General features: G+C 43.3%; 2 protein-coding genes and 1 pseudogene across 3 annotated transcripts in view; 2 read left to right on the top strand and 1 right to left on the bottom strand.

Annotated features, from left to right (window-relative positions):
- Positions 1 to 3,543, top strand: part of EDEM3 (ER degradation enhancing alpha-mannosidase like protein 3) — a 70,642-nt gene extending 67,099 nt beyond the window's left edge. For both annotated transcript variants that reach the window (XM_023510758.1, XM_003785625.3), the window contains exon 20: positions 1 to 3,543. This exon is cut by the window's left edge and continues 367 nt beyond it. In XM_023510758.1, the coding sequence (XP_023366526.1) occupies positions 1 to 43 (43 nt within the window). In that variant the 3' untranslated portion in view covers positions 44 to 3,543.
- Positions 3,544 to 48,475: 44,932 nt separating this feature from the next.
- On the top strand, positions 48,476 to 49,802 carry LOC100948388 (annotated as a pseudogene).
- Positions 49,803 to 67,487: 17,685 nt separating this feature from the next.
- The window catches only part of CUNH1orf21 (chromosome unknown C1orf21 homolog), a 233,649-nt gene continuing 229,137 nt past the window's right edge, over positions 67,488 to 71,999 (bottom strand). The window contains exon 6 of the mRNA XM_003785627.3: positions 67,488 to 68,287. Coding sequence (XP_003785675.1) covers positions 68,249 to 68,287 — 39 coding nt within the window. The 3' untranslated portion in view covers positions 67,488 to 68,248. The remainder of the gene's footprint in view (positions 68,288 to 71,999) is intronic.

Below are 71,999 nucleotides of genomic sequence, written 5' to 3' on the forward strand. Positions count from 1 at the left end.
AGATATAGAAGCATTTGAAATGATGGAGAAGGATGAACTGTGATCCACTAAAGAATCTGGTGGTAGGTATTTAAAAAGAAAAGGTAAACTGTGGTTAATAGATACCCTGATACTAAGCAGGCTTTCTAATGGGAGGCTTTAAGTATGGTGATGAACAACCACGTTCTGACTGGCTTAGTTAGTTATTATAGGAATCTGGAACATGCTGTGTTAGAATTGGTCTTGTTTAAAACTGTCCCATCAAAAATAGAAATTCACAATACTCTCCTCAAATGATAGCAGTGTACCACCTTGCAACACCTCAAGCCAGGGAAAGTTTACTGAGCATTCTTGGGAACCAGATTTGTACAGTCTCTGAATAGACAAAAAAACAAATTCATTTAATAGTGGAACAGGGAATAGGAGTTTGGCCAACTTTCTAATTAAAGGAAGCTCAGCTGCCTTGGTTTTGGGGTTAGAGACTCTTTTGGGAAGACACATACGAGTATGGTGGCATTCTGGTTATGCTTGCTGCCTTTACAGCACTCTAAGTGGCCTAAGTGGTTATGAAGCAAACTCATTCTTGGTGGAAAGTCTTTGCTCATTACTTTCATTTGTTTCATTTAGTGACAAAAGATCAAAATAACTTGGTTTTCTTTTCCTTCTTAACAATGTCCTTTTCATTTAAACCGAAGGTGAAGCCAGTGTACTTTCTTAATGAGTTCTGTACATAAAGATTAATCACTGGGACCAAGTAATAAGATCATATATTGTGGAAATTGGTTACTTAATACTTTTGAACAATGGAGTAATGGAGAAAGTATAATGTTGCAATATGAACTTCCCATTGGGCCTTCCATTGGGAAAGCTATGACTACTCTGAAATGGAATTTAGCATTATATCCCTATAGGATAGATTATAAATCTTTTCCTGTTCATTTCACTTAGAGGTTGTTACTTCTCATTATCAGCCAGTCCATCCCATGTTTGGTATGCAGTTTGAGCCATAAGGCCCATATCGCCAACAGCTGGACACATTTTTCTTCCATTTTTCTCTTATGGAGCCATGATATAACTGTGGTAGTGATCTAAAATTCCTGGGGTAACTACTGTTTTTTCTTTTGAAAATTTGCTTTCTAAAGTTGCACCTAAGGAAGGAGTCTGTCACATTTTCTGTTGAATCATGGTTTTTAGTTGTTTTTTTTTTAATTATTCCTTTGATATAGACTTGAAAATTAGTCTATGGTGACCTATGTAAAAATTGTGCACAGAAGCAACTCTATATAGCCATATAGCTTATTGATATTTTCCTTTTTATTTTTTCGTGGCAGTCTGGTGCTGACCACATTTAAGTTTTAAACATTTTGTTGTTGATATCTGTAGTCAGCCCTATAGTTGAAATCATGGTTTTACTCATTTTATTTATTTTTAAAAGTTACTTAAATCAGTTCTAAAGGAATATTCGAGAGACTTAATTTCCTTTCTCTTTACCATAACATTTCATAATAACCTTTTCCTAAACACAGTTTGAGGTACTGAGGAACTGAAACTGTAAATGGAACTGTTAAGGAGCAGCAGAGCTGCACTGTAGTTATGTATATTCATGTACAGTATGTCGTAGATCCTGGGTAGACACATTCTTTTATAAAGAGATAAATACCTGCTTTCAAAAATTCCAACTAAACATAATTAGGTCACCGAGTGATAAATCTAATAGGGAATTCAGTTTGGGGGGCGGGGGGAAGAGTGGTATACAAGACCTTTCTTTATTGGCCCTTAATTAAGCCTGAAACCAAATGGACACTTTTAGTCTCTCTGCATGTAAAATTTGGTGTAAGAAGATAGAACTGTACTACATACAGTATGCAGGAGGGTAGACATAGTGCTTTGTTCATCTTAATTGCAAAGCTGCCAAAATAGCTGATGCTTAATTACTTGACTTGCCTTGATTTATAGGACTGGGGCTTGGAGAAAGGAGCAGATGTTCCTCTAAGACTTTGATTACAGAAGCCTTATATACGTTGATTTGATTTCGTATTTGTAGTTCAAAGCCATTGTTGTCTAATTCTAACTTCTGTAAGTTATCGAAACAACATAATTTCTTTTCCAACAAGGAGAACTTGATGGCATGAAGGATTGTGTAAAGCCAGCCTACTGCCAAGCTCTCTTCCTTTGGCCAATAGGGGGAGTTGTTGCCTTTCATTAAGATTTAGAAGCCAATTGTTCGCTTGTTTGGAAAACTAAATCCTTGAAAAGAAAAGAATTAACCAATTATACTTAACAATTGAAGGAATACCCAGAGTTAATACCCAGAAGGAATTATACTTTTTTCTCAGTTAATAAAAGAGGATATAATGTTCAGTTTCAAAACTCTTAACATTGTAATTGACATACTGCCACAAAGTTGTTTTCAGTTCATTATAAAACTCTGACTGCATTAGTGGGGTTTTGTTTTATGTTTTGTCTTTTAAATACCTTTTATAGACATTTTATTTACTTGTTAAGGATTCAGGGAAGACCCTGAATTAGAAACATCTGGTCTACCTCAGTTAACTGTTGACTGCTTAGAAATAGAGCTGCAGTGATGCCACAGCCATAAAATTGTTTGACTCAGAAAGATTTATACAATGTTTACAAACTGGAATCAAGTAAGGATTTTATCTGAAAGTTAAAAATATTAGAGGAAGTATTTAATTCAGGTATTTTCAAGTTTTAAAACTTGTTTACCTACTAAAAATAAAATAGCTATAGTTTTTTTCTGCTTATAAAAGTCCACTGAAATGATATGCCCTAGTGTGCAGTACTTTTCCCATAAAGTTTTAAGTGTGAAAGATTTATAATTTACTAGATACGTTTGGGATGGGATATTTTGTTGGGTAGGTTTTCTTTTTTTCTTTTAACCTGTACTAGGCTTCCAAAAAGAGCATAATTGTTTCAGAATAAATTAGTTTTGGGCATTATACTCTTTTCTTTTTCTTTACAGTATTAGAGAGTAAAAGGAAAAATGTGCACTCTGATTTTAACTTCACTAATATAATTACTCTCTCAAGAAGTTTTTAAAATTCAAATTACCATCATACAACCCGTTTTATAGTAAAGCCAGCATTTGTTCTCTCACCAGACCCCATGCCAAATTCATCATAAGGAAAGCTCAGCATAAGTAATTCAGATAGTGCTTATAATTTGGGAGGGGGGAGGGTGCAGAATTTGCTAAATATTCCACCGGTCGTTTTATGCACAAGGCTTCAGTCAGAACATAGAAAAAAACATTCTGTGAATGAAATATTGTATGTTCAGATTTTATAAAAGACATTTTTAAAAGCCCAATTTACAGCCGTATATTTTCTTATGATGTAATTTATGAAAAAGATGTCTGTACTAACAGGTGCTGTAACACTACTGTTGTTGGATTTTATTGTTTGGTGATAAATGTATACAATATTTCTAAGGGAAACTATGTACTGTGATGTAAAAGTCTGGGCAAAATGTATATAAGCCTGTATATAATTGTGTATTTGATTAAAATTACTGATTGTAAAGATTTAATAAAATATGTAAATATTCTGGTCTAGTTTTTTTTTTTTTTTTTTAAACCTTTCATTTTATCCTGGGGAGTGAATTTGGGAACATCTTAGTCTATAAAAACACAGATGTGTGGGCTATAGTAAGGATTTTAGACTTTGTTCTAAGGGTAATGAGAAATCACCAAAGACTCTATGGCATGCTGAAATATGCCAAATGAAGAAAAATCTAGAATTATATATAGATTACAAAATAATAAGTATATATCATATAAACATATACGTAAGTGCTTCCCATATGCCACATGCTATTAATATAGGACCTGGAGTTATGGTAGTGGCCAAAACACAGTAAAGAAGATAGAAAATATAGTAGAAAATAAACAGGGCAATGAGTTTATGAAGAAAAAAATTATGGCAAGGGATCAGAGTGAAAATATAGATCTCCTACTATATTTTCTATCTTCTCTATTATGTTTCGGCCACTGCTACACCTCCAGGTCTTATAATAATAGCCTTTGGCATATGGGAGGTGCTTACTTATATACCTATATGATATATATTTGTTATATCATAATTTATATATAATTCTAAATATTTTAACATGCCACAGATTCTTCAATGATTTCTCCTTACCTTTAGAACAAAGTCAAAATCGTGGAGAGTGAGGTTCTATTTTGAATAGCCAAAACAGTAATAGTGGTTATCTTGGATTATCGGCAATTGCTATTGCCTTATATTTCTGTATTTTCATAATTTTCCAAAATAAGCATTATGATTCAAAAAATAAGTGTGGGTCAGTTAATGAATAAAAGGGAAAAAGAAAAATATCATGCCAGGTGGGGTATGGTGGTATGTTCCTGTGGTCGCAATTACTGAGGATCACTTGAGCTTTGGGAGTTCAAGACCGTCCTGGGCAACATAGTGAGACCCCATCTCTGAGAAAAAAAACACCAGAGCCCTCCTGCCTTGTGTTTTTTTATTTTTGTTGTTTTTTTTTGAGACAGAATCTTACTATGTCACCCTCGGTAGAGTGCCCTGGTATCACAGCAACTTCCAACTCTTGGGCTCAAGCAACTCTCCTGCCTCAGCCTCCCAAGTAGCTGGGACTATAGGCACCCGCCACAATGCCTGGCCATCTCCTCATTGCAGTTGACTAGCTGGCCACTCTCAGTTCATGTGGCTGGCACTGTAACCACTGTGCTGTGTATGGGTGCTGAGCCTCATCTTGTGTTTTTTCACAAGCCGGTCCCATATATCCCACACATCTACCATAAGCACTGCATTTGGCTGGGATTCAAAACCTTGGGAGAAGTTTCCCAGGAAAAGTGTATGGAATAGAGAAGAGAGGAGTCCCAGCAGTTAAGGACAGCAGAGGGGAAGGATATATATAGATGGGAATGGAAAAGAGCAGTTGGAGAGATAGGCGGAAGATAGGCCAGTTAGATGCGCCTGGGATTTGAACCTGGATTAATTTGATGTCTACTGCACAGGCAAACTCTCCTAACTATGCACAATAATTTATTTGAGTCAAATGTAATATGGCTGTCATAAAGGCTGATTAGTAGACCCTTAAAAACAACATTCAGTTGACAACCTGCCAGTTACCAAGGGGACCTGGAAATTCTGGGATCCTTAGCAGTTGACAAAGGGATGGGAATAGGCCAACAGACTACTTACAGATTCAGGCTTTACGGTCTCCAAGTCAGAGGATATTTATCAGAACCCCCTCAAAATGGTAGAGAGAAGAGATAGGTCTCCTTACTTTCTAGGGAACTATCAGTTTTTCTGATCTTTGGTTCAAACATTTCATCATCTCCTCTCAGAATGGCCAGACACAGGAGACATCTATAAGCCACACAAGGGACCCATGTCCAGTGTGTTCTACTAGCTCACCACTGGCCTAGGAGCCCCCTGAGGAAAAGGAAAATTGGGCCTCCTCACCTCTGCCAGTAGCTGGCTCACTCCTTAAGTCCCTGTGGGACGAATATGAATTGGATGAAATACCTGGTTCAACTGAGTGAATGTTTTTTGTCAGTTTCCCAAATCACATATATCCTGAAAGGGCTAGGATTTGTAAACACTGAGAAATGTCAAAGAAATGATGTACCAGCTTTGAGGACAGTTGTACAAAGGTAATCCTGAAAATATTTTTTCCTTGTTGGAAGTAGACCTTGAAGAGAACACAGTTGATGTGGGGCGTCTCAGAACTTCAGAGGCAAAAGATTTTTTTGCGATTATCATGTCATTGATTCTGTTCATTGGCCAGAAAAGGAGACAGAAGGCGGAGGTGGGAAGTGACTTGAGCAAGGTCACACATGTCCAGAAGTGACTGTGCCTTCAGGAAGCCCGAAGGTCCTACTGCACGTGCTGCAAAGTCATCCCTGAGCCTGTTGCCTCAGTTCCTCTATTCCCTCGCGAGTTAATACTCAGCCAGAAAAACAATTACTAACCTCCGAGCTGCTCCTGACATGTCTTAGCAAAATTCCAGGGCTCCACTGAACATAGTTTAAAAACTACTGACTTGGATAATTTATTGTTCATTATTTAAACTTATATAGCACATTCTAGCAAAAACTGTCTTTAATTCCCCCAAAACTGGCTATTCTCATTGGCAGCATTTATTGTTCCCTCCTGTTCCCGATGAATAAACCCGATAATGGAAGAATGCCTCCGTACTTTTTTGTGTGCTGTTACTCAACTGGGTTAATGTGTATGGGCAGAGCTCAAAATGGTGAGGCCAAGATAGGAATCCTTTGCTGGATGGACCCTCTTCCTGGGTCTCAAACCTATGGGTTCCCAAGCGCTGTGGTGATGGCGGAAATGGTTCTCTTTAGGCCCAAGTCACTTATTCTGACATTTCTAAATTTGAAGTTCTGAGGAAGATAGCCTTGAGAAGAATGATAACCTGTTTATTTCTGCACTGGTAAGGCAACAATGGAAAATTATAGATTATTTAAGTGAGAGATCTCACTTTAAGCCAGCACCTCTGAGAAATTCTCTACTATGTTGTAACAATAATGTTCATTTATTGGGTGCTTAGAACTTACAAAACTATACGAGACTGAAAACTTTGCTATTCCCATTTTACTGATGAGAAAACTGGGATTTAGCAGTTGGGGTTCTTAACTGGAACCAAAGGCACACCATGGCTAAATTAAAGTGGGGGGGGGGCAGATATTGGAAAGAGAAAGAAGTCTCTCTGAGAGTCTAGCAGTGACCCGAAGGGTCCGGAGAGGGCAGGTAATGTTATGCCTAACGTAAAAGTGAAGAGTACAGATTCTGCTGAAGCTGGAATCCCAGCTTCACCTCTTACTCTATATAACATTGAACATGGGTCTCTCAGGTTGGTCATCTGCAAAATGGGGATAACATTAGAACCTAATTCAAGGCATGGCTGTATTCAAAGCAGTTGGCTCCTTGCCACACTCACTGTGCGAGCTCAACACAATTGCTATCATTAGCTGTTGTGTAAAGCACTGTGATGTGAATGTGATTTCAAGTCCTCTCCTCCCACCCCCAGATTGCTGTCCTAGAGCTTCACCTACAAGTTCTAACTGTATTCATCAGTTCTGTGTCATCCGTAGCCGCAGTTTTCACTGAGTGGTCTATCTTTTTTGACTTCCGATAGGTCCAGTTAGAGATGCATGGAGAATGTATCTCACCAGCTGAAACAGACCTAACTGTTTTAATCCCTCAAACGATAAAAGAAAGGGCTCTTGGAATAATAACAAGCTTTCAGAGGCCAGGTGTTCGGGAGAGAAATAATAAAGCAATGGCCTGGATTGTTGATATAGATTTTGTATAATAAATGGAATCTCAGCATGAAACAAAGCACCCATGAGGAAGGGCACATCCTCAAGATATCAGCCTTTATTCTCAGAGTTACTATCCCTAGAGTCCCCAGGAGCAGGTGACATCGCACGACTCATCTCCCTGGAAAAGTGGGAGAAATCATCTCATCTCATTGGCATAGCGAAGGACCAGACAGAACCTTGTAGATTCAGAGTGGGACATCATTTTTTCCTTGGTTCTTGAGAACTATGTCTTTGTTGTTTCTTTTTCTTTTTATCCCCCACCAAATTTTCTCTCTCTTGTGTTAAGAACCAAAATTCCTGAAGCCTCTAGTTCCCAGACCTTGCTTAGGAAGAATTTGATCTTATAAATGCACCACCACTTATTTGCTGTGTGACCCTAGCAAGTTCCCTAACTTCTCGGAGAAGTGTCTCTGGTTTTCTCTGGTCTGGCTTTGTCTGTTCATGAAGCGATGCTTTCCTCCATGTTCTCTGATAGGGGACCCCACCCATGGGAAGGCTACTCTAGAAATACTGCCGGCAACAGGCTTGCTTCAACAGCCCCCCTTGCAGCCCTGGGGAGGCTTATTCCCTGCATTCTGACAATCAGGTGTGTGCACCCTGGACTTTGAGTTAGAGATTTGAATTTGAGGCAGAATCACAAATCTGTTCACGTGAGAGTGGCGGTGACCACTATGTTCAGTCTCCAGCGACAGTGACAACATTTTGGTCCTGGGATGCTGGAGGACATGGTGATGCAGTGAAGTCTGTGCCCCATGTGTATATGTGTGTGGGTGTGTGTGTAAAACACTTGTTTCCTACCCTCCACCCGTTTCCACAGGAAGGATCTTCCCTAAGGCAACACTCTGCTTGCCTCTCCATCCATTTGCTAGTTACCTGACTGGTGAGTTGGGAGCCAGCCTGCCAGTCTGTGAGTCGCAGAGAACACCCTTCTCATTGGACTGCAGGGTGAAGGAAGTCTCAGCCTGTGAGCAGAAGAGATGTGGGACCCGCAAGCCTAGGTATTCTAGCTCTGCCAGTGCCTGGGGCAGGGGCTGGGGGAAAGCGCTTAATTCCCAAAGGAGGTGTTAGTACGCCTGTATGAGTCCATAAATTCTATCTGCTTTTTCACAACTTCAATTTATTTCAGAAGAAAACTTTATATGGCTGTCTTTAATAGAAAAAGGTCTTTGTAGCTTTGAGCATAGGAAAATCTTTAAACACACAATTATTTAAACACTAAGCATATTTGTCCACGTGACATTGAAAATCATCTTCAGTGGTATATGAATTTCACTTTGGGAAATGCTGTACTATGTTATATGGCCGGTGGATTTTGTTTCTGTTTCTAACAAAGATAGCCTATTATTGTCCTGTGATAAGAAATGATCGATTACATTCATATAGGCCTTAAACAATATTTTTACGGTCCCATCAAATTAGTAGGTTCTCATGACAATTATGCGACTTTAACTTTCTCTAAATTACTGTAGTTTTCTAGTAAGTGTTGCAATCAGGTAGTATGAGTCCTGCAGTTTTGTTATTTTCAGAATTGTTATTTCAAGATGTGTTATCTTTAATCTTGATGCTCCTTTTAAGACTACTACAGGTTATCTGCATTTTCACATACATTTTAGAATAGACTTCAAGCCTGATTAGATTTATTTATTTATTTATTTAGAGACAGAGTCTCACTCTACCTGGGTAGAATGCTATTGCAGCATCATAGCTCACTGCAACCTCAACCTCATGGGCTCAAGAGACAATCCTCTTGCCTCAGCCTCCCAAATATCTGGGACTACAGGTGACTGTTACAATGCCCAGCTAGTTTTTCTATTTTTAGAAGAGACAGGTCTCGCTCTTGTGCAGGCTAGTCTCAAACTTCTGAGCAAGCCTGATTAGATTTTGATTGGGATTGCATTACATCTTGAGATTAAATTTGGGAGAATGGATATTTTTGACAATACTGAATCATCCATTCTATGGACATGGTACGTCTTTTCATTTAATTAGGTCTTCTTGAGTTTCTCTCAGCAATATTTTAAAGCTTTTAGTATTTTATTTTAAAATGTCTTTTGTTAAATTTATTTCTAAGTGTTCTGTGTTTATGATATGGATTTATTTTATTTTAAAATTTGTTGTTGTTAATATATAGTATATAATTGATTTTTATATTGACCTGTGTTATACAACCTTGTAAAACCCACTTATTAGTTCTATGAATTTTTTTTGTCGACTCATTGGGATTGTCTATGTAAACAAATATGGTATTTGAAGAAAAGACAGTTTTACTTTTTCCTTCCCAGGCTTTATTGATGACATTATTTTATTTTGGGGGCTCATAAAACTGACTAGAACGTCCAGTACAATGCTGCATAAAGGAGGTGACAGTGAATATTTTTGCCTTATTCATGAAACAAGGGAGACATTATTCAATATTTCATTTTTTGTTTTTTAGAGACAAAGTCTCACTTTGTGGCCCTTGGTCGAGGCCATGGTGTCACAGCTCACAGCAACCTCCAGCTCTTGGGCTTAGGCGATTCTCTTGCCTCAGCCTCCCGAGTAGCTGGGACTACAGGCGCCTGCCACAATGCCTGATTAATTTTGTTGCAGTTTGGCCAGGGCCAGGTTTGAGCCTGCCCCACCTTGGTACAGGGGACCGGCACCCTACTCACTGAGCCACAGGTGCTGCCCAACATTTCATTATTTTTTATACACATATGATGTTAGTAGCATGTTTTTCAGAGATGTCCTTTTCAGGTTAAATACCTTCCCTTATATTCCTAATTTGCTGAAAATTGTATCACACATAGCTACTAAATGTTAAATGCTTTTTTATTCATCTATAGCATAAATTGTGTCATTTTTTTCTCCTTTATATTGTTTCCAAGATAAACTACAATGACTGATTTTCAAATATTAAACCAATCTTGTGTTCCCGGGGGGACCTTACTTGATAATGAAGTGTTTTAATTTTTTATATATTGCTGAATTTGAATCACTAATATTTTGGTCAAAATTTTTGTGTCAATATTTGTATGGAATGTATGTTTGATATTCTTGTAATATTTTTATCAGGCTTTGGTATTATGCCGGCATCAAAAAAATCTGGGAAATGTCGTCTCGGTTTTTGGAAAGAATTTAAGATTGGTGTTATTTCTTCCTTAAATGTTCGATAGAATTGACTCATAAAATCATTTGGCTCATTTGACTCATAAAATCATTCTCTTTCTGAGAGGGTTTGATAACAAATTCAGTTTTTGAAATAGGCAAATAGTTTCTCAGATTTCTCATTTCTTCTTTTGTCAGTTTAGGCAAGTCATGTTTTTCAAGGAATTTAAGTTGTCGAATATATTGATATAAAGTTATTCACAATAATCCCTAAATATCTTTTTACTGTCGTAAGATACAGTGCTGCTTCCTATTTCATTTCCAATATTGCTAAATGGTGCGTTGTCTCCTATTAGTCTACGTGGGGGGTGTAGGAAGTTTTTCAGTGAACAAACTTTGGGCTTACAGTTGTGAGTCTTACCTTTAAATCTTTAATTTGTCTTAATTTTTTTCCTACCCTTTTTTTTTTTTACCATTTTATTGATTTCTGTTCTTATCTTTGTTAACTCTTTCCTCTACATCTGTTGAGTTGAAATTTGCTTATAATTTTCTTTTTTTTTCTTTTTTCTTTTTTTTTTTTTTGAGACAGAGTCTTACTATGTCACCCTTGGTAGAGTGCTGTGGCGTCACAGCTCATAGCAACCTCCATCTCTTGGGCTTAAGCAATTCTCTTGCCTCAGCCTTCCAAGTAGCTGGGACTACAGGCGCCTGCCATAACACTGGCTATTTTTTGCTTGTAGTTGTCATTGTGGTTTGGTAGCCCCGGGCTGGGTTCAAACCTGCAAGCTCCAGTATATATGGCTGGCGCCCTAGCCACTGAGCTACAGGCACCAAGCCAAAATACTTTTTTTTGTAAACTTCAGGGTATTAAGGAGTACAAATGTTTTGGTTACTTGAATTACTTTAGTAGCATTTGAGTCAAAGGTGTAAGTGTGCCCATTACCCAGATAGTGTGAATTGTACTCATTAGTTGTGAGTTTACCCTACCTCTTACTCCCCCTCCCACCTGCTTGGTTTCTGTTGAGTGTAACGCCCATGTGTGCCCATGAGTGTTGAATGATTAGTTTCAATTTAATAGTGGGTACATCTGGTGTTTGTTTTTCCATTCATCTGATCCTTCACTTAGTAGAATGGTCTTCAGTTCCTTCCAGGTTGTTATAAAAAGTATCCATTTATATATTTTGTGGCTACAGAGTATTCCATGGTGTACATATGTCAGCCATATTTTATTAATTCACTAGTGTATTGATGGGCACTTGGGTTGATTCCACATCTTCATGATTGTGAATTATGTTGCAATAATTCAAGTGCAAGTGTCTTTTTGGTAAAATGACTTTTTTCCTTTGGGTAAATCCCTAGAAGTCGTATTGCTAGATCAACAGTTCCACCAACAGTGTTTAAGTGTTCCTTTCTGTCTGGATCCACACCAGCATCTGTTGTTTTAGGACTTTTTGATAAACCCCATTCTCACTGGAGTTAGGTGATACCTCACTGTGGTTTTGATTTACATTTCCCTGATGATGAGAGATTTAAGCATTGTTTCATGTGTTTCTTGGCCATTAGTCTGTCTTCTTTTGAAAAGCTACTGTTCATGTCTTTTGCCCATTTTTTAGAAGGTGAGTTTTTCTTGCTAATTTGCTCAAGTTCCTCCTAGGTTCTTATTATCAGCCCTTTCCTCTCGAGGAAGAATTTATTATGGGAGTTTCCAACTATGGCATAAAAGTGTCAACATAAGATCAGTATGTTATCTTGCATAGGCATGGTCTATATTTAATCATCCAGATAGTGTGTTATGATGATATCTGGGGGAAGAAAATAGTTTATTGGCTCCAAAGACCACAGATCCAAGCAATGAAAAATACTTCATAGCCTGTGGGTTTATCAGTGCAACAGCCTGGAACCAGCACAAGCAATTTGCAAAGTTTCATTTACTGCTTTTGACTCTATATTAACAGCTGAGAAATTTTGAACTCTGCAATCAAGTGGAAGTCCACTCTATCTGAAAGTTCAACTATTTTCTAAACAGTTCTGTTTTCAATTTGTAATGATGAACCAAGAAGGAGATACGAAGTGAGCTCTTGTTCTAGATTTTCTTAAGAAAATAGAATGTATAAAATGTTAGTCATCGTTTTATATTAAAATGCATCATGTTATACAGTGAGTTTATTCAATGAAGTCATCTACTTTCTAGTTTAAAAAACATTTGTCATTTTCAAATAGAAATAAACTTAACACCTAAGTGTCATAGAAAAAAAGAAAAACTGTAGATGGCACAAACAAATGGAAAAACATCCCATGCTCATGGATTGGAAGAATCAATGTTTGTTGAAATGACCAGACTGCCTAAAGCAATCTAAAGATTCAGAGCAATTCCCATCAAAATACCAATGCCATTTTTTCACAGAATTAGAGAAAACAATACTAAAATTTGTGTGGAACCAAAAAAGAGGCTGAGTAGATAAAACTAAAAGAACATAATTGGAGGCATTATATTACCTGATTTCAAATTATCCTGCAAGGCTATAGTAATCAAAATAACATGGTACCAGCATAGATTAATGGAACAGAGTAGAGAACCCAGAAATAAAACCCATGTACCTACCACCAACTGATCTTTGCTAAATGAGACAAAGCATTCGCTATAAATGGTGCTGGGAAAATTGAATAGCCATTTGCAGAAGGATGAAACTGGATCTCTGTTTTTGTTTTGGTTTGTTTTGTTTTCTGAGACAGAGTTTTATTCTGTCACCCTCAGTAGAGTGCTGTTGCATCATAACTTACAGCAGCCTCAAACTCTTAGTCTCAAGTGATTCTCTTGCTTGAGGCTCTGTCTCAAAAAAAAAAAAATAAAAAAAAACCCACAGTGAGATACGATCTTACTTCATTTAGAATGGCCATTATTAAAAAGTCAAAAACCAATGATGCTGGGGCGGTGCCTGTGGCTCAATGGGTGGAGCACGGGCCCCATATACAGAGGGTGGCAGGTTCAAACCCCACCCTGGCCAAACTGCAACAACAACAACAAAAGTAGCCAGGCACCTGTAGTCCCAGCTACTCGGGAGGCTGAGGCAAGAGAATCGCCTAAGCCCAGGAGTTGGAGGTTGCTGTGATACCACAGCACTCTACCACGGGTGATAAAGTGAGACTCTATCTCTAAAAAAAAAAAAAAACCAATGATGCTGTCATAGACACAGTGAATAGAGAACACTTCTATATTGTTAGTAGAAATGTGAATTAGTACAACCTCTATGGAGGTACTAAAGAACTAAAAGTACCTCTACCATTTGATCCTGCAGTTCCACTACTGGGTGTATCTACCCAGAGAAAATGAAACAATTATATCAAAAAGATGCACGCACTCCACTCATATGTTTAGTGCAGCACAATTCACAGTCGCAACAATATGGAATCAACCAAGTGTCCATCAACTGAATACACACACCACACACACACATACATACGTACATATATAGTGGAGTACTGTTCAGTGAAAAAAAAACAAGGAATGAAATAATGTCTTTTGAGCAACATGGATGGAACTGTAGGCCATTATTCTAAGTGAAGTAACTCAGGAATAGAAAAATAAACTCCACATTTTCTCACTTATAAGTGGGAGCGAAACTGTGACACCACAGGGTGGTATAATGAACTGTGGAAACTCAAAACAGGGAGGTTGGGAGTGGGTGAAAGCCAAAAAATTACCTATGAGGTACAATGTCCTACTTGAGTGATGGGTACACCAATAGTCCAGACGTCACCACCACACAATATAGACATGTAAGATAATTCAACTTTTACCACCTAAATCTATTAGAATTATTTTTTAAGTAAAGAAAAACAATTTTTTATCAAAATCAATCACTGTAAGGTGAATATTTTTACAGTTTGTCAGTTTACACTTATCTTTTAGCCCACATGTATATTAAAAGAATAATGAAGTTTATTATCTTAATCCTTTCCTAAATCCCTCCAAATTTCTTTGTTTTTGTTTTTTGCAGTTTTTTTTTTTTTTTGGCTGGGGCTGGATTGGAACCCACCACCTCCAGTATATGGGGCCAGCACCCTACTCCTTTGAGCCCCAGACACCACCCTCCTCCAATTTCTTTTGGAGTCCAAAGTTATTAAGATGTGCATATGAATAGCCACTAGGTGTTTATTTTAATTCATTCCACATTGTATACATATGTCATAAGAGCACATTGTCCCCCACAAGTACCTACAGACAGTATGGCTATATTCCCACCAGCAGTGTAGAAGAGATTCTGTGCATGCATATACTGAAGAAAAAAAGAATGTTCCTCAAAACAAACAACGACAAAAACAAAACTGCCTTTTCCTTCTTTCCCCTAAATGCTGGGAAAGATTTGGGACACAGGGGGTGATGTATAAAAAGCTACTCCTCCACCAACCGCTTCTCAAATCCCTCTAGTTCTAGAAAGCCTCTCCTAGCAATGAAGCGCAAACAGTGCGGGGGTGTAAGAAGGTAGGGAAATTGCAGGATTTTGTGTCATGGGGACTATTTCCAGCAGATGGTGAAATTATGCTGCAGGTCTGAATTAGAAACACCTCTCTCTCCCTCTTCTCACCTCCTGAAATACAAACCCTGGACTGGCCAGAGTTTTCTTCTCTGCAAAATGTGCCCAAGCTACTCTCTTTGCAAGGATCTGAGAATCAGCCTCCTTATCTGGGGTTTTCTTTTTTCTTGACTCTGGGGTAAGACCCTGCTGGTTCCGCTCTATGGGGTATGGAGTTTCTCACACAAGCACTGCCGAGAACAGGAAAGCCAGAGCCCGCGGTATTGGAAAGCCTACTTCAGTAATGGCACCTTGCTTGCCTCTCCTTTCAAAATTGAATTGTAGCTTTTATCACTTTGCAGTAGTCTCGTATGTGATAGAGAGCACCAGATGGACGTGAGAGTGTGTGATTTTGCCCATTGATTCTCAGAAAGGTAGGCAGCTCATTTTAAAATATACAAAAAAAAAAAAAAAAAAAAAAAAACAAGGAACAGAACTGATAGGCTTGAGGGCCAAATTGACTCTCAGCTCAGCTCTGGATCTATCAGCCTGGAAGGCCCCCCGCGGCTGAGCGCCAGGTAAATCAATCCTCCACGGACAGTGGTTTGCAGAGTAAATGAGCAGAGTTCTCTCGGGGCTCTAGAGAAAGCAGGAGAGAGAGAAAGGAGGTCAGCATCCCACCCTATTTAGACAGAAATCGAGCAGCTTTGAAATAGTCTATTTGACATATATGGTTTCCAAATCAATTTTCTCTTGAAGAAAAAAAATCCTGTTTTTAAGGAAAGTTGGGAAACCAGGAATAGCACCTTTAATGGAAGAAAGGATAGAAAAGGGGGAGATCTGAAATAACCTTTGGGACAGCAGAGTCATGCAGAATGGGGTTCGATGAGGATTCTGTGTTGCCAAGAGCCAGGTGCACTTGATTTCAAAACCAACCAAATGGGCAGTAACGCTTGCAGCTTCTGATAAAAACTAAGATGCCGGGAGGCACCTGTGGCTCAAAGGAGTAGGGCACCAGCCCCATATGCCGGAAGTGATGGATTCAAACCCAGTCCCAGCCAAAAACAGCAAAAAAAAAAAAAACCAAAGTGCCAAACTCAAGACTTGTTCCGATATGATGGAAGAGTAATGAAGGGGAGGATGGTGGCAATTTTTCTCACCATTGCACTCTTGTGCCTAACGGCACCTGGTATGTAGTGAGTGTTACAAAAGGTTGGGTAACAAAACCCAAGGAGGATGGAGGCAAACTCACCATGTGGGCAGTTCTCTTTACAAAACAGTTTTGAGATTTTTTCCCCCAAAAGTAACAAGACATACATACACACATACACCCTAAACACAGGAAATTTTCATGTTTTTCAGCAGTGAGCAAGATGAAGAAAAATTCAGAATAACAGATGCAAACATTTACCTCAACCAACAGGCTAGTCACATACCCATAGTACATTTTAAGTGGTATGTTATTCCATTTTGTACTGCTATCAGGGAATACCTGAGACTGGGTGATTTATAAAGAAAAGAACTGTATTTGGCTCAGGATTTGCAGACTGTGTGAGCGTGGTGCCCGGCTTCTTGGGAGGGCTTCAGGGAACCTCCAGTCAAGGCAGAAGGTGGAGGAGGAGCAGGCAAGGACAGGAGCAAAAGAGGGAGGAGGTGGTGCCAAGTTCTTTTTACTGTCAAATTAATAGCGTACAAACTTACATACTGTAAAATCGTACACACGATTAGATTACACTGTTTGTGTTTGTCCCCCCCATTTTCCTCTCCCCCCACTTGAATTTCTTTTGCACGGGCTTGTATCAGCCCATTTACTGGCTTCAGATTAGTGTCAGTACATTGGACACTTGCTTTTCCATTCTTGTGATACTATATTAAAGAGAATGTTCTCCAACTCTATCCAGGCTAATACCAAAGATGTAAAGTCTCCATCTTCTTAGGGCTGAGTAGTATTCCCTGGTATACATATGCCACAGTTTATTAATCCATTTATGGGTTGATGGGTACTTAGGTTGATGCCATATCTTGCTGCCAAGTTCTTTTAAATAACTAACTCTAACGTGAACTAATAGGACAAAAACCCACTGCTTTTGTCAATGCACTGACCTGGGACGGGAGGGGGTGGGGCACAAAGTTATTCATGAGAGGACCCACCCCATGACTCAAACACCTCTCACCAGGCCCTCCCTCCAACACTGGTGATCAAATTTCAACAGGAGATCTGGAGGGGCCAAGCATTTAAACCTTATTGAATGGTGTCAGGTTTCTCTCATTCTACAGAGAACATTGGTTGTGAAATGAACCTATAAGAAATAGAATAAACTCACCTGCTATCGATGACATTTTTAGAAACATAGGCCAAAAATAATTTTGGTTTAGGAGCAATTGATTCTAAGCCATCGTAAATAAAGATAGAAAGGAGAAGCTCCACGTTGGGTGCCTGACCATGGAGAGCACTCCTCTGCCTGTTCTCAGCAACAGGAAGCACTGGGCAGACTTGTGCGCCAGCATTCCTTGCAAATATCAAAACGGAGCTTTCGGTCAGCAGCATACTTCAAACAAAGGGCAAAAGCATGCTCCGTGCGGCACTACTCTTTGACTTCTCCCCACAAAATGTATTTTCGAGAAATCATACTTAACTGATCCCAATTTGGAACAAGCATTTAAAATGCTGGTTCGTTTAAGATACAAGATCAGTTATTGGTTGGGCTTTTATTTAGGGTATAAGCGCTGTGGCAGGCACCGGCATTCTTAGCTTCTTGGGAGGCTGAGGCAAGAGGATCGCTTGAGCCCAAGAGTTTGAGGTTGCTGTGAGCTAACTTAAATCTAACATCTGGTGGTTGCTTAGTCATTGTCCAAGTGCTTTATTTTGGTGGTTTGAAATCCTCGCCTGACATGCAGGTCTCCGATTACAGGAGGATTCTGCCAGTGGTCTGGAACACGCTGTTTAGCGTGACACTGATTCATAACACACGCCCAGTCAGTCCTGCGTCAGATCCCTGCATAGAATCACGGGGGGCACCAGGATGATAGCAGACTTTGCTTTGTGATTCCTCTGGCCGCACGTTTATTTCACCTCTTCTGGTAGATCCTTCAGAAATATTACCTGCCACAGAAAATGGGATACTGCGGATAGGGCGCCCTGCACAGTGCGCAGCGCCTGGGAGGCCCTTGAGAAATGTTCGTAACACTCTTCCTGCTTTGTCGGACACAAAATATTATCTTTGTAAAGCTTAAATTTTTCTTCGTCCCATCTGAGAGTCCAGTGATTCTATAAACAGACTCTGTAGGGGTTCAACATTCGTCTCCTTCCGTCCTTACAGGGTGGCGTAGGAGTTGCGCTTTCATTCCCCGTGCTTTTTAAGAAACCGTAACTGAGAAGTCCGGTAGCTGAGGTGACAGAGTGGGCGAGTAAGGGAGATGGGACAACTGCCTGCGTGTGCCTCTCTCCGGCAGTCTTCACCCTCAGCCACCCCGCCTGCCTGTCTGACCTGCTCACGATGGGGGTGAGCGGCCAGCAGTGCACTGGGTTATGCAGGACCCGAAGAGGGAGAAGCAGCCGGGTCCTCGGGGCCCCTCCAGGCAGACCGAAGCGCGACTGGCCTCCGGGGTGGGGGCCTGAGTCCCGGGATGGGGGGGGCTGGACAGGCTGTCCCCGCGGAGCTCGCCCCCCACCCCGCCTTCCCTGGGCGGCGTCCTTGGAGCCCCATCTGGCGGGTGGAGGAAGCTTGTCCTCCAGCAAACGCACAACCCGCAGGCCTCCCTGCCCGCCTGGGCTCCCCGGCTCTGCACCCCGAGGTCAGCCCCGCGGGAGAGGCCGGTCCGGCTCCTGCGGCCCGTGGTCCCACCTCGCAACAGCGAGGAGGAGGCTCGGTCTGGGACGAGGGAACAGTTCCTAAAGGACAGCTCTTCCTCCAGCCACCCGCCAGGCAGGAGGGCACAGGTGCAGGGGGCTGTGCCCAGCAGTGCTGCCCTGGGAAGGCAGACGGCCGCTGAGGCTGAAGGGACAGCTCCCCGACCTGGGCGAGGAAACCCCTCCCAGAGAGGGGCTCTGGTGGGGAGAAGGAGATTTTTAGAGCAAAGAGGAGCGTGGACTTTGTAACAAGTTATGTCTGTGTTGTAGTCTCGGCTGTGCTTCTGACTGTGGCTAGGTTACCAGGCTTTGTGCTAAGGTCTTTCTATCTCTGGGTCATTTCATCACTATGTCATTTAATGCTCATAACAACCCTTTAAGAATAATGATCTTTTAATCATTATTTTACCGCATATGAGCAATGGACGCTCCTCGGCCAGGAAGACAAACCCCGAGAATGGCAGGACAGTACCTGGCCTCATAGAGAAGGAGTTTCTTGGTTTCATCAGCTCTGAAATGGGAATAATAATATCATTCCCATCTGACAGAACTTTTGTGAAGATTAGAGACATGAAAAGCCACATGGGAGAGGTCTTTGTGGGTTAAGGTGTGGGGCCAGTCCCCACTGCTCCCTGGCCGCTCAGGGGGCTGTGAGTCAAACACAGCTCAGCAAGGCTGGGGGTGCTCAGCTGCCTCCCAAACTGGGGCCCACGCTTACTGATGCTGTTTTTTTTTTTTTTTAATTAAATCATACCTGTGTACATTAATGCAATCATGGGGTACAGTGTGGTGTTTTCATATACAATTTGAAATATTTTCATCAAACTGGTTAACATAGCCTTTGTGTCATTGTCTTAGTTATTGTGTTAACACGTTTGTATTCTACTCTTAGAAAGATTCACTTGTACCCTTGTAAGATAAACCATAGAAGTGATCCCTCCAATCCTCCTCCCTCTGCCCATCCCCCCTCCCCACCCTCTCCCCTCCCGCTCCTCCTCCCCATATTCTTAGGCTATATTAGGTTATAGCTTTCATACTGATGCTGTTTCTGTTCCATTAAATCTCTTTCAAAAACATTGGAAAAAAAAAAAAAAAAAAAATTGTTAAGTCTGAAAAGTGAGGCTGTAAGTTTTTTTTTTTTTTTTTTTTTTTTTTGAGACAGAGCCTCAAGCTGTCCCCCTGGGTAGAGTGCCATGGCATTACAGCTCACAGCAACCTCCAACTCCTGGGCTCAAGCGAGTCTCCTGCCTCCGCCTCCCAAGTAGCTGGGACCACAGGCGCCCGCCACAACGCCCGGCTATTTTTTGGTTGCAGCCGTCATTGTTTGGCGGGTCCGGGCTGGGGATTCGAACCCGCCACCTTAGGTGTACATGGCTGGCGCCTTAGCCGGTTGAGCTATAGGCGCCGAGCCGAGGCTGTAAGTTTTGTTTTCATTTTGTATCTTCCAAATAAGAACAACATATATTATATATTCTCATTATAACTGTAACGCATGTTGATGTGTTGATGGAAAATTCAGAAAACTGCCAATAGAGGAAATGAGAAAAATTTTACTGCTCACTGATCAGAGCAGTTGGAAATTGTTGGAAATTATAGTTAATAATAGTCTATAATATATTTCAAAATAGTGAGAAGACCTGTAATGTTCCCAACACAAGAAATATTTAAGGTAACGGACACGCCATTTACCTTGATTTGATTATTATACATTGTCTACACTTGCCAAAATATCACATGCACGCCAAAATATCACATACACACCAAAATATGTACAATTATTATATTATAAAAATATTTTTAAAAGATACCTACTATTGACATGATAACTACTATTGACTATTTACCTTCAGTGTTTCAGGAGTATATTTACTGTTTTATAGAATTGGTAAAAAAGTTTATAGGTTATGAAACTATACTCTGCTTTTAAAATGCAATATTTCATTAACATTTTACCATGACATCAAGTAATTTAGTAATTTTAAAACACATGTGGATTAATGGTTGCTTTTTAGTTTTCTTTGCAGAGTGGTTCATTGCTTTTGTAATGGAAAAAAATCAATGTGTGCTTAAAATAAGTCCATTGTGTTTAAAAGAATATATGTAAGGGGGGGCACTACTTTGCCCAACAGGGTGGGGTCTTGTGTTTTATGTCTATTACAGGCCAGTTGGGGGGTGGGGAGTGATACTCCTCCAGCAGTAACTGGGATATGTGAAATGGAGATAGGGATGGTTTATTTTGTGAGGATTAAATGAAATCAGATATGTGGAGTCTTTAAGACAGCGTGAGCCATCCTAAGGGCTCAATAATGACAAAATTGCGTCAGTCAATGACCTGGCTAAGAGAACAAGACGGGTGTTCATTGAGGGTGACCTGAAGAATCAGAGGACAGCCCTGCTGGTGGTTATGCTAGAGTCAGCTCCTAGAGGATCTTGGAAGCCAATTGTTAAATACTCAGGGACTTTGCAAGCTGGTTGTAAAAGCTGTGAAATTTTATTTGTAACCTGATATCTTTTATTGTGGAAGTATTTACACCACAGAAATTGGAAATCAGCAAATACTAAAATGCCATTTATTTATTTATTTTCTTCACATAAAAACAGTACACCAGCAGCAGGGATAACTCAAAGACAGGCTTTGCTGCTTCTCAAAGTAGCAGAGCCCTGCAAGAACTGCTTCTGAGTGCTGGTGTGATAATCAAGAGCTGAAATCTCGGTCTGATCGTCCCCCTCTGATTAGAATAAGGAACAGAGAAGTATCAACATGCATTGGGGAACATAGAAAGGTAAATGAGGGGAGTTTCTGTTTATGCTTCTAAAACAGAAATAACTGGATTAGAGGATGAAAGGGCAGGAGATGGGAAGATTTGTTTCTTGGAGTGACATGGAGCCATTTTAGTATAAGTGAATGGGAATTTTAGGGCTGGAGAGACATTTTTAAATAAGAGAAAGTTGTAGGATGGAGTCAGGTGGAAAGGATAGGAGTCCTAAGGCCTGCGTGCCAGAAGGCTTCACCAATCGCTGGTCTGCCTTCTTCATTGGCCCCTGTCGATTACTTCTGAGAACCCCTGTCCCCACCCTCCACGTGCCCAGGGACAGGCGATATTCTTTCTCTTATACTTCTTTGCTTTGCTAACACATTATTAGTTCTATGCCCTTTGTCTTTACAGTTTGAGTTCTCTAAAGGCAGAAGCTAGGACAGAGTTCTTCAACATGCATACAGTCTTCAACATGCATTAGAGATCAGAAAGGAAAGAAAGAGGTTAGGACCTGGAGAGAACTTCAGGGCAGCCCGATAAAGCTGGTGGAAATGTCTGAAGAAAATATTGCCTTCCAAAGTGTCCTGTGGCACTTGGGCTGGGATTTTATAAACTGCTTCACTCAGTCCCATATGAGAGCTGAATGGGCAAGGAGGCTGTCTGCAGCAGAGCCAGGCCCTGTGCCCACAGGGGGAAGCTCCGGGCTAACTCCACTTCCAAAGCAGAATGCCCTGGGGTGGTGGTGAAGGTACGTTGTCCTATTCCTCTCCAGGGAGGAAGCACCTTCTTGATCACCCTCAGCATTACTGCTCTTAAGAGAAACTTTCTAAAAGACAGGGGACACCAGAAACTGAATACATCCTAACTAAGGTTCATTGTGGCCATTCTCCGAGCACACAGGTCCAGGTGGGCCTGTCCTTGGTCTCTTACCCTTGCATCGTTTCTTGTCCTAGGAGTCCCTCCATCCTGGGGAATGTCATTTTACACCCACAGTAGGGCAGGGGGTGGGAGAGCCACTTCATACTTTCTTCCCCCTCCCTTGTTCTTTCATATATTTATCAAGTTAATTATACTCCTAGAATTCTCATAATTAAATAAAGGGTAAAAATGAATTTTTGCATTTCTTACTGGGTTATTTTGAAGTATGATTGATTATTTGGTGATCTGAAAAATGACCGTTATAACCTGAGACATTTACAACATAATTTTTTGAATTTCCGTATATTAGGGGTTACGCGTGTTTTGTTCGTATAATTTGTTTTTTGCACAAACTGAGTCAAGGTTCTAAGTGTGCCCCCCACATTGTGCACCATTCAAGTGCCCACTAAGACATGAATGGATGAATAAAATGTGGTGTATGCATACTGGGGAGTATTACTCAGCCATAAGGCAACATGGCCATCCAGCATCTTTTGTGGCAACCTGGATGGAACTGAAGACCCTTCTGCTGAGTGAAACTTCACAGACATGGAGAAACAAATACATGGACTCAATTCCAGGTTGGACTGATCAACCAAAACTTAAATGCATATAGGGAAGTAAATCTCAAAGAAAATCCAGCTTGGGGGGGGGCGGAGGGGATGGGTAAACCCACATCTCAGACTTTCTCATTAGGAGATGCTGAGAGGTTTCGTATTACTTTTGTTTTTTTTAATTACACTTTGCTTTATTGCATTTTGAAAAGATGGCATTTTTTACAAATTGAAGGTTTGTGAAAACTCTGCATGGGACAAATCTATCAGTGCCATTTTCCCATCAGCATGTGCTCACTTCATGTCTCCATCTCATTTGGGGAATCCTCACAACATTTCACACTTTTTCATTATTATTACATCTGTTATGGAGATCTGTGATAAGGGACTTTAATTAAATCATAGCTGTGTACACTAATGCAATCATGGGGTACAGTGTGCTGGTTTTATATACAATTGGAAATGTTTTCATCAAACTGGTTAACATAGCCTTCATGGCATTATAAATTCATAGACATTTATATTCTACACCTAAATATAAATAGAAGCTTTCTTCTACTATGTAAATATGATAAAGATTACAAATATCCCATCTCCTACTTCTCATTAGGAGACTCTGAGAGGTTTCGTATTACTAAATAATCTAGGCTGAGCTGTCCTAGGCCAATCCATTTCTTTTTTGCTACATCAAACTTGTAATTTGGCCCGAAAGCGCCTCTCCCTCTCAGCTTTCTCTGTCTGGCAACTTATGCTTTAAAAATCCTTATCAGTTTGTGACAAGATGCATTCAAAATTCATGCAGAAAAGGAAAATATTTCTCCTGTTTTCCCCTTTCCCTTCTTCTCTACCATAAAACAAACACAACATGCCCCAGACAGACGAACACATAACCAAGTCTACAGAAATCTGAGCTCTGGCCCATGCAAACACGCATGTGTTTGTATCACCCTGCAGAACACTCAGGATCTTAGGCAAAAATATCTCCTGTAGGATGGGGATGATTTCACTGTTTTCTCTAAGCGAATTTTATGAACCCGCAGGATTTAGTCATGTGGTTTTCCCTGAACAAAAGGCCAGTCTACTGAAAAGTGAATTTGAGTTTCACTCTTTACAGGAAAAAGTAGCTTGCATTCTAAAATCACTATTTTACCCAGCTTTTATTCAGTAAATTAAAAAATAAACTAGAGAGTAAATTTCAACTACAGGAAGCCATAAAAGATATAAATAACTTTTTTTTTAAATTGCTGCAATGAGGGGCAACACTTGTGGCTCAAAGGAGTAGGGCACCGGCCCCATATGCCATAGGTGGCAGGTTCAAACCCAGCCCCGGCCAAAAATAATAATAATAATAAATTGCTGCAATGAAATATGGAGCAATAATAATGCAAAAAAAGTAACATTCACATTGTCAGATAAAAGTATGTCTATCATAGAATGCTTTGACTCTGAGGTTCAGTATGGAGTCATCAGTTAACTTCTTATTGTTTTTTTTTTAATTTTAAAATAAGAAAAAAATCCTATGAATAAATTGAGAATAACTTGCAAGAAAGCTTTAAGAAGTTTAAAGCAAGAAAATTATAGTATTATACCAATAAATATTTTTGTAAAAATGTTGAAGAATGGCTCGGCACCTATAGCTCAACCGGCTAAGGCGCCAGCCATGTACACCTAAGGTGGCGGGTTCGAATCCCCAGCCCGGACCCGCCAAACAACAATGACGGCTGCAACCAAAAAATAGCCGGGCGTTGTGGCGGGCGCCTGTGATCCCAGCTACTTGGGAGGCGGAGGCAGGAGACTCGCTTGAGCCCAGGAGTTGGAGGTTGCTGTGAGCTGTAATGCCACAGCACTCTACCCAGGGGGACAGCTTGAGGCTCTGTTTCAAAAAAAAAAAAAAAAAAAAAAAGTTGAAGAATGAGCAAATAGAACAGTGTATCATAAAAATGATAATATGTAGTAGTATTTGACCAAGAGGGTTTATCCTAAGAATATGAGAATGATTCAGTATTAAGAAATCTTTCAATGTAATTCATCACATGAATGTATCAAAGCATGTTATTAGTAAAAAAAAACTTTAAGTGAAAATATAAGTGGAAGTTTTCTTCTACTATGTAAATATGATAAAGATTTCAAATATCAATAGCAAACATCATTATAAATAATGAAATGAGAATGCCATTTTTATTAAATCAAGAACAAAAAAGACATGTTCATTATCACTATTCAACATTAGTTTGAACAATATATTGAAATATAAAATATTGAAAATAAAACCACTTTCAAAATAAAAAAATAAAATAAAATATTGAAATATTTTATTGTAAATATTTGAAAAGAGGAGGTGAAATGTATCATGTCTTAGTAGTACAATTTTGTACATGGAAAATCCAAGAAATATCATAATATTAGAACTAATTAGAAAATTTTATGAAATATAAATACTGATAAGAAAGGCACAAGGACCATATAAAGGAAACTATAATATTTTATCAAATAATCTAAAGTGAGATCAGAAAGACCATCAAAAGATATAGGAGGGAAGGGAAAAACTTTATACCATAAAAATGACATTTTCCTCAATTGTAAACATGTATAATTAATGAACTTCAAATTAGGATTTAAGTAGAGTTTTTATTTAATTGGATACACAATTTCAAGGTTGTATGTCCAATAATAAACATAAAATGATGAGGAAAGAGTAGTAAAGGAGGACCTTGTTACCAAAAAATAAGTCATTCACTAATGCTACTGTAGTATAAACAGGTCCATGTGACTTCGGGAATTTTAGAAAAATTAATAAAGTTCCTGGAACAACATAAAGAACCCAGAAATAGATCTTAGTACATACAACAATGCAACGTGCTATATGAAAAAGGGCAGATTTTACTCTAGTAAGGAAAAAACAGTATACTATAATAAGTGGTACTCGGACCAGCACCATGTACTATCCATAAGGAAGAGAGTAAAGTGGGATCCCTGTCTCACACCATATTCAAAGGTAAAGTTCTGATTGACTAAGGCACTAAAATAATGAAAACAGATTTGTTTATTTATTTATTTATTTTGAGACAGAGTCTCACTATGTTGCTCTTGGTAGAATGTCCTGGCGTGACAGCTCACAGCAACCTCAAATTCTTGGGCTCAAGCAATTCTTTTGCCTCAGTCTCTCAAGTAGCAGGGACTACAGGTGCTTGCCACAATGCCCCACTATTTTTTGGTTGTAGATGTCATTGTTGTTTGGCAGGCCTGGGCTGAGTTCGAACCTGCCAGCTCCAGTGTATGTGGTTGGTGCCCTAGCTGCTGAGCTACAGGTGCCAAGCCAATAATGAAAACAAGTTTTAAAAGAAATTAAGGAGATATATATATATATATATATATACAAGCTCTCTCTCTCTCATAGATAGATAGATAAACTTCCACATGTTAAAAATAGCACCGTAAACAAAATCAAGAGGCAAATAATAAATTAGGAAAGAACATTTGCAACAGTGATTATAGGCATAGACTTTACAGTTATTATCTATATATCAAAGAGCTCTTTAAGTTGAGAATCAAAAGACAATCCAGTAGAAAAGTGAGTAAAATATACAAAGAGCAGTTACTAGAAAGCCTTCCAAAGTATCCACACACACAAAAACACTGTGTACCCGGGAGCCTTGTGTAGTGCTTGGGGCAGGCTCTACCTGGTGGTAGTTATCCAGGCCTTGGTTTTGTCAGAGGATCCTTTCAAGGATTAAGGGTTAATATATGCAAAGTGCTCCCTATACAGCCTGGGTACAAAATAAGCTCCACGCAGAACAAGTCATTATGTAAGTGCTTGCTAATGTTAAGAATCAGGGAAATGCAAATTAGAATGACAGGGCAATGGCCCGCCCCACCCATCAGGTTGGCAAATAATAGGAGAGCGATTATACTGCTGGTGGGGATTCAGGGAAAACAGCTCATTGCTAGTGGAAACAGGCTTTGTCACATCATTTTTGGAGCACAGTCTGGCAATATTTCTTAGCATTTTAAATCTAAGAATGCTTTGACTCATCATTTCAACTTCTGGAAGTCTACCCTGCAGAAATGAAGCCCTCAGTACAGGGATATTCACTGCATGTTCCTGTTGAGATGGAAAGTAACAGGAAACAGAGAACTCACTGTCAAAAGGCGAATGCGTAAAATTACGGCGTGTTCTAACCTTGCAATATTGGGCAATCTTTAGAGTTTTACCAGCTGACTTGAGGAGATTTTCACAATATGTGTTTATGTATTTGTTCTGAGACAAGGTCTCACTCTTTTGCCTGGGCCAGTGTGCGGTCTCATCGTAATAACTCACTGCAATCTCGAACTCCTGGGCTCAAATGACCCCATCTGCTTGCCTCAGCCTCCTCAGTAGCTGGGACAATAGGCATGGGCTATCATACCTGGCTAATTTTTCTCACTTTTATAGAGACTGGGCCTTGCTCTTGACCAAGTTGGTATTGAACTCTCGGCCTCAAGTGATCCTCCCCACTTGGCCTCCCACAGTGCTAAGGTTGCATGCAGGTTTGAACCACTGTGCCCAGCCTGATTTTCACAGTATGTGTTTAAGTGATAAGCAAACTTCAGAGCATGTATGGGGGAAAATATCTTTCTAAAGCAAATAGTGACAACACTTAAATACATGTATATGCATTTGTATACTGTTATATGAACATAAGAATGTAAGACAATCTACACATGGGGGGTGTTGATTATCTACCTTTATTGTATGTTCTGAATTATGTATATTTTTGTAAGAAATTCAAACACAAAAAAATATATAGAAATGAGGACTGAAATGATCCGAAATCCCACTACCTGGAGATAATCACCATTATATTTTAGAATTGCTCATTTATACATCTCTTTACACATACTCACAATTTTAGGTAGATGAGTTGAATGCTGCTTTTTATCCTTGTTCCTTTATATATAAAGAAAACACAATAAAGCTAGTCTCACTTGGGTGAGCCCTCGCTTTGAGTGTTTACTATGTGATTAGAGGTCTGGATTAAAAGTCAGGGGATGCTGAGAAGTGACGGCTCTTGTCAGTTAATTAACTACCATCAATTTGAGCAAGTCATTTTAATTCTCTGGGCTCCAATTTCTCTCATAAAATGGAGGTTAGGTAGGTGAAATCTGAGGCTCCTTTCTGTTCCATCAAATACAGGACTATTCAAAGGACCTATATTGTTAGCTGTGATAAAGTCAGGGTGATGTACGGGTGGAAAGACACAGGCTGCAGAATCAGACAGCATTGAGGTGAAATACCAAGTTGGTTATCATTGTACATCTTTGGGCTAGAAAGTTAAACTCTCCAATAAGGCCCCTTGCTTGAGAAATGAAGAAATAACAATTACTTTATAGAATTGTAGGGATTGACAGAAAAATATATATAAAGCACTAAGCACACGTGTATGCTACATGCTTACTGCTTTATGCATATATGTATGCTTAGTGTTTATGTATATTTCACATGCTTGGTGCTTTATGTATACATGCACATTTATGCGTAAGAGTATATGTAGCAATATGCACAGCATGTAAATATGCCTTTATAGTTATATGCATAGCTATAAATGTTTATATATTATATAAAGTTATAATTATGTATTATCTAATTTATGTAATATATAATAATATTTATGAAGTATGCCTAGCATATGAATTTATAAGTATAACATATAACTATATCGAGACACGTGCATATGTACATATAAATATACATAACAGCACCCTTTCAGATCTAATGTTAATTAAAAGATAAAATATTTTTAAATTTTATTTTTTTTGTTGTTGTTTCAGGTTAATTTGTGGCTACAAAGAATTGGGTTACACTGTTTGCATTTGTTAGGTAGAGTCCCTCTTACAATTATGTCCCAGCCCCAAGAGGTGTGCCATATACCCAAACATTATGCCCATTAAGTGGGATTAAAACCATCCTCCTCCCACCTCCCCTCTCCTCCACCCTCAATCTTGAATTGATTTCAGTTTTTCTCTTATATGGGCATGTATTAGATTGTCTACTGGCTTTGTATTAGTATTGAGTACATTGGATTCTTGCTTCTCCATTCTTGTGATACTTTACTAAGAAGAATGAATGTGTTTTAACTCCATCCAGGTTCATACAAAAGATGTAAAATCTCCATCTTTTTATGGCTGAATAGTATTCCATGGTTTATATATACCACAGCTTGTTAATCCCTTCCTGGGTTGGTGGGCATTTAGGTTGTTTCTACATTTTGATGATTGTAAATTGAGCTGCAATAAACAATCTAGTGCAAATGTCCTTATGATAAAATTATTTTTTTCTTCTGGGTAGATGCCTCATTATGGGATTGTAGGATCAAATGGGAGGTCTAATTTGAGTTCTTTGAGGATTCTCCATACTTCCTTCCAAAAAGGCTGTATTAGTCTGCAGACCCACCAGCAGTATAAAGGGTTCCCTTCTATCCATATCCGTGCCAGCATCTGCAGCTTTGAGACTTTGTGATGTGGGCTCTTTACATCACCACCTGGGGTTAGGTGATATCTCAGGGTGGTTTTGATTTGCATTTCTTTGATGACCAGGGATGATGAGCATTTTTTTGAATGTTTGTTAGACAATTGTCTGTCTTCCTCAAAGAAGGTTCTGCTTATATGTCTTGCCTAGTAGTAGATGAGATTGCTCTTTTTTTGTTGACTAATTTGAGTTCTCTATAGATTCTAGTTATCAACCCTTTGTCAGATTCATACTATGCAAATACTTTTTCCCATCTGAACGTTGTCTTTTTGCTTTGCTTGTTGTGTTCTTAGCTGTGCAGAAGCTTTTCAGTTTAATTAAATCCCATTTGTTTATTTTTATTGTTGCAATTACCACTGAAGTCTTTGTCATAAAATCTTTCCCCAGTATGACATTATCAAGAGTTTTTGCCCACACTTTCTTCTAAGATTTTTATCATTTCATGTCTTATATTTAAATCAATTATCCATCTTGAGTCAATTTTTATAAGTGGTGAAAAGTGTGGGTCCAGTATCAGTCTTTTACATGTGGTTATCCAGTTCTCCCAACACCAGTTGTTGAATAGGGATTCTTTTCCCCACTATATGCATTTGTTTGGTTTATCAAAGATCAAGTAGCACCTGGAGATTCGTCTCATCTCTTGGTTTTCTATTCTGTTCCATACATCTATGGCTCTATTTTCGTGATTATGCTGCTTTGATTACCATGGAGTTGTAATATAGCCTGAAGTCTGGTAGAGTGATGCTTTGTCTTTGTTTTTATTACTAAGAATAGCCTTGGCTATGTGGTTTTTTTTTCTGGTTCCATACAAAACAAAGGACTATTTTTTACAGTTCTTCAAAGTATGATGTTGTTCTTTTAATGGGGATTTGATTGAATCTGTAGATTAGTTTGGGTAGAATAGACATTTTAACAATGTTGATTCTTCCCAGCCAAGAGCATGGCATGTTCTTCCTTTTGTTAAAGTCTTCTGCGATTTCTCTTCCTAGGGTTTCATAATTCTCTTTGTTAAGATCCTTTACCTCTTTTGTTAGGTATATTCCTAAGTATTTCATTTGCTTTGAAGCTACTGTGAAGGAATTGTGTCCTTGATTTGCTTCTCAACTTGGCTGTTATTGGCATATACAAAGGCTACTGATTTGTGGACATTCATTTTATACCCTGAGATGTTACTGTATTTCTTGATCACTTCCAGAATTTTGCAATTGAATCTCTGGAGTTTTCTAAGTATAAGATCATGTCATCAGCAAAGAATAAGAGTTTGACCTCCTTTGCCCCCATTTGGATGTCCTTCATTTCCTTCTCTCGTCTGATTGCACTGACTAGAACTTCCAAGCACTATGTTGAATAGTAGTGGAGATAGAGGAGAACTTTGTCTAATTCCAATTCTAAGTGGAAAAGCTTTCAGATTTGCTCCTTTACAGTATGATGTTAGCTGAGGGTTTGTCATAAATGGCTTCAATAAGCTTAAGAAATGAGCCACCTTTGCCTATTTTCTTAAGTGTTCTTGTTAGAAAAGAATGCTGAATTTTATCAAATGCTTTTTCCACATCTATTGAGAGGATCATATATGGTCTTTGTTTTTGCTTCTATTGATATGGTGAGTTACATTTATGGATTTGTGTGTATTAAACCAGCCTTGTATTTTTGGGATGAAGCCTACTTGAAGATAAAATATATTTTTTTTACTAAATCATAACAGTGTATATTAATACTATCATGGGGTACAGTGTACTGTTTCTGTATACAATTTGAAGTACTTTCATCCAACTGGTTAACATAGCCTTCATATCTTTTTCTTAGTTATTGTGTTAAGACATTTATATTCTACATTTAGAGAGATTCACATGTACCTGATAAAATATTTTTTAATAAACATTTGTGGATGTTAAACCAGCCTTGTATCCTTGGGATGAAGCCTACTTGAAGATAAAATATTTTTTTTTATTAAATGATAGCTGTGTACATTAATGCAATCATGGGGTACAGTGTGGTGTTTTCACATACAATTTGAAATATTTTTATCCAACTGGTTAACATAGCCTTTATGTCATTTTCTTAGTTATTGTGTTAAGATGTTTACATTCTACTTTTAGAAAGATTCACTTGTACCCTTGTAAGATGGAGATAAAATGTCTTTTAATAAACAAAGTAAAATAATGGACTTCATATAATTTTCAATGGGTTCTTTGTCATCTTAAAGGTAAATATAGTTTAAAAATGGGACATGAAATTTCATGAGGGGCCAAATAAGCAAATGATGAAACAGCAGAATAACAGTGCAGCTCTTTCAGGGCTCAACTTTGAGCACGGTCTATTTCCCGAACAGTCTACAAATGGAACTTTTCTGTTTTGGAAATGCTTATTAAAGTCACCCAAACAGGTGCTACTGAATAAATCCTTTCAGGGTTTAAGCAAAATGAAGAGAGGCTATATTTTCTCCCATGTGCTAATGCCTCACATTTTGTATAAAATTGAAGGAAAAAAACTATGAATGAAATTTCATTAACCAGGACATTTTAGAAATAAAATGCCTGGAATTTTTATTATTGCATTGTACATCTGATAAAGTGCAGGAAACCATTGTTTCGGACTCATGCTACCATCGTTTTGTTCCTTTGGGGGTCACATCTTGTCCTGGGAAGAGCGACTTCAGTTGTAACACTTCTGAGGAATCTTAGTCACTGCTGAGAAGGAGTCTCAGAACTTCCTTTAAGGGTGGTCAGTGACTAAGTCAGAATCAGAAATATTTTACAGAGGAAAACAATCCTTGGAAAGTTTCATCAGGCAGACTCCACACTAGACCTTCCGTTTCATCAATTGTATTATTAAAGATACATTTCTTTAAAAATTGAGAATACAGGTCGGCACCTGTGGTTCAAAGGAGTAGGGCGCTGGCCCCATATATCAGAGGTGGCGGGTTCAAACTCAACCCCAGCCAAAAACTGCAAAAAAAAAAAAAAGAAGAAGAAGAAGAAGAAGAAAGAAAAGGAAAGAAATTATGATTTGAAATTCTTTTGGTTGCCTTTTAAAGGAAGACCTAAAACTGTAATAGCTCCATAAGCAAGAAAAACTTTATTTTTATAATTTTTTTTTGTTTCAAGTCCCCAGGCTGGTAAGATTCGCTGACCAGAACTTTATAACTTTGGGTGGTGTTGGCTCGGCGCCTGTGGCTCAAGTGACTAAGGCCCCAGCCACATACACCTAAGGTGGTGGGTTCGAATCCCCAGCCCGGGCCTGCCAAACAACAATGATGGCTGCAACCAAAAAATGGCCAGGCGTTGTGGCGGGCGCCTGTAGTCCCAGCTACTTGGGAGGCTGAGTCAGGAGACTCGCTTGAGCCCAGGAGTTGGAGGTTGCTATGAGCTGTGATGCCATGGCACTCTACCCAGGGGGATAGCTTGAGGCTCCGTCTCAAAAAAAAAAAAAAACTTTGGGTGGTGTTCCTGCAGTTCCTTTTACCAGGAATGGCAGGACCTCCTGGCAGCCATGAGATAATGACAGAGCCGCACACCACCTGTTTGTCCAGAAAAGACAAGATAAGAGATACGCCATGGCAGATGGTGGCCAAGGACCCACTGAGCCTGCTCACAAGGCTGAATGAATGATCAATATTAGCCCCCAGCTCCTTATGATAGTAAAATCTCTGCCCTGGGAGGGACTTCACCATGTTTTGTTCATGAGATGTATGTACCAGCGTGATTTCTCACTGTGCTTGCACACCCTGCACTCTACCCCAAACACATGCTGATGTTCACTCCCCTCATACATTATTCATTTCCACCTCCTAAGAACCTCTTGACTCTGTGGGTTGGGGAGGTGGATTTGAGCAGTCAGTAGATGCATATCCTGCAGTAAATCCTTTCCTCCCTGACAATCCTCTTTGTCTCAATCGTTAGGTTAGCTGTATGTGCGGCGAACAACATGACCCCCTCTTGTGGTTTCATTAACAGAACCATGTCATCCTGACCTGAAAAGGACCTTAGAGATCTTTTGGGCCGGAATTTGCCTCATTCTGTAACACATGTTTCAACATTGCAAAGTTTGGGCAATGCCAAATCAAAGGCTATTAACTGGATTTCTTGACCACAGAATTTCCCAGAGCCTTTATTATGCTAATGGACTTTGGTGCCTTTTCTGGTCATATTTGGCCATGGGTTTTTTTGAGGAGAGCGTCCATCTAGGAACCGCATCCTGGCTCCCAGATCATAGAGATGCCGTTGTAGTTTTTTGTGAGAGTCCTACAGCCAGAAGAACTAAAGCTACATGATGGTTTTGGACAGAACTATGAGAAGTAGTGGGACTTTGCCCTGGTTCTTGTGCCCCTCAGGGTTACTAGGGCTTGTCCCCCCAGGGCACCTCAGTCAATACAGGCCAACACACAGCAGCCCCTGCTGGAGGGCCGGGCCCAGGCCTTCCAGGCTTCCCCACTCACATCTACTTTTATCTCAGGTTCCCGGCTGAGGGGTTTTAGAGGGCAGGCTCTGGACTGCCCAGATTTAGATCCTGATTCTCCCACTCACTCTCTGTATGATTTAGAGCCTCTGTGTGTCTGTCTCCCCATCTGCAAAATGGGGCTAATCATAGTAACGATCTCACAGAGTATTGTAAGGATTAAGTTAGAGCATGCATATAAAGCACACAATTTATTGCCTGATCCCTGGGAATTGTTCAAAAAGCTCATATTATTGTTCTTATCTTAATTTGGACACTGGGTAAAGATTGCCAAAAGATATGTAGGCCATCTTCCATTTGTTCCTCCAGATATGCCCAACAGACTCAACCCCTGCAGACCTGCCATTATGGAGGGGTGCTTTGAGCTCCTGCCCTTTAGGTGTTCGCGGGATGCTGTAGGCTTTATAAAAATGTGATTGTACCTCCCATAGGGACGGGCAGACCCAGGAACTTGTTAAAGCAAATCATTTCTAGATCCTTCACATTCTATGTCTGTCTGAAATTGTATTATAAGAAATCAAAGTGCCTGAACATGTTATCTCATATACAACAGAGAGTCTTCCTAAGTACAAGAGTCTCCTTCTAAAATAGTACTTCTATGACTTCCAAAAATCCAGTTTGAAAGTATGTCCTTGATTCACAATGCAGCTAACATATATCGAATGCCTACTAGATACTAAGTGCCAATCTAGGGTTGAAAGTACAAGGAACAAACTAGACAAAATCCCTGCCCTCGTGAAGTTTATAGTCTAGTAGGGGGAGACAGGTAACTGGCAAGCAAACAAGTTTGTGATATGCTCAGGGTGGAGGGGGTAAGTGCAGTGGGGAAAACAAAGGAAGGTGGTGAGAGGAGGGAGTCCTAGGGAACAGATGGTAGGATGACTGCCCTGAGGGGAAGCTTGAGCAGAGAGGTGAATGTTGAGAAAGAAGCTCTAGAACATTCTAGAACATGGACAAGGCCCATGGCAGGAGTGAATATTGCTTATTTGGAGAATAGCAAAATAACGCTTTAGGATTTCAATGTAAGGATTGCCATAACAAATCACCTTTCCATGACAGAGTTTTGGGAAAACTTTGTCACCAATTTATGTTCTTTTTGGTGATAAAATAAGAACCATGTAGCCTACAATGTCTCTGTTTTGGCCTGAGCACCCAGAAAACTTACAGCCAAATTCTGTACCCACTGGTGATGGGTAATCAGATTATCTCAGAAGTCGGGGAACAGCCGCTCACTCCTTTAAAGAAATAAATTGTTAAACACGTTCTCATTTGCCCAAGGCTTTCTCCATGCTACGTTTTCACCTCGCTGCCCCTTCAAGTTGACTTGGAAGGAGTAGAAAGTTTAAGTTTTAATTGTTATTCAATTGATTTACTATTAGAAACGAGGAAGTTGTGACAACAAGTGGCAAATCCCATTGCCTTGCTGTACATTCACTGCACAAACATTTCTTAAGTGCCCCCAATTCCAGGGGACTATGAGGCAAGATGAAGAGGACAGTTTCTGCCTGGGTGTGTCTCCTTGTATACAGGGTGCAGGGCAATAAGAAAGTCAACTGGTTACAAACATCAGCTGTAAGCTGGCACAGGACAGGAGCCCAAAGAGAGAGGCAGGTGGTCCTGAGATTCTGCTTAAGGAAGGGGACTGGTACATTGAGTCCCCCGCTGTCCTCAAGGTAGGAGAAAGGCCACATCAGCCCTATGCATGGCCTCCATCCGAGGAGGGAGGTGACATGCAACCCAGACAGCCAGCCTCACCTCCTAGAATCAATCCCAACCCCAGGGCACTGAGGTCTGAGCTGGGAGGCAAGAGCTTTTGTGACAGCAAGGAAAAATAGATTGAAAATGTCTGAGCCCCACACGGCCTATTTTTAATTGATTTGCACACAGACTCTTCAATCATGGCATTAATATTTAATTGTCCTGTCAGGTCAGATCCTTCCCAGTCAGAGAGTTAAAAATGGCTTGGGAAGGAGGAGGAAATGAGGTGGTGGGTCGGCAGGGGATGAGGAAGTGAGGGCTTGAGGGAAGGGATTAGGATCGGAAGGACAAGATGGAACAAGCAGGCCCTGGCTCGAGGGTCCTGGAGGAAGACTGTTTCTTCCACTTTCTCTCTGTCCCTTCATTGCACACATGTGGAAGCACACAGCAGTCTTCCAAAAAGCTGTTATAGGAGCCAGGTAAACATTTGGACAACACCAAGGCCTGTAGTGAAAATAACATGTTTTTTCAATGAGCAGCGAGGAGGCTGGTCTCTGGGGAAGGGTCCAAAAGATGAGATGGTCACACCTCTTGGTTTTCTAAGCTTGTGAGGGGCCGATTGGTGTTTGATCCAGGCCCCCACCCTGCCTGCCCGGGTGAAGCCTGATTTCCATGCATATTTCTTCCAGAAGCCCCGCTTGCCTGGGCTGTCCCAGTGTCATGGCAGCACAGAAAAATGGCTCGGGAACTATTTTAGTAAAAGCACTCTCAGAGACTATGCATAAATGTCTCAATGTGACTCATTCAGGGAGGCTATTAATAGGCAGGAGATGAAAGGGATGGGAGAATTGAATTGCATTCAGTTTCAGCCTCTTGCTTTATTTATTCCTCCTTTTTAAAAACAGACATCAAAAAGTAACGTCTGCCTTGTCAGGTGTGAGTGGCGTGGGAGGAAGGGCTTGTCTGCTGAGCAGCCACCTCCTCCTCTTCTCCCAGGCCCAGAGGGATTGATTAGAGCCGCCAGGGCACTGCCCCAGATGCCCACTGCATATTCTTCTCTGCTCACTGCTGGTACTGAACAAAAAGCCTAATGTGTCCAGGTAGTCACAGGAAGTCACGTTGAGATGATGTCTCATTTTCACTGAGCTCTGAAGCAAAACTCCAGAGTCCTATTCAATGCCCTGTCTTCTCTGTGTGTCTTCTTGGTTTGGGACAGTGGTTCTCTGTGGGGACACATGTGCCCAAAGAGGGACTTGTAAGACAGGTGGCTGTATTTGGTAGTCTTGAGGGTTGGGTTGCGATGGTCTTGGCATTTAATAAGAAAAGGCAGAAATCCTTGACAGCCTGCCGTGTCCTGGATGGTGTCTTCCAAGGAAGAACTGCCCCTGACCCTCGTGACTGCTGGGTGCCCCCTGTGCACTTTTGAATGGCGAACGTGTTTGGGATGATCTCAGCCTAAAATTGAACTCGATATTATTCATGACCATGGCAAATTTGTATGACATTCTCCTGGAATGCCACCATTGTGATCATCAAAGAAATGATGGATTTTGTGTTGTTCACCTTTGGGAAAAATCTCATCTCTAATGGCAATGCCCCTTGTGGTATTTGAGTTACGCAAGTCACACATGGCTGTGCCAACTTGCATTCGCAGCTGTCAGATTTGTGGTGCTTCTATTTCTGCACACAAGCATCTGACTGCTTCACACTGGCCTCTAATTTATTTGCCTCAAATCTTTACATATTGCAATGCATGTACGAAGTCATTGTGACTCTTATTTCCCTTTTGTATTTCAATTAGGTCACAGTACTGATTTTTAAAATTGTGTGTGTAGGTGGGCAACATTAATTCAATTTTGGGAATGAAAAGGGGACATGCAGAATATTTGTTAGGGAGCGAGGCATTGGGTCCCCTCCAGGTCCTAAAACAGAGAATGAGATAACTGGTGTGGGTTTTAAAATGGCACAAACTCCTGAGAGAAGAGCCAGACAGGAGGTCCACCAGCTGCTGGACTCACTGAGCCATGTTCTACTCAGAGGCTCCAACACCTTGAATAAGCTTCAGGGCAGTTTTGAAAATGCAATTGTTGGCAAGAATCAGGTGGGCTATGGAAGAGTGAGGGGTCAGAAAAGCAACAGTGCAAGGGACACCAGCTCTCAGACTCATGGGACATGGAGGGGTCTGTGACAAACTGGGACTAAGCACCCTCTGTCATCTTGCATCTCTGTAGGCTCAGTGGTGCTAGAGCTCTGTTTTTTCAGTGGGAGCTGGAACCCTGACTTGTTGAAACTGTATTAGCCAGGACAAGGCTAGGCTGCTCTGCCAATAATATATTGGCTCAAAGCTTTGGACTGGTACCTGGTTTCATTGACCTGCTAGGAGCCAGGCAGCAGAGCATCACTGCCTGAGCACGATTCCTGCCTCACTCCCCGCCCTCATCACTGCTCACTCTCATCCCCGCCCCTGTGAGTGGAAAAATTGTCTTCCATGAAACTGATCTCTGATGCCAAAAAGGTAAAAAGTTTGGAAACTGCAAGATGTTGATTTCTTTTGCAGGTCATGCTCATAATATGAAAGGTTGTGGTCAAGGCTGGGCTGCCACCCATCTGGATGTCAGCAGGCAGAGGAGGGGGGAGGGCATGGGGGGGGCACGTGCAGCATTATTAAGGCCCAGGCTTGGAATTGGCCTGCCTCAGCTTCACGTGTGTCCTATGACAGGCAAGTGAATGTCATCCTTAGCTGGGCAGCCATCGCCTGGCTGTGGCTCTGACGGTCTCTGCCAGAGCACATGCCTCAAACCTTCCAAGTACATCACACCGACCAATCCTTTGTCAACCACAGGGCTGGACTTGGTTCGAGGGCTTTTGGTCCTCTGCCCTGCTGGAATTTATGATTTAGTTGGAGATTTATGTTCTGCACATGGAAATGATTCAGAACAGAGCGGTGAGGAGGAAGGGACTTGGGCAGGGTGTCTACATTGGCGGAAGAGTGGCTTGCTCAGAGAAATGCTTGGAGGGGCACAGCTTTGAGGGTAAAACGTAGACCTTAAATGTAGACAGAGGAGTCTTCCTTCGGGTCAGCTGTCCTTTCCTGACCAGACCCTTCCAGGCCGGTTTTGGTGCTTCTGTGACCTGCTCCTGTCACACGCCCAGCACAGCACTCATCCCATTCACTGTCTGGCTGGCCATGTCGTCTTCCCATCTATGCCGCAATTATAATTTGTGCATTATTGTAATCCCCAGGTCTGCCAGAGTAACTGGGATAAGGTAGGTGCTCAAAAAATACCTGAGGATGGAAAGAATCCCACGGACAGTAGAAAATGAATGGGTGTTTTTTAACTCAGTGCCAGGCATGACGACAGTCCTTGGCTAGGAAGATTAATCTGGTTTTCATGTTCAGAAGGCTGGGGAAGACCCAGAAAACAGATGGGTTTGCTGGTGAAGTCCCCTGTGAGTGAGAGAGGAGAGATCTCCTGGGAAGGGTGGACTCAGAAAGGCCGATGGATGGTGAGATGGTTCGAGGTGGGTAGAGAATTAGAGATTCAGACTCTGGCTGTTTCAGACCACGTCTAGTTGATACTAGCAGAGGTAGCTGGTGCCCCAGTCCCTGAGAGAAGCCTTGCATGGAGGAGATAGCTGCGAGCAGCAAACCCTGGAGGGTTCTATATGACATTAATTGAATTAAAATAGAAATTCCAGGAGGGGATTCCTGGATGACGGAGCATTTATCACGGACCTGAAGGCATGAAGAGAATGAGTGTTCTAGAAATGCACATCAGCTTCGTTAATCTGCCAAAAGCGTAGTGAAAGTACAATAAATATTTTTATGAGCAAAAGGATACACAAAGAAATGACTGGCTGGCTACTGTTTGTACTTGACTTCCCAGGAAAAGGATCAGAGGGACGATCAAGGTTCTCAAGCTAGAAATGTTTTCATTGCTGTGACAAGCCTGGGCTTCTCGAGCCCATCAGAGAAAGCTGTGATCTCCAAGGGAAGGGGGACCTCAGGGAGAAGTGGGGTCACTCCTACCCTAGCAAGTGGTCTAAGGAACACCGAGCAGATGGAGCCCCTGGGGCCCAGGATCCCACCCAGAGGTAGACCTTGTCAGTCACATCAGCTAGACTGTGAGGACTTCCTCAGCACCCCCCAGGGGCCGGCAGGCAGCACCAGCACCTGCTGTACCAGCCTCCCAGCTGTTAGCTGTGAGCAGGTGGGAGGGGCTGTGGCAGTGGGACTCAGATAAAACCCAAGTGTGCAAGGGGAGGCGGGCTCTGGGAGCTGGGCTGTGTCAGAGGATCCCCGAGGGAGTCAAACATTTAGATTACTGGTCCTGACTTAAGGTGAGGGCTTTCTGTGCCGACAGCATAGGTGCCTGGAAGTCACAGCGCCGACTCAAGGTGCTTGGGAGAGGCAAGATTGGAAAGCCCAGGTGACCAGGGTCACAATGTTACAAATAGACCTTGGGAGCTGGGGTGAGGGAGGGTTGGGGCTTGGCTTGGGGTCTGAGAGGACGAGGCTTTGAATGTAGTCAGAGGTGAGGGATGATGATGGTATTGAAGAGGAGTTAGACTGGAAATCAGAAGGCTTGGGTTTTAAATATGAGTTTTATCAACTAGCTATTGACCAAGGGTAAGTTATTTTCTGCAGAGGATGCGGAGAGCCGGACGGCCTCTGAGCGAGATGATTTGCAGCTTGGGGTGCACCTGAGGGCAACTCATCCACAGGTGTCAGTCGGGAGAGTAAACCCGAGCCAGTGGCAATCTCTAAACACGTGAGCATGTGCTCATTAGCCAAATCTCCCCCCTGGTCTGTTACGGTCTCAATAAAAGGCTACTGCAGAGGCTGCTCAGGGTTACCCTGCACTTAAGGTTAGCCCACCTCCTGCAAGCTTGTACTTCAATGCCTGTCACACCTGGTTCCTTTGTGCGGCTGCTGTGACCAGGGCCATAGGGGTCGTGACAGCTTTCCTTCTTTGTGCCCTCTTTTCTCACGTGTCTTGCTTCTGACCAGGATTGTAGGGGGTGCTTGGGCAGACAGACTTGCTTGGAGAAGGTGCAGAACCCAGTGCACCATGAAGGGCTGATGCAGCCGCAATTTTGGTGCTTAGTAAATATAAAACGACGATAGTCTCAGGCTTGGACACCTCAGCCTAGAATAATCTTTATTCAAGTCAAGGGGGGTCCCAAATAACCTCAGGGAGCAATGATTTCCTTTCCTGCAGCTCCCAGAAGCAATTAGAAATAATAAATTTTGAGGGCTGAAGAATAAAAAATTGGGATAGATCTAAAGGACCCACCCCCAAATATTTCATTCTTCCAAAGAGAATGATTCAAGTAATTCCAGTCCTGAATAAGATGGAAAATTGCACTTTGAGAAAGAGATTCCTTTGCTGAACTTAAATCTGGTATTTTTGAAATGACTAAGAACAAGAAAGATGAAAGATGAAAACTTACCTCACAAATTAATAAAAGATAGACATTTCCATTATCCCAGATGAGTTAGCAAGATTTGAATGTACATAAACATCCTAGACACACCAGGATGTCAGATCGGAAGGGATTTTTAAAGATGAATGGAGCCCCACATACTCATCCTAAAGATAAAGACACCGAGAAGCAGAGAAGAGGCTACAGAAACATGAAAAATGCACATTCAGAGTTTCCCTCCTCTGCAGAATGAGGACGGCCGTAGACGACTTCAGTGTGTCCTGACGTGCACCTGGCTGCCTGGGACGTGTATGCACGACTGATGCTGTGGGTTTGTGGGGTTTTATTTTGTCCAGCAACTCTTCCTTTGGGGAACACTTCGCTCTTTCTCCTGGGCCTGCTCTCTGTACTGGGAGGGCATGTGGCCCAGACTGGCCAATAGTTGGAGTTTAAATTTGTGTTTTACCAACTAGCTGTTGATCGTGAGCACATCATGTTTCCTCTTTGTGCCCCCGTTTCTGCACCTGTCCTGCTCCTGGCCAGGATTGTAGGGGCTGCAGGGCCAGATGGACATGCTTGGGCAGATGGCCTTTGATTGGTGCGGGATGCCCATCGAGTCTGGGATGGGTGTGAGATCCAAGCAGAACTGATCAAAGTCCTTTCTTGGGATTTTTATATGGATGTTTCTAGAAAAGTTGCTTGGGGCCATGGAAGCCCGTTCCTGCTGCACAGAGGGAGGTGTTTGAAGTAGGAAAGAATAATGAGTATACTCTAGAAGACAGAAAATCCAAGATTGGAGAGAAATAGACAATACATAGATTTAAATAGATGCACGCACACAGATTTACATACGTTAAAAGGGAAATAAATAGAAAGAAACAGCTCCTACAGCTGGCTCTTTTGCTTGAACTAGTTTGAAGGTTTTGTCACTTGTAAACCAAAAAGATGCAATTAATGTAGTGGAAATATGAGGGCCCTGTAACTTTATTAATGACCTTAAGCAGATAGTTCATAATAGAAGAGAAAGAAGTAAGACAGAGTAGGCTGTCTTTTGTTGCTTTCCTGTAAAATTTTATTTAAAAATTTTTTTAAATTGTCTAATTATTATAGCTACATAATACTTGTATATCTTTATAATTCAGTAAAATGTTAGTTAAATTCATTTTCAAATGAAAGGTCAGGCCACCTTCAGCAAATCATAGTTCTCTGAAAGCTCCCCACTCTTACCTGCCTTTGCAAATGTCATCCTCTCTGCTTTCTTTTTTTTTTTTTTTGAGTCAGAGTCTCAGTATGTCGCCCTCAGTCAAGTGCCTTGGCATCACAGCTCACCGCCACCTCCAACTCTTGGGCTTAGATGATTCTCTTGCCTCAGCCTCCCAAGTAGCTGGACTACACCCAGCTAATTTTTGTTGAGGTTGTCATCATTGTTGTTTAGCTGGCCTGGGCTGGGTTCAAACCCGCCAGCCTCGGTGTATGTGGCCGGCACCCTAACCACTGTGCTACGGGCACCAAGCCCCCTTCTCTGCTCTTGTGATCACCTTTAGGTCATTGATAAAGTCACAGGGCCCTCTGCTCTTTAATGTCCTTTGCCTGGTTAAGTCCTTTTCATCCTTCAAAGTTTTGCCCTGTCCCTCCCTCATTCATTGATTCTGCTTTTTAGCAAGAACGTAACAAGCCAAGTGCTGTGCTAGGAGCTGGGACGTGGCAAAAAAGATGGCATTCATTTATTCATTCAAGATACACTCCATAAATGCCTGCTATGTGCCAGTCACGGCATTATGTGGACAGAATCCAGTGGAAAATGAGCAGGACAAGGTCCCTGCCCTCTTATTCTACTTGGGAGATAAAAGATAGAATTCATTTAGGAGTGCGATGTGTACTCCTGCAGCTATCTTGATCCTCCTCCATAATTAATTCTTACCTGCACTTCCTACTAAACTGTAAGGAACGTGCAGAGAGAGACTGTGTCTTTCTTTCCGCATCTCCACACATGGCGGGAGGAGGGACTGTGCTTCCCCAAAGCCCGCTGGACACCTCTTCAGTAGTGGGTAGAAAGTGGGATTTACTGATATTTTAAAGAAGATACAAAGACATGCCCGTCTGGATGTTAGCTATTTATGAGAGAGTCAGCCCGGCCCTAGAAAACAGCTGGTTAAACTTTGAAGAGGAGCCAAGTTTAATCTCCCCTGAAAGCCGTTTGGTGCCACTTGACTGAGGATACATGGGCTCTTCCAGTTTGGGGTGAGGAAAGCGAGGGGGACGAGGCAGGTGGGCTGAGGACAAAGCAAGTTCTGGGGCCCCAGGCAGGTGAGTCCCGAGGTGTTGAGGTGGGGCTGAGGCTCTTGAGGCTGGAAGACCTATGGTGCCCTTGGAATGAGAGCTGACGGACTGTGGAGTTCCCTGGGCCAGCCCCCTTCTTTAGATGAGAAAACTGAGTCCCAGAGAGGGGAGGCAGCAGGACTAGGTAGTGGTGAAGCCAGGAGTTAACCCCAAGTTCTCCTGACTCAGCAGCAAGTTGGCAGCTGGGAAGGTTGGCTGCCACCTGCTATATGGATATTTCTTAAGATTACTATCTTGCCTTCTTCCCCTTTTCTCTCCCTCCCTCTTTCCCAAGATGAACTGAATGAGGTGTGCTCCAGGGACTGGGAGAGGTGCTGAGGAGGGAGACACCCAGGTATGGCTGCAGCCCCCCCGGAGCTCACCAACTGTGAGTGAGGACACAAGGACCAGCAGGTAACTGCAGTTCGGTGTGTCAGAAGGACACACGATGAGCTCTTGGCGCTCAGGGCCTACCCAGCTGAGCCTGGGGCTTCAGGGACCACGTGGAGGAGGGAAAGAAGGAGAGGGAGTCAGGCGTGCAGTAGGCTTGATGCGGGCAAGAGAGGCCCTAGGAATGTCATTTCAGACAAGTGACTGGTGATAGGAAACAGAGGCTGGCAGGGGAGACCCGTTAAAGGCAGTGAGCTAAGGAAGGGATCAGAGGGTCTAGGGGTGCAAGTGGTAGGCAGGAAGGAAAGGATTTAAGGAATATGTGAAAGGTATTTCGGGGAGGAAGTGGGGCAGAAAGAGGAGCAAGGCGGTTCCCAAGCTAACCTGCACCAGCCGCAGTCTGACCGCCCCTGCCCAGTGCCCCACGCTCCCACTGGGTGTCTCCGGGCGACAACCTTCTGGCCCCTTGGACCCCAAAGCCCTGCTTGACTCTCCACAAAACTGCCTCTACCTTTTCATTTTCTGGTTTTAGGAAGTGGTTCCCCCACTCTCTATCTCTTCCTTCAAGTTCCCTTTCTAGTCTGTTTTTTCTCCCCTCATTTAGGAAGTGGTTCCCCCACTCTCTATCTCTTCCTTCAAGTTCCCTTTCTAGTCTGTTTTTTCTCCCCTCATTGCCAGGGCTACCCTGTCCTTAACCTCGGCTGAGCAGATGACCACGTGCTGGGCAGCCCAACTCTCCCGGCTCTTCTGGAGGCTGAATTTAAAAAGTGCATTTAGTCACTATACTGTGAGTGGCTGCTTCCCAGCACGAGTGGTTGAATCATCTAAAATTTAGTTAAGTCTAAAAACTTTTATGAGAGAAATTCACTATGAGATCTGTTTCTGCCCTCTAGGAAATGTCCAGAGTGTAAAGAGATCCTTCTCTGCTTCAGAACCCTCAACTTCACGTTGCTCTCTTTACCTGGCTTTGGTGCATAGAATGAAAAAAGAAATTCAAATCTAACTTAAAAAACGAAATAAACGAGGAACCAAAGCCCCTCCATTATTTGTTCTAATAGGCAAGAGGTCAGTGTGATTGAGGATCTGGTGATAAGTCTGTCTTAGAAAATAAAGTAAAGATTTGACTTGTGGCTGTGTTGTAGGTGTTCAATAAATGTTTGTGGGCAAATAAATAAATAAACATCAGGCTGAAAAAGCATTCACTGCCTACAGGCCCAGGAGCCACTTCTTGGCATGCTTACCGCCTGTTGTTGGGCCCAGTGCTCACAGAACTCAGGGCATGGTGGGTGGATAAGCTGTCAGTTCTAACCATCACTTTGGCTGTTTACAAAAGCCAGCGACATTTCTTTGTTCTGGAAAATAGCTGGATATTTAAAGTAGGTCTGTCATCCATCCTGAAACCTTATTACTGTGATTATTCAAATCAACTCAACATTTACTAACTAAGAGCGGTTCAAGTTGTTGGAGAATGAGAGGAGCCAGTTCTAACCCACTAAGATTACAGTCTAGGTGGTAGGAGACTAGGGGGTGGGGAGCATGGAGGGTGCACTGGTGGGAGCTCTACAGGGGTATCAGATGGGCCTGTGTTTCACCTGTGGCTCTCTCCTGAGCCATCCGAGTTTGGGCAAGCTGCTGATACTCTCAGAGCTTTGACTTTTTTCTCCTGCTCCTACAAGTGTTGGTATCGTTTGGAAGGCCGCCATAACAAAATACTACAGACTGAGCAGTGTAAACAACAAATTCATTCTCTTACACTTTGGGAGGGTAGAAGTCAAGGTCAAGGTTTTGAGAGGATTGACCTCTTCTAAGGCTTCCCTCCCTGGCTTGCAGATTGCTGCCTTCTCACTGAGTCCTCACACAGTCCTTCCCCTGTGCACCCTGGTTCTTCTCCGTGTGCCTAACCTCATCTGTTAAGGATTCCGGTCATACAGCTCAGGTCCACACCTCATCTGTTAAAGATTCCAGTCATACAGCTCAAGTGCACACTAATAACTGCATTATATCCTAATCATCTCTTTAAAGACCCTGATCTCCAAATACACTCACATTTTAAGGTACTAGGGGTTAAGGGCTTGAACACATGAATTTTGGGAGGACAGAATCTGGCCCATAACAAAGACCAAATAAAATCACATGCAAAATGCCTAGTAGGATGCCGACCTGGAAGATAGGAATTTGAATTTGCCTCCTTTCTTCCCCTTAGTGGGGTAACAAAAGTGCCAAATAACTATTTTCAGATAGAGCAAATGTAAAATTTGGCCTTTTTGGGTGTAAAGTGTCACTACATATAAATAATGGGGACCCAAATTAATGAGTTTGTTTTATCCAAGGTTATTTGCAGATTCATTTTTTTAAAATGAATTTATTGAGGTATAATTACATACCATAAAATTCACCCCCTTTAAAGGTGCTCAGTTTTTTCAAGGACTTATAACAGATGTGTATGGTTATGAAACCACCACCAGAATCAAGACAGGGAACATTTCTATCCTTCCAAAAAGTGTCCTCATGTCTGTTTGTAATTTCCTGTCTACCCCAATCCTTTTGCCACTGCTGATATTTTCTGTCCTTACACAGTAGTTTGACTTTTCCCATATGTCAGTCAAACGAGATCCTCTGGTGCATAGTCATTTGTCATTGACTTCTTGCACTTGGCATAATACTTTGACACCCATCCATGCTGCTGCATCAATGAGCAGTTATCCCCCCTCCTTTTTTGTGAGACAGTCTTGCTCTGTCGCCCAGGCTAGAGTGCCACGGCATCATCACAGCTCACTGCAACTTCAAACTCCTGGGCTCAAGGGATCCTCCTGCCCCAGCCACCCAAGTAGCTGGGACTACAGGTGTGTGCCACCATACCTGGCTACTTGTTTCTACCTTCAGTAGTGATGCGGCCTAACTATTGCCAGGCTGGTCTCAAACTCATGACCTCAAGCAGTCTCTTGCCTTGGCCTCCCAGTGTCCTAGAATTACAGGTGTGAGGCACCTCACCTGGCCCAGTTATCCCTTTGCTCACTTTATTATCAAGTAGTATTGTATTCCATTCTAAGGATATACTACAATCTGTTAAACCATCTGCCAATTGACAAACATTTGAGGAGTTTCTACTTTGTGGTGATCATGGATAATGCTCTCGAATGGTTTTTTTTACTCTTACATAAGCGTCTGAGGGACTTGGGAATGCTGCTTGAGATCAGGGGATGCTTAGGTTTTTCACAAACTGCAAATGTGTACCATTTCCCCCCCATTGGCAAAACATGAGAGTTCCCATTGGTCTACTTGGTATTTTTAATCTTTTTAAGTTTTAGCCATACTAGCAAGTGTATAGTGATATTTCACTGTGATATCAGTTTGTATTTCCCTAATGGCTAATAATGGTGAGCATACTTACCAACTACGTAACACCTATCAGCTATGTACTTATGCACATCTATAACAGATACATGCTTTGCATGTGTTTCATTACAGTCTGTGTCTTATATTTTCATTTTTCTTTCTTTTTTTTTTTTTTTGCACTTTTTGGCCAGGGTCGGGTTTGAACCTGCCACCTCTGGTATATGGGGCCGGCTACTCCTTTGAGTCACAGGCACCTCATCCTCCCTTCATCTTGGGCTATAGTTGTGTTACATCTTTCATAAGGAAGTGTGAGTGATTACACATTGGTTTCATAGTAGACTTAAGAACATTGGTTACTTTTTCTTCCATTCTTGAGATACTTTACTAAGAAGAATATCTTATCTTTTCATTTTTCTTAACAGTGCCTTTTGAAGAGCAGACCTTTCACATTTTGATGAAGTCTCATTTGCCAATTTTTAATTTTATGATTCATGGTGTTGGTGTTCTGTCTAAAAACCTTGACTCAATCCAAGGTCCCAAAGGCTTCATCTTCTTCTTTACTTCCAGGAACTTTATATTTTAGTTTCTATATTTAGTACAATGATCCATTTTGAGTCAATTTTTCTGTGCGGTGTGAAGTGTGCATATTTTTTTTAAACTTTATTCAAATTAATATGAGGGTACAATATTTAGGTATATTGTTCTCACTTCCAGGGTAAAGTTCCATTTGTAGAAGAGCCCCTCGCCCAGAGGACGTGTTATACACCCTCACAATGTGCACACTGACTGAGATCCTACCTCATGCTCTCCCCCCACTTCCCTCTACCCCTGAACTAGACTATAATCGTGTTTTGTTGTTCTTAGGAACATGTAATTGTTTGTATATTGATTTCATATTAGTATGGAGTACATTGGATATTCAACTTTCCATTCTTGTGATACTTTACTAAGAATATATTTCAACTCCATTCAGGCAAATGTAAAAGATGTAAAATCCTCATCTTTCTTAATGGCTGTATAATATTCCATGGTATACATATACCACAGTTTGTTGATCCATTCATGGGTTGATGGGCACTTAGGTTGCTTCCACGACAGGACTTGGCAATTAGGAATTGAGGTTTGCATATTAATGTCGAACCCCACCAGCACAATTTGTTAAAAGGGCAATCCCTTCCCCCATCGAATTACCTTGACACTTTTGTTTAAAAATCACTCCACCAGGCTGCCACCATCAGCACAAACGTGCAGGAGCTGCAAGGAGCCCCAGGCTGCCACCCCCTCCCTCCCTTCTTCCACTCCGTAGGCTGTCTGCCTCCTCAGACCTGTTCCAACAATCATTTAAAACATGATGGATTACCATGAAGTTCTAGGTGTGCAGAGACATTCCTTAGTTGAGAATATTAAAAAGGCGCACCGAAAACTGGCACTAAAGTGACACCCAGATAAAATTCCTGAGAACAAAGAAGAAGCAGAGAGAAAATTCAAACAAATAGCTGAGGCTTAAAAGGTGTTGTCAGATCCTCAAAAGTGGGACATCTATGACAAATATGGCAAAGAGGGATTAAATGGTGGAGGAGGTGGAAGTCATTTTGACAATCCATTTCATTTGGCTTCCCAATTTGTAACCCAGAGGATGTCTTCAGGGAAGTTTTTGGTGGAAGGGACCCATTTTCATTCAACTTCTTTGAAGAACCATTTGAGGATTTTGTTAGGAATCAGAGGGTCTCCGAGGAAGCAGAAACTGAGAAACGGCGTCATTTTTCTCTGTCTTCAATGGGTTTTCATGTTTTTTTTTTTAGAGACAGAGTTTCACTTTATTGCCCTCGGTAGAGTGCTATGGCATCACACAGCTCACAGCAACCTCCAACTCCTGGGCTTAGCCGATTCTCTTGCCTCAGCCTCCCAAGCTACTGGGACTACAGGCGTCTGGCACAACGCCTGGCTATTTTTTGTAGCAATTTGGCTGGGCTGGGTTTGAACCTGCCACCCTTGGTATATGGGGCTGGTGCCCTACCCACCAAGCCACAGGCGCCACCCAGATTTCCATCTTTTGGAAATGGTTTTTCTTCTTCTTTTTTTTTTTTTTTTTTGAGACAGAATCTCAAGCTGTCACCCTGGGTAGAATGCCATGGTGTCACAGCTCACAGCAACCTCAAACTTTTGGGCTCAATCAATTCTCTTGCCTCAGCCTCCCATGTAGCTGGGACTACAGGCACCTGCCACAAGGGCCAGCTATTTTTTGGTTGTAGTTGTCATTGTTGTTTGACAGACCCAGGCCGGATTCGAACCTGCCAGCTCTGGTGTATGTGGCTAGTGCCCTAGCCAGTTGAGCTACAGGCGCCAAGCCGGATTTTCTTTTTTGGATACAGGATTTTCTGTGGGATTTCCTGCAGGATTTACTTCATTCAGGTCGATAGATCATGGCGGGTGGGGGATAGTGGGGAGGGTTGGGGGAGGGGAGACTCACTTCATTCTCTTCCACACCATTTGGTGGTAGTGAGAAGGGTAACTTCAAGTCTATATTGACGTCTACAAAAATAGTTAATGGCAGAAAGATCACTACAAAGAGAATCATGTAGAATGGTCAAGAAAGAGTGGAAGTTGAGGAAGATGGCCAACTCAAGTCCCTGACAATAAATGGTAAGGACCAGCTGAGCTTGGATAACGAGTGACTTAACGCCCATGTTCATCAGAAATGTCAATTGTACCAAGCCCCATTTGAGAATTACCAGGAACATCTGTTTGAAGATTTCAAATGAACTCAGCTTTCAGTATCACTGTACCTAATCTGAGTATTTATAAACTGCTCATTGGAGCCATATTCGTCACAGACTTTTGAGTTTATTGTTGGGACCATATGATAGGACCATTTATTTGTCTTTAAAATTGTAAATCTGGGCAGCACCTGTGGCTCAAAGGAGTAGGGCCCTGGCCCCATATGCTGGAGGTGGTGGGTTTAAACCCAGCCCCCGGCCAAAAAAAAAATTATTGTAAATCTCTGTATGCACTTTGCTTTTTCATTAAGCGTGCTCCAGATGAGCCCTGACTCCTCAGTAGTGGTAGAACAGAGTGTGCACTAACACCAGCACAGACCTGCTTTTCCGTTTCCATTTTCCTTTTCAGACAGACCACACTTCTGTGTGAAATGTGAGCCAAGTAGCAGCAGCCTGCTGTGAAGTTAACACGGCAGGATGAACCTTCTACAGAAACAATTTCAGTTTTTTTTCCCAATATTTCCTAGTGAAAGATATTAATGATCACACAGTTCTGGTTTACTATAAATTAAGGATGTTTTCTAGCTGTGCATGAATGCTGGCATCTTAGTAAGTTTTGACAGTTGTTTAAATATGTATTGTTAAGCTTAGGTTTAAAAAGTAAAGCTGGTATACTGGGTCTTCGTCATTTGCTTTACAAAGAACTAATGCAAATGTCTTTGGTGCATTCAAGAAAAAAATCAGGGGCAGCACCTGTGGCTCAAAAGGGTAGGGCACCGGCCCCATATGCCAGAGGTAGCAGGTTCAAACCCAGCTCTGGCCAAAAAAAGAAAAAAGAAAAAAAATCAGTTGACCATACATGTGGAAGTCTGTTCTGGATTCTTTTTATGTTCCATTAATCTGCCTCTGCTTACTCTAATAGCCTGTTATCCTGATTGCTGTAGCTTTGTGGTAAGTCTTCAAATCGTAGCACCAGTCTTCTAGATTGGTTCTTCCTTCTCAAAATTATTTTTGCTATTCTAGAGTTTTGCATTTCTACATGCATTTTAGAATCAGTTTACCAAGTTTGACTTGGCAGATCAGGATTTTTATTAGGATTCTCGTTACCTACAAGAGAATTCATTTTGGTAAGACATCCAAACAACATCACGCATAATCTTTGAAACGAACTTTTGGTATCTCAGTGAACTGGTCAGTTTTTAATTAGGCCGAATGTTTAGAAACCTGTGATTCAAACCTTCCCTTCTGATCCTAGGTTGCAATGAAGGGACGCCTCATTCTCAGTAATGAAAACACCTGGAATATATCCATTTTGTCCCGAGAGGGAAGCCAGCCTCCTCCCTCAGGTGAACTCTGTCTACTGTGAACCCTGGTGCAGTACAGCCTAAAAATCTAGGCCCAAGAGAAGCTGTCTGAGGCATTCCCAAACAGTCATCTCTCACATTTGTCCAGAAGAAGTGGTCTCAGTTCACAGCACGGGAACATCACAGGCCCCAGGAGGAGAGCATTCTGGGAAGAAGCTGAGGACAGAGGCACAACTTTCTGGAAGCATTGCCCCCACAAATGCGGGGTCTTGCAGACGGAATACCCAGAGCAGGGCAGGACTCCTGCACAGCCAGTCCCCCGAGGCCACTCTCAGAGAGCTGGCATTTCAGCAGCAGAATTGCTGCCTGATCTTTACACTGTGGCTTGTGAGCAGGCTCTAAATAGACCATTCATTTTTTCCTTTTAGCACAGAAGAATCTCACAACTTCAAATGCCATCATGGGCCCGAATGTTTCAAGTGAAAACATTCCCCAAACCACAGCCCTCGGGTGAGAGGAAGGGCTGGCCAAGGGCTTTGAGGAAAAACAACCACCCACCAGCCTGGAAACCACTGGGTACACAAGAGGCTGGGTCATCTTGTTTAGAGATGCTGGGAGACAGGGTTCTTACAAGTCAGAATTAATGTGGTAAAGTCGCCTTGCCAGCCAGTGCCTGCTTCCACCTCCCCTCTGCTGCTCGAGGTGTGGAGCGTGGGGGACTGGCTGCTAGTTCCCAGCTAGTGGACAGTGGACAGTGAGCATGCTTGAGGTGCCCGGCAGAGAGGCTCTGTGGGTAGTGGGACGCCGGCCTTCTCTGTCCTTTAGTCCCATAAGACATGCAGCAAATGTAAACACAGTAACAGCACATGAACCAGTCCTTGGCAAACAGAAGGCTCTTGATAAAAGGCAGGAGTCTGCTGGGAGTGGTGGGAGCCCTAGGCTGAGAGGCTGGGAGGCTACTGTGACTGTCACAGAAACGGTCTGTCGGGAATGGTCTCCGGCGGGTGGCTAGAACTCATGATGTCTCCCCGTCACCTACTGATGAGCAGCAAAGAGTGAGATGTGAACAGAAAGCTTGGGAAGGCAGGGAGGAAGAAAGTGAGGGAGTAAAGAAAGAAAGAAAGGAATCTCCAAGTGGTCGGGGCTGGGAGGGAAGGCTGTCCAGGTGGCAGGGACTGGCTGGTTTTATTCACATGCCTCTTGGCAGGGAGTGTCCACTTGTGAGGGGTTGTTGGTGGATGTAGCCCAGGAGGGACAAATTTAGGACAGCTGTTTCAGTTGGAGGAAGGCAGTGCCAGGATATAAGGGAAGGAAGGTAGAGAAGGCGACTCAGTGAGGGCCCTGACCAAGAGTATAATCAAACTGCGATGCCGGTGACACCATGAGATGACCCACAGCACACATGTGAGTGGCACTGCAGCTGCTGGGTTATGAGCCAGGTCTGTAGGGCAGATGGATGTAAGTGGCCGGCATCATGGTCTCCCACTTCTGCTGTATGACCTTTGGCAAGTTGCTCAATCTCTCCGAGGCTCAATTGCCCCAAATGAAAATAAGTGATCAGCACCTATTTGTAACGGTGTGGAGGGTTCCAGAAGAGAACGCTTAAGACACTGCTCAATAAGTGGAGGTGACTGGTAAGATTGGTCCCCAACCAAGCAATGACTCTGAGGCTACTTTTCCCCTATTTGAAGTGGACTTTGCCAGAGTTCAGTGGACTCAGCTTCTGCTAAGAGTTTCACCCCACCAGGAATCAGAGGGCAGGGACTCAGGAAAGGCTGGGAGAGGCATTAGTTTGCTCCAGGGTCTTCCTACTTACCTGGATGAATCTACTTACCATGTTTTGCTGTGTATAATGTCCTGTGGTGTATTAAGTATGCCCATGTTTTTGGCCCAAATTTTCAGGAAAACACCTCTCGAGAAGGTGGCTGGCTCTTAGCTAGGAAAGACATACCTGGGGAGGGCCAAGGCTCCCCTGGTAAATGTGCACCTTCCCTCTCTCCTGGGAGCCCTACACTCCCTACCACGTGGCTGGCAGGGTGGGAGCTTCTGAGGCCACTGGCCCAGGGGCGGCCAGGTGGCTCCCTGGGGCCCGCACAAGGTTCTTGGTCCCCTTTGCATAGCCAGGCCTCAGGGCTCAGCCCTTGTCTGCACGTTGGCTGCAGCCCGCCTCACCAGCCCTGCCACTGTCCCCTCCCTGAATGTGGCACTAGGTGGAGGTCGCTGTGGCCGGCGTCCACTGGATTCTGGATTCTCTTGGACTGAAACCCCGTGCGCCCAGCTCCTCCTGAGCTGAACTACCCCTGTGTAACATGCATCCTTATTTTTCCCTCAAAAATTTGTACAAAACTGTACATTACACACAGCAAAATAGAGTAAGTATTTATATTTTGGAGGTTCCTCAAACTTTTTCCTTCTAATTGTGTGTTGGGGAGGTAAGGAGGAGAGAAGTATTTGAGGCCCCTCTGTGGCCCATGGCAGGAGCCAGAGGGGGCAGGGGGCACCAGAATCCCACTGTATTGGCAGAGACACAAATACCAGACTTAATCACAAGGATAAAAGGGGATTTAGGGTGACTTAATTGAAAGCGTCCCTTTTCCCTTCTTTGGGCAAAGCTGGGGAGCAGGGGCTGGGAACTAAAACAGACAGGGCCTTGTTAGTGACTTGAATTTTCACTTGTAGAATGGCGGCGCCTTGGGAAGGGGCTTCTCCTTCATGTCTTCCTCCCACCACAGGCCCTCCAATCTGATCTTTAAATCTAAAATCCCATTTGTATTCCAGTCTGATCATGGGAGCCTTGCATCTCGGTGGGCCCCAGTCTGGGTTTGTGACTGACAAGAATCGCCCAGGGGAAGTGTTCAGCTGACACAAAAATACTCTGGGGAAATCAGCCGGCACCCTGCCAGCATCCGCAACCCCAGCTGCACCCCTGGGGAAGGCTGGTGGCAGATCCGTCTATGCTCTTCCCTGTGTTAGCTGTATTCAGACTCTCAGTCCCTGATAGGACAGCAGACCCTGCGGGTCAGTGACCAAGGGCTCAGCATACCAATGATCAGACTCTGCAAACAACTGGAGTAAGTGCTTGAAATTCCGGCTGCAAGCCCAACTGCTCCACATGGGGAGGTAGATGCACTTGTTTGGGTGACACACCAGTTGCCTGTTCCCAAAGTCACCTCGATGATCTTCCTCCACCAGGAATTCCATCACTGCAGACCCAATTATAATAATCCTCACAACCCTACTCCCCTTTCTAAAGGCACTGGGTGGGTAAATCCTGCTTTTCTGTGTCGAGCACAGGGAATCCTACACAGAGGATGCCCAGCCGTTGCCCTCAGTCCTTGGAAACCAGGGCTCCTTCTTTCACACAAAGATTTTCCTTGGGGTGGGATTTGCCTGCCCTGTGGCCCGTCAGTGGCATCTTGTGGGGAAGGGAAGGAGCCGTTCCCTGGATGCAGTGTTCCCACCTCCCGAGCCTCCTGCAGACTGGGGCGTTCACAGGGCTGGGAGCAGACAGCCCAGGAGAGGGCGTGGCAGGCGCAGATAGCTGCATGATGCTGGCTATGCAGGGTATACTCCTGCCCAGAAGCAAACAAATAAACAGCTGCCAGGGAGGGAGCTGGTTTCCTGTCAGGATGGCTTCACGAAATTCTCTCTTTGGAATGGCTTAGGCAGAGGCACGTGTGGAAGCCAGATGAACCCTCCGGGGCTTGGTCATCTGGGGCTTGATCCACTCTCATCCCACATCGACATGAGGAACACTCCTCATCAATTATGGGCAGGGGGCGTGGCATGGGGGCCCAGCTTGTTCTCACCACCTTTCCCGGAAGGATTCTTTCCAGGAAGGGCGGAGCTTCCTTTCCACGCTCTTGGCCTCTTGAAGCGTTTTCACACACCTGCTCCCTGTCCCTACCATTTGGAAACTCCTGGGGGTCAGCTTTGTTCTCCAGTGCCCAGCCCAGTGGCATGCAGAGGGGACCAGTGGTGCTCACACCCTCCCTGTGCTTTGCAGTTGCCATGTTGAGCACTGCCAGTGCCCAGCCCCAGCCCCAGCCCGAGAGATTCCGACTCCACCTCCCTGAGGTCTGGGCCCTGGTGCTCTGAGAAGCTTCCAGGTGATTCTAGTGAGCAGTCCCAACAGCTTTTCCCAGGTGACAACTTCCATTTATTTATTTATTTGGTGGTGGAGTAGCACCACCTCAACCTCCCACCTCCCTGTCCCAGCATTTAGCCATGGTTATTCCACATGTTTGAGCCATGAAACTTTTGGAGAACCACGTTCTGGAAGGAGAGGTACTGGCAGGCACTTCTCTAGTGTGTCTGCAACTGCACAGAGTAAGTGACTAAGTCTTACAGGGCTCTCTCCTCCGACAGACGAGTTGCTCTCACTTCTTCTCCAGGTCCACCCTGTACTTGCCAGTGTTTTCTGGACTGTAGCCCTTGGTTCCCAAACTTAGTACCTGGCAGAATCACTCAATGCAAAAGCTACAAAACAGATTTTTTGAAGGGTCAGATGTGAAAGTCAGCATATATACGTGTGTGTGTGTGTGTGTGTGTATGTATACACACATGTATCATTATGTAAATGTAACCCCTTGTGCATCTTTCTCATGCATTCCCAGGGTGGGACCTACTGTGCTAGATCATCTCTGCTGCTCAGTCCACAGTGGCCATGGTTCCAGGGACTGCTCCACCCAGAGGGACTCTGAGACACTATGGAAAGTGGGCAAGTCTGTAGGGGCAAGTGTGGGGTCCAGGTGGGTCCTGCGCCCTGGGGGAGACGCACGTGGACAAGGTGCTTCATGCCAAATGTCAGCACGCCCAAGAAGACTGCATAGAGCCTTCTCCAGGGCAGACAGGGGGAGGGAACTCTGACCCCAGAGCATTCATTGAGGTGCAGTTGCACACCCAACTCACCAAAGCTGTGGGGCTCCAAAAGAAGGCACAGTCTTGGACATCAGGGGCTCTGTCATCTACATGGAAAAAGCAGAGGCAAGGACATAGAAATATGGGAAGCCACAAAGATTTGAGAAGCCCCCAGAGCTCCAGGAGGGGTGATGTCCCTTCCTTGTCATACCTGTGCTGTCCTCACCTGTGGCTAACCCAGCTGCACTTAGACGCCAGCGTGAAGTTCCTCCTGGACCACTCTTTGCTCCTTTAAAAATGATAAACTACTATTATGAGCACACAGGGGCGTGTAGAGAATATTGTCCAAGCTTGCAAATACCCGATTACATTTCTCCCTTTTCGCTTTTGCAGAACTTTTAAAAGACTGGAGCAGTATTGACCCTCCCCGCTGCATTCCTGCCCTCACCCTGCTCTCCTGAAATCGGCCTCCATCTTCCCCAGGCATGTTTTTATACCTCCACTGTAGGTGCAGTATCCACACACGGTATGTGCTATGCATCTACAAGCTTTCAAACTTGGTAAATTTGTGTCCTCTTCATGTTTTTTACTTGCTGTCATGTCTGTTGTTATTTGTGGTTTATTCGTGTGGACACAACATCGACTTCATTAGTTTATCCAATTTTTGCAGTTTTTGGCAGGGGCTGGGTTTGAACCTGCCACCTCCAGCATATGGGGCCAGAGCCCTACTCCTTTGAGCCACAGACACCGCCCAGTTTATCCATTTTTCAAATGAATATTAAGGTTGAATGAAATTTTTCCCTATTAGAAATATTGCTACATTATTCATGTACATTCTGGTATCTGGTATCCTTCCACCCACGTGTTCTGCTCTGTTATTGTGTCAGCTCCCGGACCTGCCTGTCACCTGGACCAGGCTCGGCTGTTGGCATCACCTTCCTCGGCATGGTGACTTGGCTGTTAGTGGTGAACTCAGCCTGGTCTCTAGGCCCCACCTTGCACTTGGAAGACCTACTGTTAACACCAGAATTCTCCCTGTCTCAACCCTGGCTCTTCCTCCACCTTCCACTCACACCTGCCCCCTCCTGGAAGGGAATGTTCTCTGGCAGGAGAGACTGGCCTGGGTTGGACTGTGGAGTGAGGCCTCAAGTGAGCTGTCCATTTCACTGGCTCTTGAAAGAAGCTTGGTTTGCAGCGCAGGTGGAGAGCGGAGAGCTTTCCTGGTGGGGGTGGCAGAAGCCAGTGTACGCAAATGAACGTGGCAGTTGGCAGAGAGCTGGCCAGGGGACGGAGAGCGGGCAGTTGGATTAGTGCCATGATGGGGGCTGGGAAGTTAGAGCTTTGTGTCTTCCACCAGGTCACTGCATTTGGGGCAGTGCCAGTTGCAGGGTGATGGTAACTTGGAGATCTCTGAGGAGCAGGAGGAGGCTGTGCGTCCACACTGCTCACGCCTGGCTTCTCTCCACCCAGCCAACACTGGCGCTCTATGGTACTGGGCCTCCGCCTCCCTCCATCCCTCACATCCCACCTCCCTATTCCAAACAAAAGAACTCCAGGCAACTGTCCTCAGGGTGCAGTCCAGTTATTAGCAGTAAACTGGAAGCTGATGAGAGCTCTCTGGAATCAGTACCAAGAGGTGGCCAGTTACCTCTTGAGCTCCACTTCTCTTAGGGGTGAGGTTAAAGGAAGCCCCAGGAGTCAATCAGGGTTGCAGGAGACCAGCACAAATGTATGAGATGCAGGGGACGGTGGGGGGTGGAAGGGAGCTTTAACCTTGGCTGGCCTTTGTGATTTTGACTGAGCCTCTGCTTGGAGGAAGAAGTTTGTTATTTCTGAGAGAACAAGCCTGGGCCCTGCATTTACTTTTGCCTTGATAGCTTGTAAAACTCAGTAGCAAATCAGAACTTCCAGTTCTATGGCTCAGAGGAAAAAGCCTGGGAATAGTTATCCACTCCTTCCCCAATTGCCGGTGTAACCCTCCTCCCTCCCTCTCGCCACATTATTAGGAAATTAGCAAGACAGGCTGTTCCCCAGAGCAAGGGCGGAGTGGGTAAGGCTGGCTGGGCTGATCAGAACAGTACTGACCAGAGGTGGACAGGCTGGACAGAGAATGCAGAGCAAAGGGAAAGTACTTGTGGCTTCCTGCTTTGATAGTGTGCCTGGGACCATGTGTGTGTTTCTGTTCAGTGAATCCTGGAAGGCCAAAGAGTTGAACATGGGGCACCGTGCTGTGAGTCTATGAGGTTCAGGCCTCTTTCTTCCTGCTGCTCCCTCTGGCCTCCGACTTCGGAGAGGGAATTCCTTCATCTTCACATCCCTGATCCCACGTGTGGGTAACACCCGCTGTGTAATGAACAAACATCAGCTGTATGAAAAGAGTAAATAAACAGAAAAAGAGTTTGTGAGAACAGATGATCGTTTGTTTAGAACTTACTATGGGATCTCCTCAAATCAAACCCATGAGAAAACTTTTGCTTTTACTGGGCTCAGGCTGAGAAAGGCTAAGTAGCTCGTCAAGGCCTCACAGATAGGGCTGTGTGTGTGCAGATGCACGCCTCTGTGCGTGTGGTGGGGTGCACAGGAGGGAAGGTTCACGGCATCGTTTTGTACCACTGCCCTTGCAACTCCATCGAGTCTGTCGATCTGTGAATTTGCTGAGGCTGGTGAGACACATGGGCTGTCGTGAAAGTTGGAGGAGACGAAAACAAGGTTTGGGACCTTCCAAATAGGAGTGTGATGTAGCACATACCTTGTAAAAATGGAAGAACGTGTAAGAATGGAAAGGAGAAGCCCTTCTGTACGGGGAATAGGGAAGAAGGCAGAAGAGAAGAGGGACAAGAAGGCCCTGGGCAGGGTCTTTTGCAGACATTTATGACAGCACCCCCTCCCCCCACCTACCCATGACATACAGGAAGGAAGGAAGACCAAAAAGAACAAAGCCAGGCCAACTGTTAAAAATTATTTAATAGAAAGTCCAATGTCAAAATGTAACAATAAACAAAAATACACATGTATAAATATGTATATATAATTAGACCTGTACACTTTCTCAGATCCTTTTCAAAACGGAACAGAATCATCATTAACATCTTAGTGGTCAAATCAAAAATAATATTCAAGCGACATGGGCCCACTGTGCCGTGGGGAGTAGCACTGCCAAAGCACTTTGAGGGTTCAAAGAATTCCAATCAGGAGAGAGCTGGGATATTGCCAGTGGCCTTTTCTGGAGACCCAGAGTGGGGGGACGAACAATCCCATGGCCCTGTACAGTGGACCTGACCTTTCCGTAGCACCTGCAGCCACTATTGTCTGGGGACAGCTGTCCTGTCAGGGTTCTGAATTATTTAAATTTATGCTGTTTGGGAGTTTTCTCGCCTCATCTCCCAGATTAGAAGTCACTCAGGATTTTGCCTTCCAACCTTCTTAGTTTGCAGGCCAAGTGCTGCCCAGTGGTTTGGGGTGCCACTGAGGACTGATTTGCACCACAACAGTGGTGTTCAAAGTGGGTATGTTCATATCACGAGGTACCCAAGGTCCCTCAGGGGTTCAGAAAGAAGATGCCAGAACTTCTGTTTATAGTATTTTGCATCTTATTCATTTAAAATTTCTATGCTGTGGACTTTTTAATAATGTGCCTAACACGTTAGTACAAACATAAAGGAATACATGCTTTAGACAAATTAATCAACATACAGAGGGGTGCATCTCATGGAGCTTTTGCTGATATACGTGTGTCTGAAACAGATGGGTGCCCCCCGCCTTACAGAAATTGTGGGTAGCAGAGTGGTTAGGGAGCCCACCCTTCTGGGCTCCCATGCTCACCTGAGGAAGCCTTTGCAGGTGTTCAGAAGAGCAATGCCCAAGATGTCTCCCACACCTGATTGAGAGCTTATGCCTTGTAATCTTGCTGCTAGATTCCCCTTGAGCATAAGGCCATGTTTCTAAATCAAATGCAATTGTCCTTGGGAAGAGCAAACATGCAGCCACTGGCAACCGGCAGGGAGGCATTTTGATCCCTTCCTGGCAATGAGGTGGAGAAGAGTGGGAAATGGGCCAGGGCAGAAAATGGGGAGATGGTGCCCTAAGGCAAACTTGGCCTACTTTCTGTGACCACACAGCCCCCAGGGGACCTTCCAGGGCTCTAATTTTAAAGCAAGAGTTAAAGGTCAAATGTTTTATTGGCTTCCTGCATTGGGATTGCACTGGCCGAATTCAGATCTAAAGACTTAGGCCTATGGAATTTTCGAGTGGGAGCCACTAGACACAGAATTAGAAATTCCTTAGTCAAGAGCCAGAGGACTATCTGGGAAGAGAGGGGGTGTCTGAGCTAAAATCTGTCCAAGGGTCCAGAAGGCTGGGTTGCTACTGAGTATGCTGGGCTGCACCCAGGGTGGGCAGGTATGAGGGTCTTGCAAAATGAAGTCAGCCTGAAGGAGAAGCAAGAGCCCTCTGGGATCCCCAAAGAGGGCCAGAGCCACTGCCTGCAGCCCCAAATTCTGCCCACTTTCCAGGCGAACTGTCTTCTGTTTGAGCTTTTACGCGAGCTTCTGGAAACCATCTTGGCTTACAGCTGGTATTTTGATGCATCTAATTCCTTTTCTTCATCCTAAATTTTTCCTGATTATTTTTCTAGGGGTATGGGTGGGGAGAAAGAAAAAAAAACCCCAATGCTCTGAACTCTCTATAGGGTCTTTGGAAAACCTAAAAGGCACCACAGATTGTCTCCATAGAGGATTCTGCTGGTCTCTGAGTTGCCCCTGACTCACACCTGCAGAGCTCCCAGCTCTGGCAGCTTCTGGGTCCCCCATCAGGTCCTCCCTCAGCAGCTGTCTGGGCTTGTGGGTATTCTCCATTTGTATACAATGCATCTGTGCTTTAAAAAAATCCCCTTTAGTAGGATTCAGGTATGCACTGGAGAGGTAGCAAAAGTGTGGCCACCAGGTGTATGTGACCTAATCCGGGGACCGCTGCCCATGAACAGCTGCCTTTGCTTAGATCACACACTTGGCGGGGAAGCTCTCTACTGCTTCCCGTGTGTTTATTTTAGGGTGTATTCTCACCCCTGGGTGGACGTCAGCCTGGTCCCAGGAGGTATTTTTACCCTTGGTGGCTCTTAAGACAGGTCAGGATGACCCAGAACTGTCCCCTTTATGTCTCTAAATCAGATCCAGCCTGGCTTAAAGCCCTTGAGTTCAAATAGCTTTTGGTGAGAGGAAGAGGAGTCCAGGCAGAGGTGGGGGCAGAGGATGCATTGGAACTAATCATCTCATTGAGCAACTGTGCATTTCCACAGTGGGGTGGGAAACCCCGCCCCCATCACTACTATGCTTACCTCTCTGGGGGGCCTAAGCTGTGGGTAGTGGAGAGCAAAGCACCACTTGAAACTCCTATTTACATTCCTGAACCCCATCACAGCCCTGGGAGCCATGTGGGGCTGGCCCAGCTCATTGTCCTATCGTCCCTCACTCTTCCCACCTCCCTCCTCAACTCCAAGCTCCAGCCTCTTTTCTGCATGCAGAGGGCCCTGAGGGTCCACACTGATTCTCTTTTGAGCTGATTCCCATGCTGTCCTCTCAGCCTGAAAGATCCTCTGCAATGCTCTCCCCTCAGTCCTTGCACAAACTTGGGCTTTGATGTCACCTCTTTCAGCAAGCTCCTGATTCCCGCAGCTGGGCTGGCTGCTCCCATGAGATACTCCCATGGCACCCCAGCTTTTTGCTTACTGGGGCTTTTCCACACTTCCTCCCCTGTGACCGGTAGGCTCCTTGAGGGTGGGAGCTGGGTTTGGGTCATTTGTGCATTGCTGATGATTAGCTCCATGCCTAGAGTGTACGAGGCACTCTGTAAATAATCTGCTCCATGAATGAGTCCTGTTAAAAATGCTACAGCTGGGTCTACCTACATGAAGGGCCTCCCAACTCCACACAATGGTGTCGGGAAGTCCTGGTGGAGCTGCTGGAATGCCACAGTCAAGGCCACATGGATGAGTGGGAGAGTATGTGACAAATGCTGTGGTCGGATATAGCTGGACCAGGCACACATCCTCAGGGAGGAAAGGATGCCAGCCACAATGCCCAGGCTAGAGGCCCAGCTTAGTCAAATACATGTAGCAGAGAGGACATCTTGATTCAGAGACACCAGGCAAAACCACCAGCAGGACCTGATCCTCTTGTCTGAGTCAAACTCAAACTTTCACAAGAGTGAGCACTAGTTTTTCCTGTTTTGGTATTTCTATAGTTACACTAATACTTTCCTAGACATTATCTGAGATTACTGAAAGGCAAAATATAGCTCTTTATTGATGTATTTCAATAATAAAATATATTTTCTTTATCTATGTATCTTTGTGTGTATGTGTGTAAGTGTGTGTTAAGAAAATGGATCCAAATTTAGAGGCCTAATAAGGCAACTGCCTGGTTCTGTTCCAGCAGAAGAGAGTAATTTTTATGAATTTGTATCTTGCTTTGGTTGGAAAAGTTGGCTTGAAATCTATTGCAGAAACTACCCTTGCTGATTTGCCTGTCAAGAAAACAGTCCCTGAGGGTCTGGATTGAAAAGCCAGGAAACCAAAAGTTATTCTTTCACTCTGAGGCAATGCCAAGTGGCCCCCAAGGCTCCAGAGTTATTTTCAAACCTAGAGACCTGAGGGCATCTCTGGCTGAGTTTATGATGTTCTTTTTACTACCTCTAAGTCTTAATCAAGTTCAAAGCCTTGGGCTAAAAATAACTTCTGAGAAGAGGAGAAGGGGGAATTCAGGGCAGAGAGGGCAGACAATATCAGAATGAGGCTTTCAGGATAGAGGTGAATTTCATGAACAAAAGTGATTCCTGCAGTTTCCAAGAGATAAGAACCATTTCCCACACCATCTTGAGGGAGTGCCAGCTGCCAGGCTAGAAAGAAGTAGGACCTTGGGGACAGATTTTTCAAAGGAAAACTGGACACAGCACCCTCTTTTCACCAGGAAATTCTTTTGATTCTTTTAAGTTAAGTAAGGGTGGGGGTGGGTTCCCTCTAGGCAGCACCTTTAGCAGTTTCTATGGAAAAGTGACTCATTTTCTCTAGAGGATGTGCCTGAAGAAGCAAGGAGAGGAACCCTGGGGAGTTCTCGGCTCCTCTGACCTTGGAACAAGGTATTTAAATGACCATCCAAGTCATCATGTGACTCTCTAAACCATTTAAGGTCTTCAAAGAACTTCCCATTTAGCTTCAGGGCTTCAACCAGCCCTGAAGATAGAGATCTCCAGTCCAAAGGTCAAAGAGAGACAGCAGAACCCAGTCTACAAGAAAGGATTTCAATGGGAGTCAGTGGTTTGTCTAGGCATTGCCTTTCCTCCTTGGTTGGAGAACAGATTCTCCCAAATCTCTCTGAAGGTCAAGGCTTTTAACCTTAAAAAGAGGCAGCCTGTGACAAAACAACAAGCCTTGTAAACTCGGGAAAGAAATCACAGCGCTCAGAAGCCTGTTCTGGTTGCACCTGGTATCTAAGGACAGAACTGCCAGGGTACTTTTTCCAGATGCTGAAAGGGCCCCAGGGGGAGAGATGCACCTACATCCCCCAAACCTTTTCCTTCTGGGCACTGAAGTCATCCTGTTAGCCAGGGGCCTGTTCTGGTTTGTGTGCAGCTTAGATGGGGGAATATCAAGAAATCTCTCCTTAGGAGGAAATCAAATGGAGTGACAGACGTGCCAAAGAGATTCTGGCAGGCAGATGCCCCCAAAGGGTTGTTTTCACAGTGTTGCGGAGGGCACGGTCATAATAAAAAAAAAATTGGAAAGTAGTTGAATGACACCACCTTTCCTTCTTTCAACCTGGACATTTTTGCTGGGTAGATGCATTCTACCCTGAAGATAGATTTCTTAGAACGTGCGGGTAATACATCCACTTCACAGGGTCATTGTGAGGATTACACAAAACAATTAGAAAATGCCTGGTACAGGATCTGGCACAGGGTGAGTATAAATAACATATATTTGTTCCTTGCACCTCTTCTCCTAAGATCGGATTAGATCCCAGAAAAGGTACGTGTCCCGAAAAACACGGCATAGGTCATGAGACCTTCTAAGGTTTGTCACAAAAGTAAATAAATTCGCCCACGGGCCTCATTTTGTAGTAGCTGTTTAATCCCTTTCCAGAGACATATAAAAAAGGGACTGTTGATAAACACGCCCGTTCAGTGGCAAAAGGCAATTTGTACACTTCGGGTATGACATTCCAGGTTTGCCGCGGGCACATTTGCAATGAGAAAGCCCCAGCCTCGCCCAGCTCCACACAGTGACATGGAAAGGCCAAGGTTTCTGCTCTAAGCATCTTCTGGTGATGCTCTTGTGTGCCTGTCTCCTCCCCACACCATGCCTTATTATCTTTTTTTAAAATTTTGCTGGGGTTTTACACTACTTAACAAGAAGATCTAACTCTGAGGTGTACAAAGAAATCAAGCTCCGAGAATGTCCTGCAAGGGGAAAAGCACAGAAGGCGGATTTTATATAAAATTATAGAGTACAATCTAATGCCTTTTTTTAAAAGGGAGGTGGGAGGAAGAGGAAGAGAACCTTGGATACCGACGGTATCTTTCCAGAAAGAACACAGCAGAGACCTGAGTCCGAGATTCCAAGTCAGTATTGTCTAGCATTAAGAGTTTAAAAATGTTTCTTCCTACAAAAAACAACATGTTCAGCCAATTTTTTTAAAGATGAGTAGCGATGGAACACTCATTGAAATTCTTGCCCAGAGTCTAAGTAGGGCTTGCAATCAATGTGCCAGCCTGCATCCCAGGCTACTGAGGTAAAATTCATGAGAGGTATAATCTCTGTTTTTAGCAGGCTTATGGCAGAGTTCAGCCCTAAAGGAAAAAAGTGATGAGGTGGTGGGAGGACACAGTTATAATTCAAAGTGGGATGACATCAGATGGGACTGGGGGGGGGTCCATCACCCCTGGGCTTGCTCCTGGGGGCTGTCAGCTTGCTGCTGTGGCCACTTTGGATGCCCAGGTGAGCCCCTGACACAGAGGCATTTCCTCACCTCACAGTGTGAAGGAGGACAGTGCTGGCCCAGGGGATTAAGAGCCAAAGCTACTTCTGGGTCAGGTCATTTCTTATTGGGGTCATCAAAACCCAGCCTCCGATCATGGGCCCTGCAGACGAAAAGAGACCTGTCTCCCGGCAGGATGCTGTTTCTGAGAGCCGACCCAGTTTCCTCATCTCTGGACTTTGTACCTTTTTTGTCCCTAAATAGACCACTCCAAGCTCATGTAAGCCTGGGGCTAGGAGGCATCACTGAGGTACAACCCCCTCTCTCTTTTAAGGTTCTCTGCCAGTAACGAACACGTACTCAGGAGAATAGTACTCCATAACCCGAATCTCCACCAACCAAAAGAAAGCTGTGCATACACGGGTGAACTTTTACAACTCTACAGCTCCGAGGACAGAAGGCCTGTGTAATCCAGCTGTAAATCCTGGGGACAGCCTCGCCCCACCCACTGGCCGAGAGGCAGCTGGATGTGCCATTGCAGGCTGCAGCAGCCAGCCTCCCAGCCCTCTCTGCTAAACGTCTCAGTTCATTTCTCTTCATTTTTCTCCCTTTACCCACCAGGCCACTTCCCTCCCTCCCTCCTTCCATCTCCCCGAGCCCTACCGAAATAACTAGCAGAATCCACCAGCGTGTACACGGATTATTTTTTTTCTCAATGCATCTGAGGCAATCTGCTTAATGTTCAGATACACGGGGGGGGGGGCAAAATATTTTTGCTTTAGATCCTTTCAGAAGGTGTAAAAAAATAAAAGTACAAACACAGATCACTTGACAATTTTATGATTTAAAACCAACAAATGGAAAACAGAGAGTTTTGAGTGTTGCTCCCATCATCGAGCGAGTCATGCCAACCCACTCAACCACCCCATTGCTGGGATCTATTTCTAGATGTACCAAATGTGTCTGAAGATGAAATCACTGCTACCCATCGAACATGGACCCAGGGTGAAGCATGGTGGACAGAGCCCCCGGGGAAAAGCTACCAGCCTTCACGGAAATGAGGCTTCTGGTTTTATTGAACACTCAAAAGTCAGGCTCCCAAGAAACACGTGGTTCCATGTGGAATATGTCAAAATGTTAAAACGTGACTGTGAGAAAAACAGGATGAGACGAACATGTTTCATCTTCGGCAAGAGGGTGGTGATTTTCTGGGGAGACACTGTCCAGACACCGAGTAGAGAAATCAAATAGAAGACATTGAGCATTTGCCTCATTCTTGTCGGATAAGAACGAGAAACCCCAGAAAAGGTCTTCCAGAAAACAGTGAACAAAGTCCCCAGTGAACAAGGCGGAGGTGGGGCTTGGTGGTTCATTTACAGTTGTGGAAAACTATTTCAGTCTGTTGGCCAGAAACCATACAAGGGGAGGGAACCTAAAACCCACGGCTATTTCACTCCCCCTGCATTTTTCTGCTTGAAGCAGGATAAAAAAGCCTAAAATTTTGGCTACATCTCTATTTATATAACAACCACAGCTGCTCCCCAAAATAGCTGCTGCTGGCTCAAAGAATTAAGGGATTTTTGTTGCTAATATTTGAGTCCATTTTCTACAATGCTTGACAGAATTTCCTACCCCTCACTTTTGCTGGCCCAGGCCTAGAAGGAGAGGGGGAATCTCAACCAAGAACGCATCAGTGGTGACATCAATTATGGGGATGGATTTTAAAATCAAGGCTCATCTGCTTAGCAAGAACAAACGTACACGGGACATCTTAACTACCCACCTTTGGAGGGTGGCAGCGTGGCTGATACCAAGACCCTTCAAATTCACAACCACACAAGAGACATACAGTGCTCCTGCGTTTCTGGGGGACAGACCCCGCCCGGGACTGCTGGCATGGCATTTAATAGGGTGCCCTCCCCTGAAAGTAACAAAGAGAACCCTCGTCAAAGCTATCAAACACGTTAAAAAAATACAAAAGTTATTTTCTCCTTTTGATTGCTATTTACTTGTGACAATATCTGTTAAAAATATTACTTCTGTCTTTGAGAAGAGATCATTCTCTTCATATAATATGGAAAAATAAACTCTACTGGACACACAGTCAAACATTCTCCACCACTGCCAGGGGCTTTTGGCTTCCGCATCTCCGAACATCATCACCAGTGTAAATGGACTATGTTTTCGGGTAGGCAAATACTTTTCATGTATTATCCAGTGCTGGAGATAAGAGAAGAAAGTGGCAAGGCTCAAGTAGCATTCTGAAGGGGGAGAATTACTGAATAAGATGGCTTACTTGCTAATAAAATGAAAGGTAACAGGGTGGTTTCAAGGCCCTCCTACAAAGTCCTGGGACGTCCCCTCATCTCTTCTTACCACTTATAACCCTAGTAGAAGGGTAGGGAGCTATTTAGGCTGACCATCAGCGTCACTGCAAGGGAGGGCTCAACTTCCATACCCAAGGATCATCTGAAGACACTGAGCTGGATGAATGGGAGAAGACAAGGATACATAAAAACAGTAAAATGTTTTATTTTTTTAGAAAAAAAAAAGTGAGGAAGAGGGATTCAAAATGATTGTGATCACACTTCCATCTGCATCTGAGCAAAGCCAATGTTGCAAACTTAATCCTTGAGTAAGATACCTATGAAAAGACACCACCTGCCACTGGTTTCCATGTCACTTTCAGGAGGCATGTCACTACATGCTTTAACTAATCATGGCCTCTCCACTGCTTCCGAGCGGAGAGACAAGGCTTGCCACAGCAACCATTCCATCTCCCAAGCTCAACACTGCCAGTGAGAAGCCAGGCCCAGTCCGTCTCTGGACTGCGTGGGAGACGGGGAGGAAGGAGAAAGGGCAGGAGATGCTTGTCTTAGAAGCAGAACCGGTCTAGAAGAGAAGTTTGATATGTGAGAGTTCACCACTACCTCATCTTATAGAAAATAGGTTGGAGAGCATCTGTAAAATCAACAGTATCTTTAAGGTGAAACTGCAGAGTTTTGCTGCATACCTGGACACAAGAGAAGTGGAAAGTTGCAACAAGTTTTAACTAGCAGCAACAAAGAAAGTTCGATAACAGTTTTTTGTTTTTAGCAATATTCCTTTGCAAGTTCATTAAGAAACACTGTAATTTAATGGGGCATACGGTATGGAACGATCTTCTTTTGCTGTGCTGTTTGTTGAAGAGAACCAACCTTTGCAAAGATTTCAACTGGGGTGTAACCTATTTACACAGTAGTAGCTCCTGGTTTGTGTGGTAGAATCGGTGCTATGTGATATCTTCTTCTTCCGAACAGTAATCCCGACCCTGGGAGGAAAAAACAAAAACAAAAACAAAAACATGTGAGTGAGAAATTCTAAGGAACAGTTACTTGTAATCAATATCCTCTCTGTATACGAGGTTGGACAATTAAATTTGCGAACTCATCCTACAAAAAGTGCTCCATACCTCATTGCTAAATATCACTATGGTCACCTTCGAAGTACCCCCCTCGGCCACCTGGTGACCAAGTGGTATTCAGCAATGAGTTATGAGCAATTTTTCTAGGATGAGTTCATGAACTTAACTGTCTAATTCCTCCATCTCCCAGCATGAGAATCCAGCCTTTATCAGTGATCACTAGGTACAAAACAAATGGGTCATAAATGCACGTTGGTTGATATCTCAAGGCATGAAAGCTTCACCAATCCCCAAATAAGCCCTTACTTTACACTGGCAAGCATTTCTACTATAGCAGGCACACACAGGACTCAGCCTTTGGCCAAGAAATTGCCAAATGGACAATCTGTGCAGGAGACCCATTTCCCATCAGAAAGAATAAAATGTTAACAGCTCACGCATTACAGCTATATCCCCATGTTGGGAGCTCAACACTTTACTGAGGAATACCATAAACCAGGGATGTCTTAGTTTCAATTCATTCTACAGCGGATTAAAAAACAACCTATAGGGATTCCTTAAATATTTATAACACATCTAGGACTATGCTTGGTGTGTGTGGGATGCACAAGAAAGGCAGAGGCTTTTGATTCATTTGTTAACAAAACAGGTTACTCCAAGGCTTGTACAATACAGTGGTTGCTTTTGAACACATTTTATCCGCCCTCTACTGGGGTATACAAAGACACAGTTGGGACTGGGCTTTAAGGCTCCGTATCTGACCTGTCTGGGTTGTCTTGATCAAAATCCCTGGCTATTATGGGTCTGTCATCCATAATGGACAGTCCAGACCCAAAGTGCCTACTCTGTCTACATTTTGATGTCATCGATAAGGGCTTTATAAAAGGTCCTTATCAAGTATTATTATTTATATCCTTTAACTTTTTCCTTCTAAATGCTACATTACACGTTCTGAGTGGAAATATTCTTTTAAAGATAGGAATTTCTAAATAACTGGAATTTATTCCTGAAAGTGCCAGTACCTACAGACAACAATAATTTTGCATGTAAGTATTTCTCAAATGTATTATACACTTGTCACATTATCTGTATACTGGGAATATTTCACATTTTCCTAATGTTTAAGGATCATCTAATGGATTACTGTGCCATGTGGATACCTGGCTTTGTAATTTCTCTGGGATCTTGATCAAATAAATAAAAGAGATCTGAGAGAATTTTTATTGGAGGGGCCCCATCTTAGCACCATGGGGCCTCCATCTACATACCAGCCCTACAGGGCAGGACAGGGAGCTTGCTTCTGCAAATGACTTCAGGGCTCGTTTAATTTTTAAAGAACTATGCTAAAACAAGGACCTTAAAATCACCAGCTGCCAGAAGGCAAGAAGTGGGACAGAGCTGGGTTGGGAGCTACACTGTTAGCTGAAGTGTGCCTTCCCGCCTTTAAGGGACCCAAAATGGAAGTCTTTGTAAAGATGTTTTGCTCAGTTAGAAGTGGGGACTGTTAGTCACAATTCCACCCTTGTGCAAAGGATGGACAGAAGGCTATACAGCAGAACCCCCAGGGGGCCCCAACAAACTGGAAGGATGGATACTCCTAGTGATGCTGATTAAGAAAGGGTTGTTTCTTTTTCTTTCTTCTTCTTTTTTTTGAGACAGAGCCTCAAGCTGTCCCCCTGGGTAGAGTGCCTTGGCAGCTCACAGCAACCTCCAACTCCCGGGCTCAAGCAAGTCTCCTGCCTCAGCCTCCCAAGTAGCTGGGACCACAGGCGCCCGCCACAATGCCCAGCTATTTTTTGGTTGCAGCCGTCATTGTTGTTTGGTGGGCCCGGGCTGGATTTGAACTCGCCACCTTGGGTGTACGTGGCTGGCACCTTAGCCACTTGAGCCACAGGCGCCGAGCCGAAAGGGTTGTTTCTTTTTTTTTTTTCCTTTCTTTTACTTTTTAATTTTTCTTGGAGACAGTCTCACTAGGTCGTCCTTGGTAAAGTGCTGTGGTGTCACAGCTCACAGCAACCTCAGATTCTCCTGCCTTAGCCTCCCAAGAATCTGGGACTTCAGGTGCCCCCACCACAATGACTGGCTATTTTTATGTTGTAGTTGTCATTGTTGTTTAGCAGGCCTGGGCCAGGTCTGAACCCGCCAGCTCTGGTGTATGTGGCTGGCACCCTAACCGCAGAGCTATGGGCGCAGAGCCAAGGAAGGGTTGTTTCAAAGAACCACAGGGGCATCTGAGTTCAGACTCAAAAAATCCCAAGGAGCTTCTGCTTACCCACATTTTTCTGACCACACCCTGCTCCGGGCACTGGCTTCTATCTCTTCTTCAGTTATCTGCATTATTATTTTTAGGGAAACTAGAAGCTTAGGTCAACTAAGAATATACATTTCTCAGGTTCTAGGGTAAGGATTTTTGTTTGTTTGTTGAAGTGTCTAGGCTAGGAATTAGAGATACTAAGGAGCAGTAGAGGAAGGGATTTTATTCTAATTTTAAATCCTGCTAGTTTAAAGTCAGCTCGAAGTGTGACTTCAGATAAGGAAACTGCTCCCCCGTGTGCCTAATGTTCTCTTCCTACACGAGTCTAAATCAGACAAACAGTCTAGGATTGGCAACCCAGTTTCAGGTGATTTTATTCTCCAGTCTGGCACATTCCTGTAGACATGTGTGCATTCGGCCTTGCACACACGCACACTGAATCTCAGTTTCCCCATCTGTAAAGTGGAGACAGTAAAACCTAACTCTTAGAGTTGTCATGGGAATTAGAAGCAATACACATAAACTGTCTAGCAAAGCTAAGCACGTGATAGATACTTAATAAATTATTTATCTTATGATGATATTGAAAAATGAGACCAACCGCTCTGACAGTTAATACAGCTGTCTAGGTGAGAAACTGGGCTCCTATCTAGATCAGTCAGTTACATCCAGACTCTCACACAAGCTAAGCACCATGGGGTCCCAGGGGTTACAGGGGCCACTGGGGAGCTAGGTGCCAGCTTTTTACCTTCCTGGCTGGCTCGCTGGTCCCCAACCCCCACTCCATCCGTCACCTTCCATGTCCTAGATTTCTACCCAAAGGCCACCACATTGCTTTCCTTGAACGCTCTATACAAAATAGCACTTATTTTTTTCAGATTAATGTGAGAACACAAATAATTACGTTACAATGTTTGTGTTTGTTAGGTAAGGTCCCTGTTGTAGTTGTGCCCCCACCCAGGAAGTGTGCCATATACCTTTACATTGTGCTCAGTAGGTGGGAGCACCCCCCCCCAAAAATAGCAATTCTTTTTTTTTTTTAGAGACAGAGTCTCACTCCATTGCCCTCAGTAGAGTGCTGTAGCATCATAGCTCACAGCAACCTCCAGCTCTTGGCCTTAGGTGATTCTCTTGTCTCAGCTGCCCAAGCAGCTGGGACCAAAGGCGCCCGCCCCAATGCCCGGCTATTTTTTTGTTGCAGTTTGACTGGGGCTGGGCTCGAACCTGCCACCTTGGTATGTGGGGCTGGCGCCCTACTCACTGAGCCACAGGTGCTGCCTAAAATAGCAATTCTTATTCTGCTTCATTTTCATTTATATTCCTTATCCCTATCCAGCATTATTAACATACTAATTGATTTCTTTT

This window comes from Otolemur garnettii, unplaced genomic scaffold, assembly GCF_000181295.1.
Source record: "Otolemur garnettii isolate 467f Iridium unplaced genomic scaffold, OtoGar3 scaffold00016, whole genome shotgun sequence".
Taxonomy (NCBI): domain Eukaryota; kingdom Metazoa; phylum Chordata; class Mammalia; order Primates; family Galagidae; genus Otolemur; species Otolemur garnettii.